The sequence below is a fragment of the Zingiber officinale genome, chromosome 6B (assembly GCF_018446385.1).
Source record: "Zingiber officinale cultivar Zhangliang chromosome 6B, Zo_v1.1, whole genome shotgun sequence".
NCBI lineage: Eukaryota > Viridiplantae > Streptophyta > Magnoliopsida > Zingiberales > Zingiberaceae > Zingiber > Zingiber officinale.
Window position 1 is genome coordinate 129,261,820 of NC_055996.1, and position 72,089 is coordinate 129,333,908.

Genomic DNA, 72,089 nt, shown 5'->3' on the forward strand with positions numbered 1-72,089 from the left:
TTTCTTTCAGTAACGATGTAGTTATTAAAAGAAATAAAGTGATTATCTGTTCTGGTGCATTAGTTGGTAATTTGTATACTTTAAATCCAATTTCTTCCACAAGGCAAAACATGGAAATTTATAACTCATCTTCTAACTCTAATAAAAGAAAAGAACCTTCGGAAATGAACCAAGCATATCTTTGGCATCTAAAGCTTGGTCATATTAACATAAGTAGGATTCAGAGGCTTATAGTTGATGGACTTTTGAGTTCGTTAGAGTTGGAAAATTTTCTAACTTGTGAATCTTGCTTAGAAGGTGAAATGACCAAGAGGCCGTTCAAGGCCAAGGGGTATAGAGCTAAAGAAGTGTTAGAATTGGTTCATTCTGATTTGTGTGGTCCTATGTCTGTCCAGGCAAGAGGAGGTTTTGAATATTTTGTCTCTTTTATAGATAATTATTCAAGATACGGATATATTTACCTAATGCGCCGCAAGTCCGAGTGCTTTGATAAGTTCAAAGAATACAAGGCTGATGTGGAAAAACGACTAGGTAAAAGTATCAAGACACTATGATCTGATCGTGGTGGCGAATACCTCTTAGGAGAGTTTAGGAATTACTTATCAGAGGCAGGGATTCAATCCCAACTGTCCGCACCTGGTACACCCCAATAGAATGGTGTAGCAGAACGAAGGAATAGGACTCTTATGGAGATGGTTAGATCGATGATGAGTTATTCAGAATTACCAACTTCGTTTTGGGGATATGCTCTGGAAACAGCAATATATGTTCTGAACTTAGTACCTTCTAAATCAGTTTCTTCTACTCCCATAGAATTGTGGAATGAGCGAAAACCCAGTCTAAGACATATTCGGATTTGGGGTAGTCCAGCACATGTGCTGAAATTAGATGCTGATAAGTTAGAATCCCGTACAGAAGTTCGCGTGTTTGTAGGATATCCCAAAGGAACGAAAGATGGTTTATTTTATAGTCCTAAAGACCAGAAGGTCATTGTTAGTACCAATGTCCAGTTTTTAGAAGAAGACTATATAATGGATCACAAGCCCAGTAGTAAAGTTGTTTTAGAAGAACTAAGAGAGGACACGTCTACCTTAGTACCAACAGTACAAGATGAAGTACCACAAGAGACTGCAACACGTGTCACACATGATACACAACCACAGATAGTGCCTCGTCGTAGTGGGAGGGTTGTAAGGCAGCCTGAGAGATTCATGTTTTTGGGAGAGTCTTCGGACTTGATCCCGGGTAAACATGAACCTGATCCCCGAACATATGACGAAACACTCCAAGATATAGATGCAGCATCTTGGCAAAATGCGATGAATTCTGAAATAGAGTCTATGTACTCTAATAAGGTCTGGGAGCTTGTAGAACCACCTGATGATGTAAAAGCCGTTGGATGCAAGTGGATCTACAAAAGGAAAAGAGGGACAGACGGGAAGGTAGAAACTTTCAAAGCTAGGCTTGTTGCGAAAAGGCATACTCAGAAAGAGAGAATCGATTATGAGGAAACCTTTTCACCGGTAGCCATGCTTAAGTCTATCCGGATACTCTTATCCATTGTTGCTCATATGGATTATGAGATTTGGCAAATGGATGTCAAGACAGCTTTCCTTAATGGAAGTCTTGAAGAGAACATCCATATGAAGCAACCAGAAGGGTTCATTGAAAAAGGCAAAGAGCATCTAGTGTGCAAGCTCAATCGGTCCATTTATGGACTGAAGCAAGCTTCAAGGTCTTGGAACATCCGGTTTAATGAAGTAATCCAGTCATATGGATTTATTCAGTGTCCGGATGAGTCTTGTGTATATAAGAAGTGTAACGGAAACGTGGTGGTATTTCTTGTACTATACGTAGATGATATTTTGTTAATTGGCAACAATGTCAAGGTATTATCAGACGTAAGGGTATGGCTGTCCAAACAATTTGATATGAAGGACTTAGGAGAGTGTGCACACATTCTTGGGATCAAAGTGATAAGGGATCGCAAGAAAAGAATGTTGTGTCTGTCCTAAGCTTCATATATAGATACAATCCTTGCTCGTTTTAGTATGCAGGATTCCAAGAAAGGTTTCTTACCTTTTAAGCATGGAGTAGCTCTATCTAAAGAGATGTCTCCTAAGACATCAAAGGAGATAGAAGACATGAAAACAGTTCCTTATGCCTCGGCTGTAGGAAGCCTTATGTATGCAATGCTATGTACGAGACCTGATATTTGTTTTGCCGTGGGCATGGTCAGCAGATATCAGAGTAACCCTGGACAAGGACATTGGACTGCGGTAAAGCATATATTAAAGTACCTGAGAAGGACTAGAGATTATATGCTAATTTACCAAGCAGACGATTTGCTCCCTGTGGGTTACACGGATTCAGATTTCCAATCAGATAGGGACAATAGTAAGTCTACATCAGGCTATGTGTTTACTTTAGGAGGTGGAGTCATTTCATGGAGGAGTGTTAAGCAGAAATGCGTATCGGACTCAACCATGGAAGCTGAGTATGTAGCAGCCTCTAAGGCAGCTAAAGAAGCAATATGGCTCAGGAATTTTCTAATAGACTTAGATGTGATTCATGGTTTTCCCAAAATCATCACAATTTATTGTGATAATAGCGGTGCAGTTGCAAACTCGAAAGAACCACGAGCTCATAAGGCAAGTAAACATATAGAGCGCAAGTACCACCTGATACGAGATATCGTGAAGCGAGGAGAAGTTGTCATCGCCAAGATTGCATCAGTGGATAACCTGGCAGATCCTTTCACTAAGGCCCTTTCGGCGAAAGCTTTCGATCGGCATGTGGAGGTAATGGGAATCAGATGTATGGTAGAAGATATGACAACTTAGTCATTAGTATAAGTGGGAGATTGTTGGAGTGTATACTGAAAGCCTAAGCTTTTGTAAACATTTGTTTTGAATAAAGAATCACATTTGGTCAAATTATCTACATTTGTTTGTAGTTATTCAATTAATTTATATTGTAGATAACATAACATGTGGTGTCACATGCAGAAGATAATGTTATCAGTACCTTATAAATTATAAACAGTAGCTCACGACCAAAATGAAAAGGAACAAATCATTAGAAGGTCGTAGTGTAATTAGGTATCAGTTTATCTTGACTGTATAATTACACTAGTACACTTAGAGTGTATTGAGTAGGACCATTTGAGGTCGTTTCTTTTATACTGACTTTAAAAAGGAACAAAGACCTCAGTTATTATGGAAGTGTGTGCTCTTAATTCTAATATAATAACAAGCACATATATTTGATGTTTATTTCTTTAATTTATCAATGGGTGAGATTTAGTTCGATGAATCAATAAGCCTGATAAATTGAGAAATGGTATCACTTATAGTGTGTGTTGTTGATTATAGAAGGAAACTGTGTCCTAGAGATACTAGGTTGATAATGTCCTCAAGATGAGCTCATAAGGATTGTCATGTTAAACCCTGCAGGTGGACTTACTCCGACATGATGATAAGGTTGAGTGGTACTACTCTTGGACTAAGATATTAATTAAATGAGTTGTCAGTAACTCACTTAATTAGTGGACATTCGATATCTTAAACACAGGGAGACTAACACACTCATAATAAGAAGGAGCCCAAAAATATAATTTGGGATTGGTGCGGTAGTTCAATAATAGTTCTCTAGTGGAATGAATTATTATTGATAAAATTAAGTTGTGTGTTCGGGGCGAACACGGGATGCTTAATTTTATCGGGAGACCAAAACCAATTCCTCCTCTCGGTCCCTATCGTAGCCTCTTATTTATTGAGTACTATACCCACATATACCCACCTTCTATACCCACCTAAAGGGGGTTGGCCAAGCTAGCTTGGGAACCAAGCTAGGGCCGGCCTAAGCATGGGTTTAAGGTGGCCGGCCCTAGCTTGAACCCAAGCTAGTAGGGCCGGCCATAATTAAATTAAAAAAGATTTTAATTTTAATTTTTATTATGTAGAAGATATAATTTATTAAAGAGAATTAAAATTAAAATATCTATCTTGTAAAAGATATACAAAAGATTAAAGAAAGAAATTAGATCTCTTTCCTTATTTGTAGATTGGTGAGATATTTTATTTTCTCTTTAAGAATTATTCACATATTGTAAAATTAAAATTATGAAAATTTCTTTTTATCAACCATGAAGAGATTTTTGAAGAGAAATTTTAATTTTAAAATTTCCGGAAACAAATTAGGAAGTTTTAATTTGTTGATTAAAACTTGTCTAATTTATTTCTTTTTGATGTGGCCGGCCAATATAGTTTAATTGGGGAAATTTTATTTTATTTTTCTCAATTAAATCATGTCAAGGAAATTAAGGAAATTTTATTGTAATTAAATTTCCTAATTTGCCTAGGTCAAGGAATATAAAAGAAGGGGTGAGGGTGCCTTCATGGAACAACCTCTATTATTTTCTCTCCCTCTTTTCCTTGGTGTTGTGGCCGACCATCATCTTCTCCCTCTCTTCTTCTTGTGGTGGCCAAATACTTCATCCCTCTTGGAGTTCTTGTGGTGGCCGGATACTACTTGGAGAGGAAGAAGAAGAAGGAGAGAAAGCTAGCATCTCTTGGAGCTTGGTTGGTGTTTAATTCTTCATCCTTGGTTAAGCTTCTTTTGTGGCCGAACCTAGCTAGGAGGAGAAGAAGGTGGTTGGTGATTTTTCATCTCGGAAGATCGTTGCCCACACTGTTGGTGCAACATCCCTCAGGTCAAGGTTGACCTGGTTGACCAAGTTGAGTCTTGGTTTGAGTTTAGATGTTTGACAATAAGATATTGATTGAAGAAGAGTCAAGTAGGTCAAGGGAGTGACCGGATACTTGACTGGGAAGTCCTAGTGAGTGAAGCTAGGCAGATGGAAAGTCCTAGTGAGTGAAGCTAGGCAGATGGAAAACCCTAGTGAGTGAAACTAGGTGGAAGTCCTAGTGAGTGAAGCTAGGCAGATGGAAAGTCCTAGTGAGTGAAGCTAGGCAGATGGAAAACCCTAGTGAGTGAAACTAGGTGAAAGTCCTGGTGAGTGAAGCCAGGCAAGGGAAAATTCAGATGGATCAAGGATGATCGGACATCTGGTGTTGGGAAGTCCAAGTAGGTCAAAGGATTGACTGGATACTTGGCATGAGGAAATCCAGATGGGTCAAGGTTGACCAGACATCTGGTGGAAGTCCAAGTAGGTCAAGGGAGTGACCGGATACTTGGCACGACTAGAAAAGTCCAAGTGGGTCAAAGGGATTGACCAGACACTTGGTGGGAAGTCCTAGCAGGTCAAAGGAGTGACCAGATGCTAGGCATGATGTACCAACAGGTCAAGAATGACCGGATGTTGGTTTGGGAGTCTTGGAACTTGGTTTTGGGCAAAAACCAAGTGCTGGATCGATCAGGGGATCGATCCAGGAGCTGGATCGATCAGGCTTTTTCCAGCGAACAGAAAGCCTCTGGATCGATCCGTGGATCGATCCAGATGTCCCAATCGATCAGTGGATCGATTGGGACGCGGCTGCTTCGCGCGATAAGCGCTGGATCGATCCATGGATCGATCCAGGCGTTTTTCCCAGAGCACAGAGGCGCTCTGGATCGATCCGTGAATCGATCCAAAGCCTCCCCGATCGATTGGGAACATTCGAATCGATCGGGATCCGACCGTTGGCGTCGATAAAGGCCGCAGGCGCACGATTCCTTCGGAAGCTCTTCACCGATTCACTCCAGATCTCTCGCCAACTTCTCCACAGCGCTCTCAAAGATCAGATCGCCAGTTCTTGAAGGATCTTGGAAGCTTTCCAAGTCAAGAGGCGGATCAAAGGCAAGAAGAGAAGCTAGGGTTAGGGTTTTCTGTACTCATTGTAAGCTTTGCGCTTGTATTTTGTTTCCCTTTCCTTTCTTCTTGTACTGAGAGTCTTGTAGGGCTTCTCCGCCCTCGGTAGTTACCGAAAATGAGTGTTTTCATAGTGAAGGGTGCGTGCGTGGTGTGGATCCTTGGATTAGTCACCTCTTGTGAGGTGGATACCAAGTAAACCAACCTTGTTAGCGTTGTGTGATTGTTTCTGTTATTTTCCGCTGCATATCCTTGAAGAAACAACAACGCCGAGCAACGAGCGAGCAACGAGCTATTCACCCCCCCCTCTAGCTACTTTTGGTCCTAACAAGTGGTATCAGAGCAAGGCCGCTCTTCACCGGAATCATCGCCGGAAGGGTCAAGCATATCAAGAAAAGCTAGAGGGTGAAGAAGTTGGAGCAAATTCTTCAAGTTCAAGACTTTATCAAGCTCAACTTCAAGATGCAATTCCAAGATGGGCTTGGATTTGACACAAGGGTGGCTCCACCATACACTTCTACGAGTTTCGATTCTTGGAAATCAAGAATCGAAAATTTTCTTATGATGGAGATAGAGCAATGGTTTGCTCTAATGGAAGGCTTCAAGGCTCCAAGAAGTTCAAAGGGCAAAGTTCTAAAGAAAAGCAAATGGAGCCCGGAGCAAGTCCAAAGGTGCGAGGCAAATGACAAAGTGACCAAGCTTTTGGTCAATTTATTGCCAAGCACCATCCTTTGCAAAATTGGAGAGTTTGAAGATGCAAAGGAGCTATGGAGCAAATTGGCCAAGCTTCATGAAGAGATCCCCTCCACTGTACAAGATCATGAAGAATCCAGAGAGGGTGACTCTTTGGAGCAAGACCAAGAGGAGGACTCCGAGGTTGAGAGATGCTCAACCTCCGAAGAAGAGGAAATCCAAGAAGCTTCATCCTCAAGGGAATGCAACGAAGGGAACAAGGAGGGAGCATACTCCTTGTTTCATATTCAAGATGATGAAGCCTCCACCTCTAGGATGGAGGGGGAGCAATCCTTGGTGACGTCGGATCAAGAAGAAGGAGAAGTTTCTACATCCGGGTCAAGAGACGAAGAGGAGGAAGAAGATTCTACCTCCACAAGTCAAGAAAAATCAAATGGAGGAGAATCAAGGTCTGATCAAGAGGAAGCTTCTACCTCCGGATCCAAAGGAAAAGATGCCACCCCTACAAGCAAAGGTATAAATATTTCAATTAATAATAAAAATCATATTATATGCTTTGAGTGTAGGGAACATGGGCACTACAAGAGCAAGTGCCCTAAATTGGCCAAGAAGAAGGGCCAAGTGGCACAAAAAGGCAAGGTGAAGCCCAAGGAGATCATCCCCAACATAAAGAAGAGCAAGGAGCATATTATATGCTTCTCTTGCAATCAAAAGGGGCATTACCGAAGTCAATGCCCCAAGGGGAAGAAGGTGGTCAAGGCTCAAGGAGGCACTAGTCAAGGGGGAGCCTCCAAGGTAAAGAAGAAGGTATCTTTTATTGAGCCTACCTCTTTACATTATGGTAAAAAGCATGATAGTTCTAATTTTTATCATTTTAATGCGATTTACCATAAGAATAGGAAGCATGAGGGCTTTAAGGAAAAGCATGTGGCTCTACATGCCAAAACTACTACACCTAAGACTAGGAATGTAGGTAAAAGTCTAGGCAAGAACTCTAAGGATTGTAGCTACAAGCCTAGAAACAAAAATGCTCATGGACTTAATGGAAAACCCAAAACTAAGGACTTAGTGATGGAAAATCAAGTCTTGAGGTCAAGACTTGATAAAATGGAAAAGACCCTAAGAATGATGGAAAATATCTTATTAGGCCAAAATGAGCATAGCCTAGGTCTAGGAGCACAAAGGTCATCCAATGGTCATAGAGGTTTGGGATACAAACCCAAAGCTAAAAAGGATGTGCCTAGTTATCATAGGGTTCCATATAGCTATGAAACAAACCCTAAGTCTAGAGGTCAAGTCCAAGATACAAGGGAAGATATCCCTAGAAGTATCTTTGCAACCAAAGTGACTAAGACTTCTAAGAAGTCTAAGAAAGTCACTAACAAGGTCACAAGAGAGGCTATCCCTAGAGTTGACCTAGAAAATGTGACCAAGGCTTCTAAGAAACTCAACAAGGTTACTAGGAAGGTATCTAGGGAAGTTATCCCTAGTGAGTACCTAGAGCATCCAAGGAGCACCAATAGGTGTTGGGTTCCTAGGAGCATCTTCTCTACCCCATAGATGGGTTAGAGAGTGTCAACTCCGATTAGAAGGGTAGTTAACCCAACTTTGAGGAAATTGACACTCAAGGAGCATTTTCAAGGTTTTTGTTAACCTTTGAAAATGAAATGGAATTATTATTTACTCCTTGAAAGAGTAAAATGTGCCTAATGGTGGAAAATTGATTTTATCTTAAAAAGGCATAAATTGGGAAAACCTAGAGAAATACCAAGTTGGGATTTTGGTATTCTCTTATAAATTTTAAGGCACTCCGGGCCTTGATTTATGTGATTACTCTTGAGGAAAAATGGAATATGCCAACATTTAAGGATAAGCTTAATTTCAATTGGCATAAATTAATCAAGAGAATTAGAAATGCCCATTTAGGTTTTGGCACTCTCTTGAAGCACTTTGGGCAATCTAGGGTTTAAGTTTTAGGATTAGCTAAGATTAACGATACTTAGATAGGTAATCTAGGTATATTTTATTTATGCTAAACCTTGCCATGATTGTTTGCTCATAATATGCCATGACATCATATTTTATCTTATTTGTATTTTGCATTCATGACTTATCATGAAAAATACAAAAATACCATGTCATGCCATACATACATCATGTAGTTATAGGAATCTTTCTTTTGAAAGCTATTTTATTTTGATGTATGCCATAACATTATCATGCATTATGTTTATTTCCTTAAAAATTAAGGACATATGACATTAGTTAAACAAGTGGCATTTGGTTACAACAAGTAGAATAAACAAGTGACATTTGTTTAACAAGTAAATCAACAAGTAACATCCTTTGTGGATGTCTACCTCTCAAAATGCCTAGATAGATATGCATGATCCCTAGAATAGGGCAAAACCAAAATCTTACATCTCACAAAGACCTATAAGATGACTTGTATGTGTTTCAGTGCACATTAGATACAAGTGAGATGTTAGGATGATGAACAAAACTCAAGATGTTGATTTAGTGCATTCTTTTGAGTTTTAAGTTCATCAAAACACATAGTTATGTGTTTTCCCATCATTGGGAAAGTTAATGTACAAGTCATGTGCATTATGCCCAAGGAACATGATGGGATATTGGTTTTGAAAATGTTTTTTAAATGTTTTTGGAAAACTTTGGTGAAGGCTATCTTTTGATAGTAATCACCATTGAATAGTTAGACACAAACTTGAAGAAAACGCTAAAGTTTTTGCAAGTTTTCAAGTTTGTGTCAATCTTTGAAAATATAAAGTATTTTCATAGAAAGCTATTTTTCCATGATTAAGTATGCCCTAAATAATGTCTACACGAAATTTCATGATTTTTGGATTTTTGTAGAATTTTCTAGGGATTTCTGAAGTTGACTGAAATGGAATTTCAGCAACTATCAGAACTCCGATCGATCAATGGATCGATTGGAGTTCCTGAATCGATCCGTGGATCGACTCAGAAGGTAAATCTCGCGAGCAGAAGCTCGCTGGATCGATCAGTGGATCGATCCACACATACTGAATCGATCAGTGGATCGATTCAGTTGGTTTAATCGATTGGATCCCAACTCCAATCGATCCAAGTTGCTGATTTTGGCTGGGAAGGCCTGATTTCAGCATCTTTGAACCATGGTTAGTCTATGTAACCATTCCAAACCCTTAAAATACATTTGTATACATAAAAAGGGTGTTTTCGTGTTGAAAACAAAGATGGAATGGTTAAGGAAGACTTCATTGAAGTTTAGGTTGATGTTTGTTTCAAATTTTGAACATTTGAACCTCAAAACTTCTAAATTTGGGTTTCCTAAAGGTTTAGGGATTCCAAGTCATTGTTGGTGCAATGACAGAAGTTACCACTATGTCTTTAGGGGGAGGGACTCTTTAAAGGCATGAAAATTATTTTTCATGAACCTTGGAAGGTGGTTAACCTTCTTTAAAGAAAATGCTCATGGACGAGCTTTTGAACTTGAAATGGGGAGTGGATATCCTCATTATTTCAAGTGGAAACTCAAGTGGTTAGAAAATGCTCAAGGTTGGGTATTTGTCTACATTGAGGGAGAAGTTAAGGATAAATGAAGGGTATGGGACCTTCATTGTCGTGTTGATCACAACGAGTGATGTTGTGAACAACGATGAGCAACTCTTCAGGGGGAGAGTTGTCAACAAATGGATTTGTTGATGTATACCCAAAATTGGGGCATGGGTTGATGTGTGCCCAAAGATGGGTTGATGTGTTTTATCAGTAGGGGGTTTGATGTGTGCCAATAGGGGGAGAATGAAAGGACTTGTGAATGGGAGTAAGTTAGGCTTTCATTACCTAGAGGGAGTTTGCCCTCTTAGGGGGAGAATGAAGAGTCTAACTTATGTGTTCATTACCTAGTGGCATGAAGAATGAGGCTATGGGATTAGCTTAACTTACATGTGGTATTGTAAGTGTTATTGTGGTATTGTCAAACATCAAAAAGGGGGAGATTGTTGGTGCAACATCCCTCAGGTCAAGGTTGACCTGGTTGACCAAGCTGAGTCTTGGTTTGAGTTTAGATGTTTGACAATAAGATATTGATTGAAGAAGAGTCAAGTAGGTCAAGGGAGTGACCGGATACTTGACTGGGAAGTCCTAGTGAGTGAAGCTAGGCAGATGGAAAGTCCTAGTGAGTGAAGCTAGGCAGATGGAAAGTCCTAGTGAGTGAAGCTAGGCAGATGGAAAACCCTAGTGAGTGAAACTAGGTGAAAGTCCTAGTGAGTGAAGCTAGGCAGATGGAAAGTCCTAGTGAGTGAAGCTAGGCAGATGGAAAACCCTAGTGAGTGAAACTAGGTGAAAGTCCTGGTGAGTGAAGCCAGGCAAGGAAAAATCCAGATGGATCAAAGATGATCGGACATCTGGTGTTGGGAAGTCCAAGTAGGTCAAAGGATTGACTGGATACTTGGCATGAGGAAATCCAGATGGGTCAAGGTTGACCAGACATCTGGTGGAAGTCCAAGTAGGTCAAGGGAGTGACCGGATACTTGGCACGACTAGAAAAGTCCAAGTGGGTCAAAGGGATTGACCAGACACTTGGTGGGAAGTCCTAGCAGGTCAAAGGAGTGACCAGATGCTAGGCATGATGTACCAACAGGTCAAGAATGACCGGATGTTGGTTTGGGAGTCTTGGAACTTGGTGTTGGGCAAAACCAAGTCTGGATCGATCGAGGATCGATCCGGGCTGAATCGATCGAGCTTTTCCGGTGAGCGAAGCCTCGGATCGATCCGTGGATCGATCAGATGTCCCAATCGATCGGTGGATCGATTGGGGCCTGGTCGCGCGATAAGCGCCGGATCGATCCATGGATCGATCCGCGTTTTGTAGTACAGAGGCGCTCTGGATCGATCCGTGAATCAATCCAAAGCCTCCCCGATCGATTGGGAACATTCGAATCGATCGGGATCCGACCGTTGGCGTCGATAAAGGCCGCAGGCGCACGATTCCTTCGGAAGCTCTTCACCGATTTACTCCAGATCTCTCGCCAACTTCTCCACAGCGCTCTCAAAGATCAGATCGCCAGTTCTTGAAGGATCTTGGAAGCTTTCCAAGTCAAGAGGCGGATCAAAGGCAAGAAGAGAAGCTAGGGTTAGGGTTTTCTGTACTCATTGTAAGCTTTGCGCTTGTATTTTGTTTCCCTTTCCTTTCTTCTTGTACTGAGAGTCTTGTAGGGCTTCTCCGCCCTCGGTAGTTACCGAAAAGGAGTGTTTTCATAGTGAAGGGTGCGTGCGTGGTGTGGATCCTTGGATTAGTCACCTCTTGTGAGGTGGATACCAAGTAAACCAACCTTGTTAGCGTTGTGTGATTGTTTCTGTTATTTTCCGCTGCATATCCTTGAAGAAACAAGCAACGCCGAGCAACGAGCGAGCAACGAGCTATTCCCCCCCCCCCCCCCCTCTAGCTACTTTTGGTCCTAACACACACAACGTCCGAGGTTAGAAGAGGAATACGGTAGAAGATCAAGAGGTCTTTCTAAAAGGTATAACTAGTAATTTTTCTTTCCGCATCATACTAGTTATTTTTGGAAATAATACCAAATACAAGAGGCTTACGATTCTAGTATTTCGAATATATTTTTCGATGTTGTGTTCTTTTGTTTTATTTTTCCTTGTGATTTGATTGTTCTTTTCGGTTAACCTAAAGTTATTTTAGGAAATTAAATATTAGCTTTCCATAAGAGGTTTTGTCTAGTCGGTGGTGGTTGCTCCCATATCCAAGAAGGTCATGTGCCTCGCCACGTCAGTACTGGGAACCAATTATGGAAATTAATATTTAATGGAATTAATAACTTAAGGTGACTTGGGTCGAACGTGTTAAGTTTCGCAGGAGATCCAAGTCAAAACCTAAAAGAACAAATAGATTAAGTTTTGGATCAAACGTGTTAAGTTTCGCAGGCGATCCAAAATTTAATTTAAAAGAACACATGGTAGCTAGGAAAAGGTTCAGACCTTTGTACAAAATTTTTGTACAGTGGAACTTCTAGGTTTTCCGAGTAGCAACCAACAAAATCTTGCTTGTGCTTATCCCTTTGGATCAGTTGACTGAACCCCTCGGTCAATGCTTTACTTTTCTGTATAAAGTTAGCACAGAAACAATGCAAATGATGATCCTGCAAAACAGAGTTAGACAATAGATAATAGAGATGCATAAATTTATATGACAGTCATGCCCATCTTGAACTCAATTTAGAAACCTCTGTTGGTTTCTTCAGTTAGATCGTTGCTTAAGGTTTATCCTAATTAGGATACGACCTCACTACTCCACTCTAAGGGTGCATTTGGTTGGGGGGTATCCTTGATGACATTTGTTATCTATCCAAGATTATCAATAAAAATCTTGTTTGGTTTAGGTAATCGACGATTCCCGAATAATGATTCATATCCGATACGTCAACAAAAGGGGCATGCAATCTGAAATTGAAAATTTTCGAAAAAGTGAGATTTTTCTTGATTCTGGGGTTAACGAAATTTTTTAGCTAAAAATATCCTCCGATATTTATACTTTGGTAAAAAATACCTCTAAATTTTTTATTAAAAAAATTATTTTAAATTATAAAAATTAAATAAAAAATAAAAATATGTGATATTTTATTTTTAAAATAAATTTGTATTTTTGAATATATATATATATATATGAGAGGGGTCCACCCCGCTACCCAAGTGGAGGTCAAAGTCAAGGCAGTCAACGCACGGATAGCATTGGCCGATCGGGCGAAGCGTGCCTCGACCGGGGGGAAGACCCCGATCTGCCACCGCCTTCGACACGGGGAGGAGTCAAACGACCGACGCTCGAATGATTATTGGACGCCGAACGGAGGAGGAAACGAGGTGCAGAAGCTGGGCCGAGCGGCTACCCCGCTCAGCCAGACAGGAAAGCTCTACATTAGCAGAGTTCAACTTTGGCCGAGCGGGTACCTCGCTCGGCCTGACAGCATGTCTCGGTAGTGGCAAAGTGGACATTCGGTCGAGCGGACATACGTGCAGGAATAGCGAGGTTCTGGCCGACCGGACAACCCACCAAAGTGGCTAAATTTCGCCCGAGCGGCCAACCCGCTCGGCCTAGCAATACACTCCCTCTGATATCCAGCGACATCCTTTTGGGAGTTAGTGCCGCCGACGTCGGGCATGGACAGTCAGAAGATCGTACGGCGGAAGCTTCCACTATCACTTCAGAGATATGCTCGGCCCGTTACGGTACTGTGTCAGGGACACTTTAATGACATGTCTTTTCAAGAAATACTTTGGGAAGTGTGCTCGCCTTGGGGAGCGTGCACGTACGCTACAAGAGCTCTATATAAAGGAGAGTCCAAGCATCGGCGGAGGTATGCGATATTCACTATTTGCGTTAGTCTTCTTGTTGCTTCATCTTATACTTCATCGTCGATGACGGACTTGAGCATACGACGGCCAACACGGGGGGACCCCTTCCATGGCTCGACAGTGACGTAGTTTGTATTGCAGGTCCGAGTGGAGTCTACAGGTAGTCAATGGTAGCGTCACATCCTAACATTCCATCTTATCGACTTTCGGACAGAACAATAAATATATATATATATAACGTAATGTGTAAAGAAAAAAAAATGTAAAGTTAAATAAAAAACAAGAGTGAAAAAAAACGTAAGATTCCATGAGAAAAAAACGTAAAGTAAAATAAGTTTTAAAAAGAGAAAATATTACAGTAGAAAAATATATAATGGAAAAAGAAAAAAATTTGTAAAAGTTAAAAAAAACATAAATTTTAATAATAATAATAATAATAATAATAATTGATTTGGTAATGAAGGATAATACAATAAAATATTAAATTAGATTATATATTAAAATTTTTAAATAAATAAATTTTTATTGTATTACCTAGGTTTAGGGATATAAATGAATTAAGCCGTTCATGAGTTATTTGAAACTCGATTTAATAAAAGTTCGTTTGAACTCGTTTAATGATGCTCGTTAAGATAAAGAAACTAAGCTTAAGCTTCACAATACTTCGCTCATTAGCTCGTGAACATGTTCGTTAGTAAGCTCATGAATCAACTTTTAAATAAAAAAATAATAGTTTGGATGTTGAATTTATATATTTTACACTATAATTATAAAAAATATAGATAAATATATTAAAATTATTTATTAGAATAAAATTATAAATTTAAATAAGAATATTATAGTTTTTTGCTAAATATATAATTTAGTTTTTATTAAATATTTAAATTTATAATTTATATTTATTAAGTTCGTTTAGGTTCGATAAAAGCTCGAATAAGTTAGTGAGTTATAAATATATTCGTTAAATAAAGCTAAAGCTCGGTTATATTATAAACGAGTCAAACTCAAATATTTAAGAGTTCGGCTTGACTCGGCTCGATTACACCCCTACCTAGGTCGAACCAAATAATATTATGTTATATTTTATTTCCCATAACCAAGGTTATACACGATGACTTGAACAAACGCACAAGAGTTTATCTCAACTTACCTGTCAAACATGGACTTTCACTAGTCTTGCTTAACATCTAATTAATCTGACCGACTAAGATTTTCTTGTAACACTAAGTTAGTATAAAGAGATATAGTAAAGTAAAACAGAGTTAGCAGTATTCAAGATTTGTTAGTTCGGTCGACTGCAAGCGATTGACCGAAAATTTATCGGTCACATTTGCTTAGACTTTGCTTTTCCAAAAGTTTCCATTACCTAAGATTACCTTCCCTAGAAGTTTTTTTTTTTTTTTTTTTTTTGCCAAAATTGATCATCTTGACTTGCTTGGGCTTACTAGTAATTTGGTAGATTACTCACCCTTTCTTAATCTCCAATTATGACTTTTTACTTGCCTAATTTTAATTAGGACTTTTCTTTATCTAATCATAGTTAAAATTTTCTTTTAGCTAATTGTAGTTAACAATTTTCTTTATTTAACTGTAGTTAAGATTCTAATTATAATTAGGACTTTCTTTTAAAATTAATCACTCGTAGACTTCTTATCTTATTAATCTCTATTAATATATTATTAAATATATATCAAAACTCTGAACATCGATTGCTCTCACAATAATAACTACACAGAAACAAAAAATTATACAGAAACAAAAAGTTATACATAAAACAAAATTAATAAATTATTATAACGATCATGATACAACAACTAAAAGTACCTATTATAATAAGTATTTAATAGTTACAACCTTTATGACTGCACCACACGTGGGCCAGTTTACCCTATTAATTAAAGTTAATATGGTCAAGTGTTAGGTAACTCTGTTGGTTGGATGCAGAAGATTATCCTTGGCAATACCAATTTACACCGTGCACTGTCTACGCCTTAGGGAATCTAGTTGGGCAAATAATGACAGGAACTGACCCACGTCTGACCTAAATCGAATTAACGGTTTTGAAAACAGAATGAATCAATTCTTCTGCCATTGTAACTCCTCTATGCTGGGGTTGTTTGTTTGCACTGTGCTCCCTGCCTTCTCTTTGTCACTACACTACACTACACTTTCAAACCTAAAAAAGCATCCGGAAACAGAAGCAAACTTCGCAGCAAGGAAATAGATCAGGACTCGACTAACTGACTTGGTAAATCGATAGATTAAAACAATTTACGTCTCGTATGTATTTCTAATGTAGGTCTCTAGTTTCGACGACTCTAGGTTTAGACCTTGCGAACATTCACTAATCACTCAAATCTGTCTGGTATAGATAACCTAAGTATTAGGATCATCAACTCCACCGACAGACAAAAACTAAAGAAGAGTCCCAACACAATGATTTTCCTTCCTTGGAAAATGAGCAAACTTTTAAATGATTTGAATGACAGAGAACTACTGTTCCTCATTCATTCCTATTCCATCCATGGTTTAAGTGACTAGTTCCAAAGTCCAAACTCACCGTTGTATTTAATCATGGAGCTAGCAATTGAAGAGGTCCACTTACAGCACTGATCCAGAGAAAGTAACCTAACAGTAGACCTGACCACGGTTCGGAACCGACGGTTCGACGGTTCGGAACCGCCGGTTCGACGGTTCCAGGCAGGTCGACCCTTAACCTTAACCGCCCAAGACGGTTACGGTTCACGGTTCAGAACCGCCGGTTCACGGTTCGGTTCACGGTTCGTCACGGTTCGTCACGGTTCAAGATTAATATGTTAATAAAAATTAAAAATTAAAAATTAAACATTAAACATTAAAAATTAGAAATTAAAATTTATTAAAAAAAGGGCTTGCACTTATTTAAGTTGCCTACGTATCCCTTTAGGGGAATCAAAGCCCACGTAGTTCTTTTACATTTTTATCCTTTTACATTTTCATTCACTTCCATTTCCTGTTCCTGTTGTATTTCGATATCAAAATCTTCAACTTCGTCATCCGAAAGTTGCATTCCTTGGATTCTTTTCTCCGCTCCGGTCCAATCGTCCAAATGCTTGGGCTTCCAATGAGTCGAGACAAAGTTGATCGTCGTTCATCTAATATGTTGCAGCTAGCTGTCTGCTCCCGCAACAATTGACATTGGACAAGCTAAAATTTCTTTTGCGATCACGGAGAGAACAGGAAAGCTTTGCGCCTCAAGTGACCACCACTTTAAGATATCGAAGTTTTCGCTATCTGCTTCATTAAAATCAAAAGAAGTCGTAAAATAATTCTCAAGTTCCTGTGTGGAACTTGAGGATCCCCGTGGACGTTTTGTCCGTTCTTTTAATAAGAGTTGTGCTTTTGTAAGTTTTAAATTACTACTAGTAGTTTGTTGAATTTCAGAAATATTAATTTGTGTTCCATATTTTGCATAATATTGATTATAAATATCATATAAATAAATTCTAACATTATATATAATATTAGCTGGATCAGGGGAAGAAGAATCTTTAATTGGAATTAAAGCATCATAATATAAAGTTAACATTTCTTGTAAAACTTCTAATTTAAATCTAGGATCTAAAGCAAATGCAATTAAATAAATTTCAGGAATTAAATAAAAAATTTTTTCCCATTTAGTTTTCATAGCTAAGATGCAAGGAGATAAAGATTCATTATTAATATGTTCATTTAAAACTAATACTATATTAGAAAAATTTTCTAAAACTAATTGAGCAGTGGGATAATAAACACCGGAAAGTTGTTCGGTTGCATCATTAAATACTTTTAAAATTTCACAAATACTACTACAAATATTCCATTGTTGTGAAAATAAATATATATTAGCATTAGTGTTTTGTGCAAAAAATGAACATAATAATTCTTTATATTGAAATGAATCTTGTAATAATTGGTATGTTGAATTCCAACGTGTTGGTACATCACGTGGAAATTTTTTAGGTCTCATTCCATTAATTTTACAAAACCTACCCCATTGTTTCATTATAGATGGATGAGACCATAAATAAGAAATTGCAATTCTAATTGGTTTAATATAACTTTCTAAAATTTTTAAACAATCTTGAACACATAAATTTAAAACATGGCATACACAACGAATATGAAAAAATAAACCTCCAATAATAGGTTGACAAACAAATTTTAGATCATCTATACAAGCGGTATTAGAACTAGCATTATTTAATGATATTGAAAATATTTTATGAGTTAAACCATATTCTTCTAAAATTAAACATAATAATTGTGCGATATTATGAGCATTATGTGATTCATCAAAAACTCTATAAGCTAATAATCTTTTTTGGAGATTCCAAGAGTTATCGATCCAATGGCAAGTCACACCCATATACGAATGTGTTTGCCAATGATCACTCCAAATATCGGAACATAAAGAAACTTTATTATCTAATTTACTAAATTCATCAATTAAATTCTTTTTTCCTTGTTTTACTAATTTTTTAATTGTACGAGTAAGTGTAGTCCTAGGAACACGTTTAGCACATGGATTAAGAGATTCTTTACAAAATCTTCAAATGTGCATTTAGATCCAAAACTAAAAGAAAGATGTTCTACGGAAACAAATTTAGCTAATGATTCTCTTAATTTATTATCCGAATATAAAATAAACCGGAATCAGTACTACCGCTAGTTGAAGAAAATCTTGATAATTGTGTTTGAGAACGGTCGAGTCCATATTCCGTCGGGTGCTTCGTTTCTACATGTCGTTTCAACGACCCATAGCCGCCGCGGCTTGAAATTTGTATTTTGCACGCATTTCTCCCGACGGAAGAGTGACCTTCTCAAAATGTTTAGTAAAATAGAAGATTTTAGAGGAGGAAGTTCCCGAACCTTAGAAGTAATTGCATCGGTACTTCCTTGTGTGTCGGGTGTCGGATTCGGAAGATGCTCGATCTCATCATCGGTGGATTGAATGTTGGGGTCCTCCTCCCGTGGATTCATTATTTGCTTTCCCTTCCGAGCTCGAGATGATGCACCTCCGCGGCCTCCTTCCATTGTAATTGAAAGAAACGAAAGATTAGAGAATACGAAAATGAGATTAAGAGTAGAGAAGATGTGTGTGAAAATGATGAAATAAGCTCTCTATTTATAGAGTTTTGATAGTAATGGACACTAAATCATAGCCATTGATCAAAACGGTCAAATGATCCTAACCGTTGAAAAAAATACCTAAAAACCCTCCCAATGGCTACGAACCGCGGTTAACCGGCGGTTCCAACGGCTATGAATCGCGGTTAACCGGCGGTTCAAGCCGTTTAAAAAAAAAAAAAAAACCGCCGGTTAACCGGCGGTTCGACCCGGCGAACCGGGTCAACGGGCAACCGGCCCGTTGACCCGGTTACGGGCCCGGGCCGGGTCCGGGCCAGACCCGGCCCGGGGTCGGGTCTACCTAACAGCCATACAAGAATCCTGTACCACCAGACAAACCCTTGCCTGTCTCAAAACCTAACCATGTTTTGAAAACCAATTTTGAATTTGATCGTATCGCCCTTGGCTCGTGATTTAGCAAAGTCGTCGAATAGGACTAGCATATCGACCCTGAACTAGACTACTACTCATTGTTTTGATAAAATTAGCGTATAAATTATCGATTGGTGGTATGTTATTAGTTGATTTTAAATGATACAAGTGTACAAACACACTCTCGGGCGTGCTACTTTGAGTGTAGAAGGAGAGCAGATCCTCTGGACTACATTTTATGTCCAGAGGATGAACCACTTCATAAATTGATCTTTTCGAATGGATTCCATCTGTTAAATAGATAAGATTCATTCAAAAGGTCCAATAATCTTTTGTGGTCCATCCTCTGGACCACAAAATGCTATCCAAAAGATCCTGATTGATATTTTGCAGTCCAGAGAATCCTGATTGGTGTAGAAGGGGCAACGAGTAAGGAAGGAAGTGACATCCTAGCTAGTGCTTAGGATTCGATTGAGACATTGAGTTCGAGTTGAGTTCAAGTAGGAGTTATGGGTTTAGGGCCATCAACTGTCAGCCGTAGCTAGCTCACTGGGCCCCACCGGCGCCAACACGCTTTATCCCTCAAATGCGAGTAAAGAGATTTTATTAAAGAAGAGCTGAAGAAGGAAATAAAGAACGCCATACTTACTCACTGCTCTCTCCCACTTCCTTCTTCTCTCCCATCTCGAGCATCCCCATGGCCGACCGAGAGCTTCCGCCGCCGCCGATCGACTTCATTAAGGCGGCCACTGTCGACTCTTTCTGCGAGCTACCCTTCCTCTGCGCCTCCGCGCCGGAGCATGATAATTCGACGAGCCCTGCCGCCGGCGCCGTGCGGCTCTTCGGCATCGATGTCCACTCCGGCGGCGAGGAGAACGCGCGCAGGTTCGGGTGCCACTACTGCGGCCGCATGTTCCCCACGTCGCAGGCGCTCGGCGGCCACCAGAACGCGCACAAGCGCGAGCGCCAGCACGGCAAGATCACTCACCTCCACTCCGCCGCCATGGCCGTCGCCGCCGCGGAGCACCATCTCCGGCGCCACCCCGCAGCCGCCTTCTCCCCTGCGACCCACCTCAACTACCCGCCCGCTCGCAGCCACCTCGGCACATCCGCCCGCTTCCAGTACCACCACCCTTCTCCATCGCCTTCTCGCCACCCGTCACCTCCATGGACAGATGGCAGTCGCATCCCCCACCGCACATCGGCAACAACGGCGGCGGCGCTGCCGGGGAAGTGGAAAGTCCCGACCCTGCAACCTCTTTTCAGGCCGGCCGAAGGAGGCGCCAATGGCCGTGCTGGTTCCTCATCTTCTTCCTTAGCTTCTCCGAGTGTCTTCGATTCCAGTAATTCCAAGAACAATTTAAGTCTGGATTTGCATTTGTAAGTTACTCCATTAATTAATTAACATGATCTGATCATAACAGAGCTAGTTCTTAAATAGCAATTTTTTGCCTTTTTTTTTATCTTCACATATATCAATTAACCAATTATTTGACGCGTGATTATTAAAATCAGAATAATTTATCAACACTTTAATTGCTATCTGCAAAGTCCATATTAAATTACGTGGTCCCATGCATGCCAAGGAGAATTAACTTTTTTATTTATTAAGAGACATTTTAATTATAATCAAGGTTTAAGACTAATTGCGTGGTGAAGTTATTAATTAATTCTTTGTTCATAAAATTAACCTCCACATATATACAATTAATGTTCAAGCAATTAGCTGTAAATGAGAAAATGTGGAATTGAATTGGAAGAACTCATTGATCAATGAGCTAGTTCACAGTCAATCCATTTGGAGTTTAAATTTGAGCTTTATCTTATGAACATAAGAACACAAAGTTTCAGTAATAGATTTGAACATACATTTTAGACTATGCAAAAAGAGAAGAAGGAGATCTATATATACGAGGTATCACAAATGTTTTTGGATCATTTCACGAACCTCGTCCAAGACGAGCCATGCTTTATGTCCTCCGATCACCTCGGCTTTCCATTCTCCATCCTTCCAGAGCTGCATTCTCCACCATATTCAATTATCTCTTTAGACAAAACAATTCAGGAAGGGAACTAAGATAGAACAAGAAATGCTCATATTCACCTGAATAGTTGGCATTTTCTAGAGAGGAGTAGCCCGAGAAGCGTCGGTCGATCGAAGCAATGCAGACACAGAGAAAATAAGTCCTTGTTCAACTAGCATAAACCAACTACGAACTAATAAAGAGGTTTTAAATTAACTCACTGAGATGTTCCCTCGCTTAACCAGTGCTTGAGGAACTTTATTGACATCCACAAAGTAGAACTTAACTCTGTCAATGTCAAAATTCGAATTAGAATCACCATTTTCATTCATCAATGCACAATGTTTAGAGCATCATCCAAAGGTTTTCTCAATCTTCGGCGATGTTACGTTACTAAGTTTCAATAAATTTACAAGTTTATAATGATCATTGATGTGAATTGGAGTGCTGCAGCCAGAAATTGAAACTATACCCTGTCTGTGTCCCCAAATTATTAAAAATTGGGGTGAATTGTCAAGTTTATAATGATCAATTGAAGTGTGTAAACTTCTACTCAACTTTTCTAGGGTTCATCTTAGCTGATGGAATTGGAGAGCTGCAGCTAGAAATTGAAACTAACAACAACAAAGTTCTGCAATTTTACAATCCAGAAATCATATCTATTATATATAACAATGAAAAAGATTGTATTTTACCTTGGATGGTATTCCGCAGCAAGCTTTTCGAGCTTTGGTTTGAGATAAATGCATTTGCGACACCAAGTAGCCATCCTGATGCAGAACATTGATTAATGGTGCAAATCACAAGATTACTTAAATTGGAAACGGAATAACCCGCAAATTGATGATTTTCGCATCAAGAATAGGGTAAACATGAACTAGGTTATTTAACGTGAGATGGGTACTAACCAATCAACGATGACGACTTGAGAAATCTCCTGCGAAGCCGCAAGGATCCGATCGAAGTCCTCCATACTCGCGATTGCTTCCATCTCGATCGACGTCGGCCGGGACGCGCTCTGCCAGAAAGGTCCCGCCTTCACCTCCCCTCTCGACCTCGCCCGTCTCCCACGCCCCGGCCGCGAGGAATCGACGCCTCCGCCGCAGATGGCCACCGAGGAGCAGGCTCCGCCGCTGCTTAAAGGGGGCGTTCCCAGTTCCCGGTGGCACAACTCTCGGTAGAGCAAACAAGAAGTCGGGGCCAGAGCCGCCATCTTTTGGCCACGGGGAGCAGATCCGATCGGAGGAGAGACGGAGCGGAAGCGTGGAAAGGAAGATGGGAGATGAGGCGGCGGCGGCGGCGGCGGCGATCTGGTTGCGTGAATGGATAGAACTCGGCAAATGGCTGCCACTGGCACTTCGTGCCTGTTGGTTTATGATGACGTCACTTACGGAGGAGTGGAACTGTGGAAAAGGCTTATCTTGAAGAGGGCAAAAAGCAGGTAGGAGTGGGACCCAGAGAAAGAAAAGAAAGAGATGGCAATGTGGCACCCCCACCCCGAACTTTACAAAATTATTAATTATGATTTTTTTTAATAATATCGAATTACTTGTAATTTACCCATCTAAATTATCACTTGAAAACACATGTGAAATGATATATATATATTTTTCACTAAATTTAATTAGTGCTTAGAGTAACTATGTTTTTTCAAAGCGTGCATTGCTTGCTCAACAAACTCCGCTGGTCTTCCTGTTACGTCGCACCAATGCCTTCCTACGCGAAGTAATCTCCCTAATGCTCTTGCTGAAGTCCGGCCGCTCAGGATGTTCCTCGGCCTGGACGTGGGCGATCACCGACGTTCGAGTCCACCGGTGGTCCAAGTCCATCGAGACCTTCCCGATGTCGGTCACTAGGCGGTCGGCGAGGCTCCGGCTGAAATCCTCCCTGATCACAACACGGAGGACGGCGACGTGCTCTGCGTCAGCTGGCATGGTGCATGCGGGAACGATCCACCCAAACCTCCTCAAGCTTTCTGAGATGTCACAAACTGTGTACTTGCTCGTGTCCCTGAGGGAGAAGGCAACAAGGGGCACACCGACAGCCTTGGAGACAATCTCAAACCTTTCTGTCGCCTCGATGCCGGCCTTCAGCACTTTCATATTCTCTGTACAGTTCTCCATGATGTTCCTGTAGCCCTGCCAAAGGAGGTCCGACTTCATCGACGCAACAGATTATTAAATATGCGAGTATTTTAGATACCTCAAAGCCCAAACAGATGAACTGGTAGTATTGGGCAATTATCTGACTAGATCCAGCAAGAATGAGAGATGACAGGGTTGTCTAGATTAAATTAGTGGCTTAAACTTGCATTTAAGAAAGATAAGGAAGAGCTAGGTTTGATCTATTATATATAATATTGTACCTTTAGAGAAGTTGAGAGTGAAAGTAGGTTGGTCGGTCCCAAGATAGTTTATGTGGAAGATGAGTTCTTCAGGTAAATCCACCTTGTTCCTCCACACAACCCATCCTACTCCTGCATAAACCAAACCATATTTGAGGCCACTGACATTTATGCTCTTAACCAGTGGTAGCCTGAGTTGGAAATTAAATTTTATTTTAAAGATAAAAATTATTGATAAAAGTTGGTGAAGATGGAATGATGAGGTGGTAAGTTTTAAATAGACTTCGTGATAGGATAAAATTTGATGAGGTGACAATCATGATAAAAATAAGAAGTTTTGTGGAGATAGAATAATTCAATTGGTGTCTATCTATTAAATATATAAATATGTACTTTTTTTCATGAATAAAGCAAGTTGAGTGTTTTATTTTATTTCTCCTCTTCCACGTAGAGATTCTCCTCCTCCTCGATATTTTTTTTCTATAATCTTTTTTATTTCCTCTCCCATAATTCCTTTTCCAACAAAATGGTATCAGTCATGTCGATGTTTCCTATTCCTCATCTTGCTGATTTAATTTGAAGTATGGTAATTGGAGTATCCAAATAAGTGCCTTATTGGAGAGCGAAGACTTGTGAGATATTATTGAAAGAGGCTATAAAGCGCCTCAAGGAGTTGACCAAACGGAGGCACAAAGGACAGCAATGGCGGAACAAAAGAGAAAAGATAAGAAAGCTCTTTTCTTTATCTATAAAGCTCTTGATGAAGCTACTTTTGAGAAAGTAGCAGAAGCTACAAGTTCCAAAAAGGCATGAGAGATCCTACAAGTAGCATACAAAGGTGATGAAAGAGCAAAAAGTATTCACATTCAAATCCTGAGAGAGGAATTTGAATTGTTGTAGATGAAAGAATCCGAAAGTGTATCAGACTACTTTATAAGGTTATTGGTTATGAGAAGAAATGACGATGACATTGAAGATAGTCGCGTCGTAGAGAAAATTCTACGCTCGTTGGAGCCAATGTATGACTATGTAGTGGCAGCCATAGAAGAATCAAAAGATGTGAAAGAAATGAAGGTGTAAAAACTATTAGGCTCTCTACAAGCTCATGAAGCAAGAATGGAAAGAAGATGGAGAAAGCCTCTGGAGCAGACTCTACAAACCAAGCTCACCATTATTGACTAGAAAGAAAAGTCAAAAACTGAAGGTTCGCAAGAAAACGACGGTGACAGTGGTAACTTCTGTGGACGTGGTCGAGGTAGAGGCCGTGGCAGGGGCTTTGTTCAAGACCGAGAAAGAAATTAAGACAATAATCAAGGTAGAGACCAAAGGTATGACAAAAGAAACGTAAGATATTATACTTGCAACAAATTTGGACATTATGCAATGGAATGTCGCTCAACAATGTGCAAGGGAATGCTAATTACGCATCAAAAGAAGGCAATAACAATGATGTAGTTTTGCTAGCAAGAAAGGATGGAGATTCCACAAACAAGAATTTGTGGTATTTAGATTACGGGGCAAGCAATCATATGTGCGGGTGTAAAGATATGTTTGTCGAGTTGGATGAAACGGTGAATGAACAAGTCTCGTTTGGAGACGCGCCCAAGATACAAGTAAGAGGCGTTGGTAAGATTCTCATCAAACTTAAAGATGGAGCTCACACATACATCACCAATGTTTATTATGTGTCCAACATGAAAACAAATATTATTAGTCTCGGACAATTGCTTGAGAAAGGTTTTAATATGCAACTAAAAGATGGTAGTCTTCGTTTGAGAAGACAAAGTAAACTTATTGCTCATATTCCTATATCTAAAAATAGGATGTTTTCTCTTGATATTAAGCATGTTACTGCAAAATGCTTAAGTGCATACATAAAGAATAGTGCATGGCTATGAGATATGAGGTATGGGCATGTGAACTTCATAGCTCTAAAGCTTCTTTCAAGTAAAGGAATGGTGAATGGTCTTCCTCATATTAATACTCAAGATGATATCTGTGAAGGGTGTATTCTTGGCAAACACCATAGAGCAAGTTTTCCGAATGAATCACACAATCGAGCTAAGAAGCCTTTTGAACTCATTCATACAGACATATGTGGGACAATCACTCCGACCTCCTTTAGAGGTCGTCGATATTTTCTAATTTTTATTGATAATTTCAGCAGGAAAACTTGGGTCTTTTGATGAATAAAGACGATTCTTTTGAGAAGTTCAAAGAATTGGTAGAAAATCAATCCGTCTATACTATCAAGCTAATATGGTCAGATCGTGGTGGTGAATTCACCTCAAAAGAATTTGAAAAATTCTATAAAAATCATGGCATTTGGAGGCCTTTAACCGCACCTTACTCCCCTCAACAAAGTAGAGTTGCTGAAAGGAAGAAATCAAATTATTCTTGACATGGTTCGAAGTATGCTAAAAATGAAAGAAGTGCCTAAAGAATTTTGGGTCGACGCTGTAAACTGTGCGGTGTATTTTCTAAATAGATCTTCTACAAGGAATCTAGAAGGAATTGTACCTCAAGAAGCATGGACTGGATACAAGCCATGTGTATCTCATTTGAAGATTTTCAGGTGTATTGCCTATGCACGCATTCCAGATCAAAAAAGAATATAATGAAGTTTGATAACAAAAGTTTACCTTGCATTTTCATTGGCTATGATGCAAGATCAAAGGCTTTCAGACTCCATAATCCAATAAACAGAATTGTTATCATAAGTAGAGATGTTGAATTTCAAGAAGATGGTGCTTGGAATTGGAGCACTAATATGGTGATAATTCAAGAAGAAGAGCGAGTGAAAGAGAAAGAACCAACTCCACCACCGTCGTCTACTTCATCACCCTTGGATGAAGAAGATCCTCCACCACAAAAGACAAGGAGTCTTCAAGAATTATATGAGGTGACAACTCCACTTAGAGGGTGTTTGGCTGAGCTTATAAGCTTTCTAAAATAGCTTATAAGTTGTTTTGGAGCTTATAAGCTCTAAAAATTTGTTTGGTAAATTTTTTTTCAATCAGCTTATAAGTTGTCAAAATAAGCTGTTTGGAAGCTTATAAGCTGTTTTTAAAAAAGTATGGGAGACCCTACTTTTTTAAAAAATATCTTATTTTAATAATTTTCTTCTCTAAAATATCCTTATATAATTTTATAAATCTCTATCTTATCCTCAATTAATTTTTATAAACCTAGCGTCGTCGACTTCTCTTCCAGCGTTTCTCATCTTTTCGCCGACTTCTCTTCCAGCGTTTCTCATCTTCTCCGCCGACTTCTCTTCCAGCACTTGTCATCTACTTCGTCGTCTCTTCCAGCGCTTGTCATCTTCTACGTCGACAACTCTTCTAGCGCTTGTCATCTTCTTCGTCGACATCTCTTCCAGCGTTATATCTTCTTCGTCTGTGCAGAAATTCAACAATGTATGGTTAGAATTTATTTTTTCTATCAAATTTCTTTCTATATGCTTATCTTCTAATGGTTGTTGCAAGATTAGTGACTTTTAATGCCGAATAATATTCTGCTTGGCAAACTCGGCTTTTAACAAGCCTAATTTACCACATTCATGACTTTATACAGGCAATGCTGCTACAGACACAACTCACCTCGTATTGAGAAAAAAAAAACTAAAATTCAAAATACATTGCAAAAACTCTGATCCGCTGACATCCCTCTTCGAATTGTCGTTCATAAAATTATCAGATGAAGAACTGTATTATCATAAAATACATAGCAGTTTTTTTCTTGGATGTCAGTATTGATTTTGTCTTCAAATTTGTTTATCAGTACTCATGCTTTGAAGGTCACTTATAGTTTGTGGTCAAAGTGTCTTTATGTATGGATAAAAATATGAAGGTCTCTTCAAATCTGTTAAATTTTTTTCCATAGTCTTTGGTATCCAAAACATACTAGTGTGTTGAGAGGATTTATCGTTGGGATGAGGAAAATATTTACATGATCGCCAATTATAGATTTATCTCAGTTTCAAGAATTTCATTGAATATGCTTAATTTGGACCAACAGGAACCACTTGTACACTATATTGTGGCATAGAAACATGAATCGTAAATTAGCAAAAATTATCAATATCATCTTTTTAGTTTTATCACTCTCCTATCCAAGCTCCATTGTTGATTGTACTTCTCATTTATTTTTTTGGTTGTTGTTTTATTTTGTTAGTTTGGAAATGGAAAATCAAGACAATAGAAACAAAGGAGTCATGCCAAATCCAACTTTGAGTAAGAATACAAGTAAAATTTCAACTAAAACAAATCAACAAAGTGAAGGACGTTCAAATGCAAGATGGACTACATTTCTATCCCTGAAATTTGTTGATTTGTGTGAAGAAGAAATTTTACTAGGCAATCGACCAAATAGTCACTTTAATACGAATGGATGGAAAAACTTAGTGAGAAAATTTAATGATGCAACTGGACAAAATTATGTGTACAAGCAGCTTTGAAACCATTGGGATTCCATGAAAAAGGAGTGGTTATTATTCAAGAAGTTGATGCACATGGAAACTGGAGTTGGTTGGAATCCTACAAATAATTCACTTGATGCTTCCGATGAATGGTGGGAGACAAAACTTAGGGTAATGTTTCTAATTTTATTTGCATAAAATTTTTTATTCGTTTATTGATAATAATATACTTTATTATTGCAGGAAAATGGAGAGTATGTCAAATTTAGAAATAAAGATTTATCACTCGTGTGGTTTCGGTATGATAAATTATTTTCTGATGTTGCTGCCACGGGAGAAAGGGCAAGGGCACCAAGTCAACAAACTGTGCATTACATTGATGACAATGAAGAGGTTATGAAAGAAAATGATGATTTTCCTGATTTTGAAGGGCATATTGGCATCGATGATAGTGAATATAACGAGGATAGGGGAATCGAGCATGATGTCAGCTTTGGAATCAAAGAAAAAAATAATATGGGTAATGACATTGTGTTTCCATCTTTGTCATCATTGAAGAGAAAATTTAATGGAGAAGATGGTAAAGAAAAGAAGAAAATTTCTGGAGCAACCTCACTAAAGGAAGATATTCACTCTCTTTTAAAGTATTTAGAAAATAAGAGCACCGTAACTTCCACACCTTCGACAGATAAAGATATTGAATCTGCAATGATGATACTAAAGAATATTCCCGGAATAGAGCATAAAACTGAGCTTTGGTGTTACGCTTGTAACTTGTTGAGCAAAAAAGAAATGCGAGCAATTTTTCTCAATCAACCTGATAATGATTGTCGTTTGGCGTGGTTAAAGTATAATCATGACATGAGCAAAAAAAAATTAATGTCGTTGATAGTGGTTTGCAGCCGTGATATGAGGAATTCAGTAGTTGAAGTTGATGAATTATTTTCTAAATTTGTGACTTTATTAGTAGTTTTGTTATGTCTTTAATATTTAATCTTATTTGACTGGTAAACATGATGTAATATTTATTCGAAGTTAATCAATGTTTTTTGTTTTGGTATCTCATACTTGTTTTTTGTTCATTACTTCTATAGTTTAATGGAGCCTTGGGATGTTCGACACTGTGCTTTAACTGATGCAAATATATTTTGTGAGGATGAACCAATTGAAGATGAAGATGGATTCCAAGATGATCCAGAATGGCTGATTGTATGCAAAATCATAGCACTTAGCATTTTAACATATTTTGAGACTTATATTCATAAAGTTCCATGTCGTACATCTGAGCGAACTGGTAATAAATTCATAGAAGAACTATTAAATGGCCATAGTATAAGGTGCTATCAAGCTTTTCGTTTGACAAAACCTGTATTCTTGGATTTATGTCATGAGTTAACCCAAAACTATGATTTGATCCCTACTAGGGGAATGTCTATCTATGAGGAAGTAGGGATTTTTTGATGACTTGTGCTCATGGTACAGATAATAGGCTATTGCAAGAGATATTTAATCATTCAGGTGACACTATTTCAAGACATTTTCATAGAGTTCTGAAAGTTGTTGGAAAGTTGGCTGAAGATATAATTAAACCTCATCCTGAGTATAATGAGGGTAAAGGATACCATGTGCCTCAACATCAACGATACAAGCCATTTTTTGACGTATGTTATATTATTTTGAAGATAATAAACAACACCACATGCTCATGTATTAAACTTATTTAGCGTTTGTAATCTATTAAATTATTTGTTTTTAATGATTAATAGGATTGCATCGGGGCAATTGATGGCATACATGTTAAGGCGCGATTACCACAAGGCAAAGCAATCCCATATATTGGACGCAAAGGTTTTCCCACGCAAAATATTCTAGTAGTTGTAGACTTTAATATGTGTTTTACATTTGTTTGGGCTGGATGGAAAGGAGCTGCTCATGATAATAGAATATTTGAAGAAGCTATTCGTAGGCCAGAACTTAATTTTCCTCATCCAAAAGGAAAAAAATATTACTTGGTTGATGCTGGATATTCACATATGCCAGGATATATGGGTCCTTATAAAGGTGAAAATATAAAGTATCATCTTGAAGACTTTCGCCGAGCTAGGACCTTGCAACTACGTGCACCAAGAAATTTGAAAGAAAATTCAACTTTTACCACTCGTCATATAGGAATTGTGTTGAACGAACATTTGGAGTTTGGAAAGCAAGATGGAATATTTTGGCTGATATGCCTTATTATCATATTGATACACAAAGAGAAATTGTGCTAGCAACAATGGCCGTTCACAACTATATAAGAAAGAAAAATGTTTCAGATGAGGCATTCCGAATAGCTGAGTATGAAAGTTATCAACCATCTACCGAACGCAATATATTTACAGCAAACTCTACGGTGGAGAATGAAGATAATCCTGGCAATATATATTGGATGGCAGTGCGTGATTCAATTGCTATGGAAATTACAAGAAGTGGACGATAATTTTAGTGTTAGATTTTTTTAGTCATGTATTTGCTATTCAATTGCTTAAATTGTTCCGGATCATATTTCACTTTGTTGCTTTCATTAATATCACTGTGCTTTATATTGAAATGAGATTTTGTTTTGACACTCAATATTTATTAATCTTCGGTTGCATCAACTCAATTTTCAATTCTGGCAAATTTTATGTTTAACTGGTTGTCCTTCCTAATTACCTTATATGCTTAGCAAGTGTTTGAGTTGATGAGATTGAAGTTGGCAATGGAGATCGTGAAAGCTAACAATTTGAAGACCAAAACACTCTATTATCCGAAGGTAACACATGTGTCGAAAGAAACGCAAATAATTAAGCATTTTGAGAATGAAATTCCACAGGAACCTGCCACATATGATTAAAGTAATATTTTTATTTTTTTAATTATTTGTTGATTATAAGTTTTGTTGATGTAAATTTTCTTTTAATTATTGCTAATTAGTTGTTATTTAACTTTTTAATTGCTTGAAATTTATGTTAACTTTATTAAAAAAATAGATACTTAACATATGTTTAATTTAAGTTATTCTTTAGAACTTTATTACATGTAATAATTAAAATGGATGTATGTCCTTTTTGATAATTTTGTTAATAAAAAGATCTTATAATACCAAACACATCAATATCTTTAAGTTGATTATAATAAGTTCGCCTAAACACTTTAACAACTTATTTTTGAAATAAGATCTAACAACTTATAAGCTCCTAAAACAACTTATAAGCTATTAGATCTTATAAGATGTTTTTAATAAGTTTAGCCAAACACCCTCTTAATCTCATTTGTCTTTATGCTAATGAAGAGATTGTATCTTTTGAAAAAGCTATTAAAGATAGCAAATGGAAGAAAACCATGGATGAAGAGATGAAGGCAATTGAGAAGAATAAAACTTGGCATCTTACTACTTTGCCCGATGGTCAAAACCCATTGGTGTGAAGTGAGTTTATAAAGTAAAGAAAAATGCTCAAGGAGAAATAGAAAAGTACAAAGCGCGACTTGTGGCAAAAGGCTACAAACAAAAGACCGACATTGACTAAGAAGTGTTTGCTTCCGTTGCCCGAATGGAGACTATAAGGTTGATAATCTCTTTAGCCGCTCAACTAAAGTGGCAAATATTTAAGCTTGATGTCAAATTGACATTTCTTAATGGCTACTTAGAAGAATAAGTCTATGTTGAACAACCGGCTGACTACATCAAGAGGGGGCAAGAAGGAAATGTGTTGAAGTTGAAGAAAGCTCTCTATGGCTTGAAGAGAGCACTGAGAGCATGAAATTCAAGAATTGATGCATACTTAAAAGAAAATGACTTTATGCAATGCTTTTATGAGCATTCTCTTTATGTAAGAGTAGAAAATGATAACATCTTATTGGTATCATTATATGTAGATGATCTAATCGTGACAGGAAGTTCGTCTCAAATGATAAAACCTTTTAAGGAAGCTATGACAAAAGCATTTAATATGACTGATATGGGACTTATGTCCTACTTTCTCAGTTTGGAGGTGAAACAAGGAGTTAATGACATATTTATGACTCAAGAACACTATGCAAAGGAGGTTCTCAAGAGATTTAGAATGGATGATTGTAATCGAGTTAATACACTGGTGGACTGGGGAACAAAGCTATCTAAGGGTGACGAAGGAAAGACGGTTGATCCCACACGTTTCAAAAGCTTGGTGGGAAGCTTACGGTACCTAACTTGCACTCGACCGGATATATTATATGGATTCGATCTTATGAGCAGGTTTATGGAGGAGCTAAAGAGACTTATTGGAAGGCGGCCAAGCGAATCCTTTGTTATGTTCGAGGTACTTTGAATCAAGGATTATTTTATTCTCACTTGTTGGATATTTGGATAGTGATTGGGGTGGAGATTGTGATGACTGGAGAAGCACTTCCGACTTTGCATTTTTCGTTAGAGATACAACATTTTCTTGAATGTTAAAAAAACAACCTATTGTTACTCTTTCCACTTGTGAAGCAGAGTACATTGCGGCATCCTCATGTGTTAGTTGGCATCCTCATGTTTTAGTTATGGTATATGGCTAAGAAGCTTGCTAAAGGAGATAAAGTTTGAACCAAATGAAGCAACTCAAATCTACATTGATAACAGATCGACAATTGCATTGGGAAAGAATCTTGTATATCATCAAAGAAGTAAGCATATTGATGAACATGTGAAGAACAAAGATGTGAAGCTAGTATATGTGAAGACTAAAGAGCAAGTTGCTGACATCTTTACCAAGCCACTGAAGTTTGAAGATTTCATCAAGATGCGGAATCTACTTGGAGTCACAAAATTAAGTTTAAGAGGGAGTGTTGGAAATTAAACTTTATTTTAGAGATAAAAATTATTGATAAAAATTTATGAAGATAGAATGATGAGGTGACAAGTCTTGACTAGACTTCGTGATAGGAAAAAATTTGATGAGGTGACAATCATGATAAGAATAAGTTTCGAGGAGATAGAATAATTCAATAAGTGTCTATCCATTAAGTCTATAAATATGTACTTTCTTTCATGAATGAAACAAGTTGAGTGTTTTATTTTATTTCTCCTTCTCTTTCACATAGAGATTCTCCTCCTCCTCCATATTATTTTTCGATAATCCTTTTTATTTCTTCTCTCATAATTCCTTTTCCAACAGCCTGAAGTCTCATTCCAACTCCGGGTAGAGAAAAGGAGCTATGAATCCACCACTAGCCGCATCTACGTGAATCGGTGTATTCCTAACCCCACGGGTCATCCGAGTTGGTATGTGGTGGGATGCTTGCCACATGAGGACGTGAGGTCGAAACTCAGGGCAGTCGGGACGTAAATCTCCGGTCCTTGTGCAACTTACTGTTGGAATGTATACTGAAAGCCTAAGCTTTTGTAAACATTTATTTTGAATAAAGAATCACATTTGGTCAAATTGTCTACATTCGTTTGTAGTTGTTCAATTAATTTATGTTGTAGATAACATAGTATGTGGTGTCACATACAGAAGATGATGTTATCAGTACCTTATAAATTATAAACAACAACTCACGATCAAAATGGAAAGGAACAAACCATTGGAAGGTCGTAGTGTAATTAGGAATTAGTTTATCTTAACTATATAATTACACTAGTACACTTAGAGTGTATTGAGTAGGACCATTTGAGGTTGTTTCTCTTATACTGACTTTATAAAGAAACAAATACCTCAGTTATCATGGAAGTGTGTGCTCTTAATCCTAATATAATAACAAGTACATATATTTGATATTTATTTCTTTAATTTATCAATGGGTGAGATTTAGTTCGATAAATCAATAAGCCCGATAAGTTGAGAAATAATATCACTTATAGTGTGTGTTGTTGATTATAGAAGGAAACTGTGTCCTAGAGATACTAGGTTGATAATGTCCCCAAGAGGAGCTCATAAGGATTGTCATGTTAAACCCTGCAGGTGGACTTAGTCCGACATGATGATAAGGTTGAGTGGTACTACTCTTGGACTAAGATATTAATTAAATGAGTTGTCAGTAACTCACTTAATTAGTGGACATTCGATATCTTAAACACAGGGAGACTAACACACTCATAATAAGAAGGAGCCCAAAAATGTAATTTGGAATTGGTGTGGTAGTTCAATAATAGTTCTCTAGTGGAATGAATTATTATTGATAAAATTAAGTTGTGTGTTCGGGGCGAATACGGGATGCTTAATTTTATCGGGAGACCAAAACCAATTCCTCCTCTCGGTCCCTATCGTAACCTCTTATTTATAAAGTACTTTACCCACCTATACCCACCTTCTATACCCACCTAAAGAGGGCCGACCATGCTAGCTTGGGAATCAAGCTAGGGCCGGCCTAAGCTTAGTTTATGGGTGGCCGACCCTAGCTTGAACCCAAGCTAGAGGGGGCCGGCCATAATAAAATTAAAAAGAATTTTAATTTTAATTTTTATTATGTGGAAGATATAATTTATTAAAGAGAATTAAAATTAATATATCTCTCTTAAAAGGATCTACAAAAGATTAAAGAAAGATATTAGATCTCTTTCCTTATTTATAGATTGGAAAGATATTTTATTTTTTCTCTTTAAAAATTATTCACATGTTGAAAAATTAAAATTATAGAAATTTCTTTTTATCAACCATGAAGGGATTATAAAGGGAAATTTTATTTTTTAAAATTTCCAAAGATAAATAAGGAAGTTTTAATTGTTGATTGAAACTCTCCTAATTTTTCTATTTGAGGTGGCCGACCATGATTAATTGATTAAGAAATTTTATTAAATTTTTCTTAATTAATTGTTGTCAAGGAAAGTTAAGGAAATTTTATTATAAATAAATTTCCTTATTTGCCAAAGCCAACGAATATAAAAGAAGGGGTAGGGGTGCCTTCATGGGTTACAACTTCTATTGTTCTCTCCCTCTTTTCCTTAGTGTTGTGGCCGACCATCCCCTCTTTCTTTCTTCCTCTTTGTGGTGGCCGAATTCTTCATCTCCCTTGGAGCTCTTGTGGTGGCCGGATACTACTTGGAGAAGAAGAAGAAGAAGAAGAAGGAGAGAAAGCTTGCATCCCTTGGAGCTTGGTTGGTGGTTTTCTTCATCCTTGGTGAAGCTCTTATTTTGGCCGAACCTAGCAAGGAGGAGAAGAAGGTGTGTTGGTGATTTCTCATCTCGGAAGATCGTTGCCCACACAACGTCCGAGGTTAGAAGAGGAATACGGTAGAAGATCAAGAGGTCTTTCTAAAAGGTATAACTAGTAATTTTTCCTTTCCGCATCATACTAGTTATTTTTGGAAATAAATACCAAATACAAGAGGCTTACGATTCTAGTATTTCGAATATGTTTTTCGATGTTGTGTTATTTTGTTTTTACTTTTCCTTGTGATTTGATTGTTCCTTTCGGTTAACCTAAAGTTATTTTAGGAAATTAAATATTAGCTTTCCTTAAAAAGTTTTGTCTAGTCGGTGGTGGTTGCTCCCATATCCAAGAAGGCCATGTGCCTCGCCACGTCAGTACTGGGAACCAATTATGGAAATTAATATTTAATGGAATTAATAACTTAGGTGATTTGGATCGAACGTGTTAAGTTCCGCAGGAGATCCAAGTCTAAACTTAAAAGAACAAATAAATTAAGTTTTGGATCAAACGTGTTAAGTTCCGCAGGCGATCCAAAATTTAATTTAAAAGAACACATGGTAGCTAGGAAAATGTTCAGACCTTTGTACAAAATTTTTGTACAGTGGAACCTCTAGGTTTTCCGAGTAGCAACCAACAATTGGTATCAGAGCTAGAGTTTTGCCTCTGTGTATTTGGTATTAGTTTAATTATGCACATGTCATACATAATTTAGGCAGGTTAATAGTAGTATGTGCTAACTTTGTGGATGCAGGATCCAACTATTATGGCTTATAGTTTTCTTTATGTGTGTGATTGGACCCTTGGACATGTCAAGGGCAATTATATGTGTGTGCATGATTGTATTATAAAATACAGCAGGAGCTGTATTTAGTTTTTAATTAGGATTTTATTTTTGATCTAGTTACATGTACATTCCTTTTATGGAATATAGGATCAATGAATGTAAATTTTTATTTTATGTTCGATCTAGTTCACATGTACATTCCTTTGAGGAATATAGGATCGGAAAATGTAAAATTCTATTTATGTCGCGGATCGAATCTTGCAAGGCGTGGAACCTTTTGAGGACCAGAGGCGCAGCGGAACAAGGAGCAAGATGGATGCGACAGCAAGACCCGGTGGTGGTGGCCAAATAAGGCAGCAGCTAGGGTTGGTGACACACGGAGGACAAAAATAGATAAAAGCCATAATAGTTGAAAATTAGTTTTTCATTTATTGCTTTTATATTGTGCTGTGTGTGCATGTTAGTAAACATGTTTAGTAGGCTAGCATAGTTAAAATTCCCCATTTATAAATAACTAAGTGGGAGAGGAATTTTAAATAAATTCCACGGTCTCCATTACTGGTTTGTAAGTGATGCAAACAAGCTTGCGCGTTGGCTCTGAGTGCCTTCCTCCATATCGGATGAGCTTGTTTGTGGATCACTAGAACAAACTTCCATTTTGGATGACTATAGGAAGTTAATTAAGAGCGTGTGATCTTCCCCATCGGAAGGGGCACAATTTTATTAATGGACTTAGTGTCAAGTAATGGTATACACTTAGGCACGTTTAATAGTATCCTCCCCATCGGAGTCATTGCTATTATTCGTGTGACCAAAGGATACCAACTACTAATTTTATTTGTCAAAAAGTTAGGTTGACAAGATAATAAAATTAATGAGTTAAAACCCTCCTTTTACAAATGTTGAATTTGTATACGTCCACACTATCGTGGCATACAAAATTCACGGTGGTTTGAGGTGTTGGTTAATTTAAAATAGTATTGTTTGGGGAATCAATATTATTCTAAATTTAGAGTTCTGACCAAAAGTTATTTGTGATTCTTAGGATGACTTTCAACCCACTGTCCATCATACTACAACAGAATAGACTTACTGGTCCTAACTACATAGATTGGAAAAGGAACCTAGACATTGTTCTTACTGCTGAAAGCTATAAGCTTGTACTGACTGAGCCTTGTCCTGATGCACTCACTGGTGAATCTACCCAAGAGGAGATTGAATATCATAGGAAATGGGTAAAAGCAGATGAGATGGCGCGGTGTTACATTTTGACTTCAATGTCAAATGTATTGCAACATCAGCATCAAGATTTACCAATAGCCTATGATATTATGAACAATCTCAAGGAACTCTTTGGTCATCAGGATCGGGCTTCTAGGCAAGAAGTCATGAGAAAGATAATGACAGCCACCATACAAGAGGGTACTCCTGTGAGGGATCATATCCTAAAGATGATGGCTTATCTGAACGAAATACATATCCTTGGAGGAGAAATTGATGGGGAAACCCAGATCGATATGATCCTCCAAACACTACCTAGAAGTTTTGAGCAATTCCGTCTGAATTACAATATGAACAAAAGGGTATATTCATTGGCGGAACTACTGACAGAACTTCAGGCAGCAGAAGGTTTGTTTCGTCACAATTCTCATATTCACTATGCTGAAAATGATTCTACTTCTAAACCGAAAGGAAAGAAGAAGAAGAAGAAGAAACAAGTTGGTTCAGCTAAGAAAGTGAATAAATCTTAGAGTACAGGACCTAAAGCTGGAGTGAAGAAGCCGAAGGGCAAGTGCTTCATCTGCAAGCAGTCAGGGCATTGGAAGGCGGATTGTCCTCGTAGGAATCAGAACAACAAAGGTATATCTCATGCTCTAGTTGTTGAAACATGTTTAGCCGTGTTATCTACCAGCACCTAGTGTGTAGATACGGGAGCCACTGATCATGTCTGCAATTCCTTGCAGGGGTTCCAGGAAACCCGACGACTATCTGAAGGAGAAATTACTGTCTACATAGGCAATGCTACTAAGGTGGCGGCTGTTGCAGTGGGAGACGTTTACTTATCTTTTAGTAGAAATAAAAATTTGGTTTTAAGAAATTATCTTTATGTACCCAGTTTTAGAAAGAATTTAATTTCAGTTTCTAAACTGTTTTTAGATGGGTATTCAGTTTCTTTTAGTAACGATGTAGTTATTAAGAGAAATAAAGTGATTATCTGTTCTGGTGCATTAGTTGACAATTTATATACTTTAAAACCAATTTCTCCCACAAAATAAAACATGGAAATTTATAACTCATCTTCTAACTCTAATAAGAGAAAAGAACCTTCAGAAATGAACCAAGCATATCTTTGGCATCTAAGGCTTGGTCATATTAACTTAAGTAGGATTCAGAGGCTTATAGCCGATGGACTTTTGGGTTCACTAGAGTTGAAAAATTTTCCAACTTGTGAATCTTGCTTAGAAGGTAAAATGACCAAGAGGTCTTTTAAGACCAAGGGGTATAGAGCCAAAGAAGTGTTAGAATTGGTTCACTCTGATTTATGTGGTCCTATGTCTGTCCAGGCAAAAGGAGGTTTTGAATATTTTGTCTCTTTTATAGATGATTATTCAAGATACGGATACATTTACCTAATGCGCCGCAAGTCCGAGTGCTTTGATAAGTTCAAAGAATACAAGGCTGATGTGGAGAAACGACTAGGTAAAAGTATCAAGACACTACAGTCTGATCGTGGTGGCGAATGCCTCTTAGGAGAGTTTAGGAATTACTTATCAGAGGCCGGGATTCAATCCCAACTGTCTGCACCTGGTACACCCCAACAGAATGGTGTGGCAGAACGAAGGAATATGACTCTTATGGAGATGGTTAGATCGATGATGAGTTACTCAGAATTACCAAATTCGTTTTGGGGATACGCTCTGGAAACAGCAGTGTAGATTCTGAACTTAATACCTTCTAAATCAGTTTCTTCTACTCTCACAGAATTGTGAAATGGGCGAAAGCCCAGTCTAAGACATATTCGGATTTGGGGTAGTCCAGCACATGTGCTGAAACCAGATGCTGATAAGTTAGAATCTCATACAGAAGTTCGCGTGTTTATGGGGTATCCCAAAGGAACGAAAGGTGGTTTATTTTATAGTCCTAAAGACCAGAAGGTCATTGTTAGCACCAATGCCCAGTTTTTAGAAGAAGACTATATAATAGATCACAAGCCCAGTAGCAAAGTTGTTTTAGAAGAACTTAGAGAGGATACATCTACTTCAGTACCAACAGTACAAGATGAAGTACCACAAGAGACTGCAACACGTGTCACACATGATACACAACCACAGGCAGTGCCTCGTCGTAGTGGGAGGGTTGTAAGGCAGCTTGAAAGATTCATGTTTTTGGGAGAGTCTTCGGACTTGATCCCGGGTAAACATGAACCTGATTCCCGAACATATGACGAAGCACTCTAAGATATAGATGCAGCATCTTGGCAAAAAATGATGAATTCTGAAATAGAGTCTATGTACTCTAATAAGGTCTGGGAGCTTGTAGAACCACCTGATGGTGTAAAAGCCGTTGGATGCAAGTGGATCTACAAAAGGAAAAGAGGGACAGACGGGAAGGTAGAAACCTTCAAAGCTAGGCTTGTTGCGAAAGGGTACACTCAGAAAGAGGGAATTGACTATGAGGAAACCTTTTCACCGGTAGCCATGCTTAAGTCTATCCGGATACTCTTATCCATTGCTGCTCATATGGATTATGAGATTTGGCAAATGGATGTCAAGACAATTTTCCTTAATGGAAGTCTTGAAGAGAACATCCATATGAAGCAACCAGAAGGGTTTATTGAAAAAGGCAAAGAGCATCTAGTGTGCAAGCTCAATCGGTCCATTTATGGACTGAAGCAAGCTTCAAGATCTTGGAACATCCGATTTAATGAAGTAACCCAGTCATATGGATTTATTCAGTGTCCGGATGAGTCTTGTGTATACAAGAAATGTAACGGAAACATGGTGGTATTTCTTGTACTATACGTAGATGATATTTTGTTAATTGGCAACAATGTCAAGATATTATCGGACGTAAGGGTATGGTTGTCCAAACAATTTGATATGAACGACTTAGAAGATTGTGCACACATTCTTGGGATCAAAGTTATAAGAGATCGCAAGAAAAGAATGTTGTGTCTGTCCCAAGCTTCATACATAGATACAATCCTTGTTCGTTTTAGCATGCAAGATTCCAAGAAAGGTTTCTTACCTTTTAGGCATGGAGTAGCTCTATCTAAAGAGATGTCTCCGAAGACATCAAAGGAGATAGAGGATATGAAAGCAGTTCCTTATGCTTCGGCTGTAGGAAGCCTAATGTATGCAATGCTATGTACGAGACCTGATATCTGTTTTGCCGTGGGCATGGTTAGCAGATATCAGAGTAACCATGGACAAGGACATTGGACTGCGGTAAAGAATATATTAAAGTACCTGAGAAGGACTAGAGATTATATACTAGTTTACCAAGCAGACGATTTGCTCCATATGGGTTACACGGATTCAAATTTCCAATCAGATAGGGACAACAATAAGTCTGCATCAGGCTATGTGTTTACTTAAAGAGGTGGAGCCATTGCATGGAGGAGTGTTAAGCAGAAATACGTTTCGGACTCAACCATGGAAGCAGAGTATGTAGCAGCCTCTGAGGCGGCTAAAGAAGTAGTATGGCTCAGGAACTTTCTAATGGACTTAGATGTGATTCCTAGTTTGCCCAAAATCATCACAATTTATTGTGATAATAGTGGTGCAGTTGCAAACTTGAAGGAACCACGAGCCCATAAGGCAAGTAAACATATAGAGCGCAAGTACCACCTGATACGAGATATCGTGAAGCGAGGAGAAGTTGTCATCGCCAAGATTGCATCAGCAGATAACCTGGCAGATCCTTTCACTAAGGCCCTTCCGGCGAAAGCTTTCGATCGACATGTGGAGGGGATGAGAATCAGATGTATGGCAGAAGATATGACAGCTTAGTCATTAGTATAAGTGGGAGATTGTTGGAATGTGTACTGAAAGCCTAAGCTTTTGTAAACATTTATTTTGAATAAAGAATCATATTTGGTCAAATTTTCTACATTCGTTTGTAGTTGTTCAATTAATTTATGTTGTAGATAACATAGTATGTGGTGCCACATACAGAAGATGATGTTATCAGTACCTTATAAATTATAAACAACAGCTCATGACCAAAATGGAAAGGAACAAACCATTAGAAGGTCGTAGTGTAATTAGGAATTAGTTTATCTTAACTATATAATTATACTAGTACACTTAGAGTGTATTGAGTATGACCATTTGAGGTTGTTTCTCTTATACTGACTTTATAAAGAAACAAATACCTCAATTATCATGAAAGTGTGTGCTCTTAATCTTAATATAATAACAAACACATATATTTGATATTTATTTCTTTAATTTATCAATAGGTGAGATTTAGTTCGATAAATCAATAAGCCCGATAAGTTGAGAAATGATATCACTTATAGTGTGTGTTGTTGATTATAGAAGGAAACTGTGTCCTAGAGATACTAGGTTGATAATGTCCCCAAGAAGAGCTCATAAGGATTGTCATGTTAAACCCTGCAGGTGGACTTAGTCCGACATGATGATAAGGTTGAGTGGTACTACTCTTGGACTAAGATATTAATTAAATGAGTTGTCAGTAACTCACTTAATTAGTGGACATTCGATATCTTAAACACAGGGAGACTAACACACTCATAATAAGAAGGAGCCCAAAAATGTAATTTGGGATTGGTGCGGTAGTTCAATAATAGTTTTAATTATTATTGATAAAATTAAGTTGTGTGTTCGGGGCGAACACGGGATGCTTAATTTTATCGGGAGACCAAAACCAATTCCTCCTCTCGGTCCCTATCGTAGCCTCTTATTTATAAAGTACTTTACCCACCTATACCCACCTTCTATACCCACCTAAAGAGGACCGGCAAAGCTAGCTTGGGAATCAAGCTAGGGCCGGCCTAAGCTTGGTTTATGGGTGGCCGGCCCTAGCTTGAACCCAAGCTAGAGGAGGCCGGCCATAATAAAATTAAAAAGAATTTTAATTTTAATTTTTATTATGTGGAAGATATAATTTATTAAAGAGAATTAAATTAAAATATCTTTCTTAAAAGGATCTACAAAAGATTAAAGAAAGATATTAGATCTCTTTCCTTATTTGTAGATTGAAAAGATATTTTATTTTTTCTCTTTGAAAATTATTCACATGTTGAAAAATTAAAATTATAAAAATTTCTTTTTATCAACCATGAAGGGATTATAAAGGGAAATTTTATTTTTTAAAATTTTCAAAAACAAATAAGGAAGTTTTAATTGTTGATTGAAACTCTCCTAATTTTTCTATTTGAAGTGGCCGACCATGATTAATTGATTAAGGAATTTTATTAAAATTTTCTTAATTAATCGTTGTCAAGGAAAGTTAAGGAAATTTTATTATAAATAAATTTTCTTATTTGCCAAAGCCAAGGAATATAAAAGAAGGGGTAGGGGTGCCTTCATGGGTTACAACTTCTATTGTTCTCTCTCTCTTTTCCTTGGTGTTGTGGCCGGCCATCCTCTCTTTTTTTCTTCCTCTTTGTGGTGACCGAATTCTTCATCTCCCTTGGAGCTTTTGTGGTGGCCGGATACTACTTGGAGAAGAAGAAGGAGAGAAAGCTTGCATCCCTTGGAGTTTGGTTGGTGGTTTTCTTCATCCTTGGTGAAGCTCTTGTTTTGGCCGAACCTAGCAAGGAGGAGAATGTGTGTTGGTGATTTCTCGTCTCGAAAGATCGTTGCCCACACAACATCCGAGGTTAGAAGAGGAATACGGTAAAAGATCAAGAGATCTTTCTAAAAGGTATAACTAGTAATTTTTCCTTTCCGCATCATACTAGTTATTTTTGGAAATAAATACCAAATACAAGAGGATTACGATTCTAGTATTTCGAATATGTTTTTCGATGTTATGTTCTTTTGTTTTTACTTTTCTTTGTGATTTGATTGTTCCTTTCGGTTAACCTAAAGTTATTTTAGGAAATTAAATATTAACTTTCTTTAAAAGGTTTTGTTTAGTCGGTGGTGGTTGCTCTCATATCCAAGAAGGCCATGTGCCTCGCCACGTCAGTACTGAGAACCAATTATGGAAATTAATATTTAATAGAATTAATAACTTAGGTGATTTAGATCGAACGTGTTAAGTTCCGCAGGAGATCCAAGTCTAAACTTAAAAGAACAAATAAATTAAGTTTTGGATCAAACGTTTTAAGTTCCGTAGGCGATCCAAAATTTAATTTAAAAGAACACATGGTAACTAGGAAAAGGTTCAGACCTTTGTACAAAATTTTTGTACAGTGAAATCTCTAGATTTTCCGAGTAACAACCAACACTTACCTCACCTGTCACATGCTCGCTCGGATGCTGTGATTTACCTCCCTCATGATGACCTTGGGTCGGATGCGACGGGGACGAGTGATTTCACCTTTTGCCACGTGAATCAGTATATCCCACCTGAGGAGGATCGATAAGTTAAAGACTATACCAGCCCATGCTAATGTTTGTAGCCACAAGAAACTAAATATTTCTAAAAAAATCTTCAAATTCTCCGGTAAGTGTTTAACCCAAGATGGCAGCAACACAGATAGTATTCTCATCCACCATCTCCACTGCCTTAGAAGGGTCCATCACATAATAACCCTCTATCAATTTCACTTCTTTTAACTCTACTTCAAGGTACCTTGCAAATTTCTCCCAACAAACCTGGATATAGCATATAAATCAATTCGGTCGTCGATAGAGTTTGAAGATGGTCTATAGACACTCAGAATGAGCGCTAATCATGTTACCTGAACATTTGCACCAGCAACAATGTTGGGTTTGTCGGCAGGCTTCCCCTCAGCTTTCCTTTTGTTCTGCCACTTCCTCGTGAATGCAAGCCTGAAAGCATGATAGCTTCTGAAGAACCCACTGTTCCAACTCCGACAGCTATTTCGTCATCCCCAATCGGGGCATTAAAAAGATGGGCTATCATGTTGACACAGCGGTTCTGCAGGAGATTTGGGCACCCATTAACTAGAGTCGGACTTAAATAGACCGCTAGACGCACCACATGCCAAGCACAAACAACATCCTTAAATAAAGGCACTTATCTGTGATACTTACACTTACAGGAACAAATCTATTGTGAGTATTGACAGTAAGCTACTCTTGAACTAATAACAATAATGGAAAATAACAAATCTATTGTGAGTATTGTTCTGCAGGTTCAGCGTCGGATTCCCGTCCAGCATCAGCTCGTCGTTGATGATTTGATAGGCCGCCTCCTTCGGGATCGACTGCGGTGGCATCCTAAACCTGCGCCCAAACCAGCACAAATCGTCAAAATAAAAGGAAGAAATCGAACAAAAACTCACTCCACGCTCCACGCGCTGCCAAATCCCTACCTAGCAACATCTCGACGAACGTATCGCGACGCGAATGTGTACTGGACCTCCTCATCCAGTTCAGCCGCCTTAACCTCCGAGATCGGCTACCTCTTGGCTACCAGCTCGGATCGAAAACGTATAGGATTGGAAATGTACAGGTCGGGCGTCGCTCTCACGATTTTTGTTGAGTGGAGCGAGGAAGCGGAAGCGATCGATTGAATGCGTGGTGGAAGGAGGAAGAAAAACCGAAGGAGATGAGACAAGAAACGAGGGCGGTGGCGGAACGGCCTGGGAAGTGACGCGCGGACGTAACGCGGCGCGAAGATCGAGTGACGCGCCCCCCGTCGGTCCCAACCTGGCTATGCTCACCGCCCTCAGCGCTCACCGGTGTCCGTGTCAATGACGGACTGTGTTGCCAACAAGTCTGGAGGTCGGGGCGGTAATTGCACCGCGATGAGATGGATCCATCTGACTTTCCGAGAAAAAAAAAAATCCTTTTCCGTCAGTTTATTAATTATACAAACACATTAACTACAATAACATCAAATCTTCATGAATGGAAAATCCTCCGTAGATAGATTTTCATAGAGATCTCTTCCCAAATCCTCGACAAATAACTCAAAATAGCTAATAAAGATATCAAAAGAATGTTTAATCACATAACCCCACATGCATTAGGATTCTCCTCTGCACTCTGAGCATAGTAGTAGGCGTTGTAAGTCCGGTAGGCCTTCACCACCTCGGCGATCTCACCGTCTTTGCTCTTCTCCTTCTCCTTATCTTTGCCTTTCTCCTTGTCCTTGTCCCCTTCCTTGTTCTTCGCCTCTTCTTTCTTCTCCTCCTTGGCCGGCCCAACCGAGAGCAACTCAGTGTGCCAGGATTTCCTCAACTTGACCACCGCCGCGACTGGGTCCACCGCTCCCGTTATGGTCAACTTCTTGTCATTCATGTCCATGGAAATTGAATCTATGCCTGTGGTTTGAAAGTATACATTGAGTTTAATATATCTCTGCTTGCTAGATCATCAACGAATAGACTGGTTTTAGAGGTCGAACTTTACCGTGAAGGCCGGAAACTGCTTTCATGGCCTTCTTCCTGTCCTCCTCGCAATGCAGGTCCAACTTCAGCACTAATTTCTGCAAGATGTCAAGAACGAAACACAAGAGCAGCTTAATCAGCTGAACAGAGCAACAGAAAGCGAAAAAAAGAGCTTGATTGATTACCTTCATGTCTGCCATCTGAACTTTGAACCGAGCAGAGTTGACTTGAGACTTCGGAGAAGAAATGAGATGAGGCAATCGAGAACTGCTCAACTAGCTTGCAGATTTTATAACGGCGAGGAGGTGAACAATAAATAAAAGTCTTCGTCGGTGTCGAGTGGAGGAGGCGGCTTTGGTTGAATTTAATACAATGACTTAGTGTTAATTCATATTATAGTTTCTTAACACTAAGTCGTCGTTGCATTATTATATATATATATATATATATATATATATATATATATATATATATATATATAGAGGTTGATATATTAATTCTTATATTTTTATTCCTACTTTGATTAAATGAATAAAATTCATCCACAAAGTCTTTATAAATTTGTATACATATTTATATCATATTATTTTCTTAATATAATTAATTAATCCGACTTCCATAATAATTTCTTAATTAAACTTAAATCTATAGACCCTCTTAATTAAACAATTGAGGTTTTTGGAAACTACTATGAAGATAGAAGACGCTGAACGACTTACTACCGTGATGTTAACGCAAGAGAAGCTAGAGATGTTGATAAAGGCTCGGGGTGCAAAGATGATGCAACAACAAATGGACACAGCTGCCAACTACCAAGCGCCGAACAACCCCGCTTTCTCAATGATGGGTTAGCAAGCCTACCAGAGAACCCGAGCTGAGGCCCATTCTGATCGGCATCTGAATCACCGCCCTTCAGGTGCTTCCCAGGAAACTCTGAATGCCCCGATTCCATATCACCGAACACTATTCCACATGCACTCGAAGGAGCATGGCCGAGCGGATAAGACGTAGGGGTCATCTTCAGAGGATGCGCCCGCTCGGGATAGGTGCAAAAGCAAAGCGCCCCGAATGGACGAATCACTTGAGCGGGTCAACAGGCATTTCTGCTAAGAGATTTTAAACGATAAGCAACCCACTCATTTTCGTCCGCTGATGATTGGAGAATACAATGGGTCGACCGACTCGAAAGACCACCTCGTCAAGTTCGACAATATGTCCACGCTCCACCAGTACACTAATGGAGTCAAATGTCGAGTTTTTCTAACCACATTGTCTGAATCGGCGTAGAGGTGGTTCAAATGCTTGCTGATCGGCTCCATCCGCTGCTTCAAGGACTTCCGAGCGGTGTTTCTGCAACACTTTTCCAGCAGTCGACGCTACGAGAAGATGAACGTGAACTTGTTAGCTATAAAGCAAGAACCCAAGGAAGGGCTGCGGGCTTATATCAAAAGATTCAACTAAGTGGCCATGGATATTCTATCTGCCACTCAGGAAATATTGGTAAGTGCTTTCTCCCAATTACTTACCGAGGGTGACTTATTTAGGTCCCTTTTCATGGAGCCGCCAAGGGACTTTGACCAGCTGCTCGGAAGAGCCATGAAATACATCAATGTGAAGGAAGCCAAGCTGGCTTGAAGAAAGGAAGTGATCCTCAAGCTCGTTGTTGCCATGGAGCGTCGAATGATGCACGCCCATCAGCCATCGAAGGGGCCTCGATCGAGTGCAAGTCAGCAGCACCAGGAGCCTCGGGCCCATGCCGTCCAGCGCGTGGAGGCCAAGAGGGCGAAATTCAAGGAGTCTCAACCATGGACTCCTCTATTTTTTTTTCTTTCCATGGACGCTGGCTCAATCCCAAGGAGTGTCGACCCGTTGTAGGGCGCTGGCGATCACCCTCTCCCGACTATCGCCATTATTGTCAAGGTGAGAGACAGCAAGGACAAAGCCGTGTGTCCATCGAGCGGAGTCAGTCACAGCCTCGGCATAAAGATGATCAAGAGCCAGCGCGAGCCCCAGCAGCGCTGCCACGCCAATCAGATCGGGAAGAGGAGAATCACTGTAACGCCGCTCAAGGCGATATCAGCATGATCGCGGGGCGACCAACCAACGAAGATTCCAATAGGGCTCAGAAGTCTCATGTCCGGCGATTGGAGATCCATGTAGTCGGATGTAGCGAGAAAAGGGCTTGAGGACTAGAAATCAGTTTCAGGCCTAAGGAATTGGAGGGGGTCGAAGTCCCTCATGACGATGCCTTGATCATCAAGGCAGTAATAATAAATTACAGTATTCACCAAACCTTCGTCAACATTGGTAGTTTGGTGAATAATTATATTTAAGAAGACATTTGACCAACTGTAGATCGACCTGAGCGAACCCAGCCCATGATGACTCCGCTCTACGGTTTCATAGGCAATGAAATGTTGTCGATCGAGTAGGTTCGGCTGGCCATTTCTCTGGGGGAGGAGCCTCTTATGAGAACGCGGCGGTCCAACTTCAGAGTAGTGGACGCGCCATCGGCATACAGTGTAATTTTGGGCTGACCGACGCTGAAAGAATTTCGAGCGGCCGTCTCCACATTCTGCCAAAAAATAAAGTTTCAGGTGGACGACCAGGTCGGCGAAGTCAAGGGCGACTAGCTTGTAGCATGAAGATGCTGTTAGAGTGTATACTAAAAGCCTAAGCTTTTTGTAAACATTTATTTTGAATATAGAATCACATTTGGTTAAATACATGTGTTTATTTGTTAAATACATTTGTTCAATTAATTTATATTGAAGATAACATGGTGTGTGGTGTCACACACAGAAGATCATGTTATCAGCACCTTATAAATTATAAACAGTAGCTCATGACCAAGATGGAAAGGAACAAACCATTGGAAGGTCGTAGTGTAATTAGGTATTAGTTTGTCTTAGCTATATAATTACACTAGTACACTTAGAGTGTATTGAGTAGGACTATTTGAGGTCGTTTCTTTTTATACTGACTTTATAAAAGAACAAAAACCTTAGTTATTATGCAAGTGTGTGCTCTTAATCCTAATATAATAACAAGCACATATATTTAATATTTATTTATTTAATTTATCAAAGGGTGAGATTTAGTTCGATGAATCAATAAGCCCGATAAGTTGGGAAATGATATTACTTATAGTGTGTGTTGTTAATTATAGAAGGAAACTGTGTCCTAATTAGGTTATTAATGCCCTCAAGAGGAGCTCATAAGGATTGTCATGTTAAACCCTGCAGGTGGACCTAGTCCGACATGACGATAAGGTTGAGTGGTACTACTCTTGGAATTAGATATTAATTAAGTGAGTGTCAGTAGCTCATTTAATTAATGGACATCCGATATCTTAAACACAGGGAGACTAACACACTCATAATAAGAAGGAGCCCAAAATATAATTTGGGATTGGTGCAGTAGTTCAATAATAGTTCTCTAATGGAATGAATTATTATTGATAAAATTAAGTTGTGTGTTCGGGGCGAACACGGGATGTTTAATTTTATCGGGAGACCAAAACTAATTCCTCCTCTCGGTCCCTATCGTAGCCTCTTAATTATAGAGTACTATACACACCTATACCCACCTTCTATACCTACCTAAAGGGGTCGGCCAAGCTAGCTTGAGGATCAAGCTAGGGCCGGCCTAAGCATGGTTTAGTGTGGCCGGCCCTAGCTTGAACCCAAGCATGGGTGGCCGGCCACAATTAAATTAAAAGGAATTTAATTTTTAAATTTTATCTTATGTGGAACACATGATTTAAAAGAGAGTTTGAAATTAAAATATTTACCTTTATAAGTTTCTACAAAAGATTAAAAGAAGAGTTAAATCTCTTTCCTTATTTGTAGATTAAAAGGATTGTTTTAATTTTGATAATAACTTTCCTTATTTAATCATCCACATGTTGAAAAGATGAATTTTAAAATTATAGAAATTTCCTTTTATAGAACCAACCATGAAGGGATTTAAAAAGAGGAAATTTTATTTTTAAAATTTTCAAAAGTAAATAAGGAAGTTTTAATTTGTGATTGAAATTTACCTTATTTGGAGCACTTGATGTGGTCGGCCATGACAAGGAGATTAAGGGAGAATTAATTAATTTTTCCTTAATAGCTCATGTCAAAGAAAATAAGGAGATTTTAATTACAATTAAATTTCCTTATTTGCCAAGGCCAAGGATTATAAAAGAGGGGGTTGGGGTGCCTTCATGAGACACAACCTCTATTCAATTTTTCCTCCTCTTTTCTCCTTGGTGTGGCCGGCCATCCTCTCTCCCTCTCTTCCTCTTTGTGGTGGCCGAACCTCATCCTTGCTTGGAGCTTTTGTGGTGGCCGGATACTACTTGGAGAAGAAGAAGAAGAAGAAGGAGTCTCTAGCATCCCTTAGAGCTTGGTGGAGGTTGTTGGTTGCTACTCGGAAAACCTAGAGGTTCCACTGTACAAAAATTTTGTACAAATGTCTGAACCTTTTCCTAGCTACCATGTGTTCTTTTAAATTAAATTTTGGATCGCCTGCGGAACTTAACACGTTTGATCCAAAACTTAATTTATTTGTTCTTTTAGGTTTAGACTTGGATCTCCTGCGGAACTTAACACGTTCGATCCAAATCACCTAAGTTATTAATTCCATTAAATATAATTTCCATAATTGGTTCCCAGTACTGACGTGGCGAGGCACATGACCTTCTTGGATATGGGAGCAACCACCACCGACTAGACAAAACCTTTTAAGGAAAGCTAATATTTAATTTCCTAAAATAACTTTAGGTTAACCGAAAGGAACAATCAAATCACAAAGAAAAGTAAAAACAAAAGAACACAACATCGAAAAACATATTCGAAATACTAGAATCGTAAGCCTCTTGTATTTGGTATTTATTTCCAAAAGTAACTAGTATGATGTGGAAATGAAAAATTACTAGTTATACCTTTTAGAAAAATCTCTTGATCTTCTACCGTATTCCTCTTCTAACCTCGGATGTTGTGTGGGCAATGATCTTCCGAGACGAGAAATCACCAACACATCTTCTTCTCCTCCTTGCTAGGTTCGGCCAAAACAAGAGCTTCACCAAGGATGAAGAAAACCACCAATCAAGCTCCAAGGGATGCAAGCTTTCTCTCCTTTTTCTTCTTATTCTCCAAGTAGTATCCGACCACCACAAGAGCTCCAAGGGAGATGAAGAATTCGGCCACCACAAAGAGGAAGAAAGAAAGAGAGGATGGCCGACCACAACACCAAGGAAAAGAGGGAGAGAACAATAGAAGTTGTAACCCATGAAGGCACCCCTACCCTTTCTTTTATATTCCTTGGCTTTGGCAAATAAGGAAATTTATTTATAATAAAATTTCCTTAACTTTCCTTGACAACAATTAATTAAGAAAAATTTAATAAAATTTCTTAATCAATTAATCATGACCGACCACCTCAAATAGAAAAATTAGGAGAGTTTCAATCAACAATTAAAACTTCCTTATTTATCTTTGGAAATTTTAAAAAATAAAATTTCCCTTTATAATCCCTTCATGGTTGATAAAAAGAAATTTCTATAATTTTAATTTTTCAACATGTGAATAATTTTCAAAGAGAAAAAATAAAATATCTTTCCAATCTACAAATAAGGAAAGAGATATAATCTCTTTCTTTAATCTTTTGTAAACCTTTTAAGAGAGATATTTTAATTTTAATTATCTTTAATAAATTATATCTTCCACATAATAAAAATAAAAATTAAAATTCTTTTTAATTTTATTATGGCTGGCCCCCTCTAGCTTGGGTTCAAGCTAGGGCCGGCCACCCATAAACCAAGCTTAGGCCGGCCCTAGCTTGATTCCTAAGCTAGCTTGGGCGGCACTCTTTAGGTGGGTATAGAAGGTGGGTATAGGTGGATACAGTACTCTATAAATAAGAGGCTACGATAGGGACCGAGAGGAGGAATTGATTTTGGTCTCCCGATAAAATTAAGCATCCCGTGTTCGCCCCGAGCACACAACTTAATTTTATCAATAATAATTCATTCCACTAGAGAACTATTATTGAACTACCGCACCAATCCCAAATTACATTTTTGGGCACCTTCTTATTATGAGTGTGTTAGTCTCCCTGTGTTTAAGATGTCAAATGTCCACTAATTAAGTGAGTTACTGACAACTCATTTAATTAATATCTTTATCCAAGAATAGTATCACTCAACCTCATTGTCATGTCGGACTAAGTCCACCTGCAGGGTTTAACATGACAATCTTTATGAGCTCATCTTGGGGACATTATCAATCTAGATTACTAGGACACAGTTTCCTTCTATAATCAACAACACACACTATAAGTAATATAATTTCCTAACTTATCGAGCTTATTGATTTATCGAACTAAATCTCACCCATTGATAAATTAAAGAAATAAATATCAAATATATGTGCTTGTTATTATATTAGGATTAAGAGCACACACTTCCATAATAACTGAGGTATTTGTTCCTTTATAAAGTCAGTATAAAAGAAACAACCTCAAATGGTCCTACTCAATACACTCTAAGTGTACTAGTGTAATTATATAGTCAAGATAAACTAATTCCTAATTACACTACGACCTTCCAATGGTTTGTTCCTTTCCATTTTGGTCGTGAGCTACTGTTTATAATTTATAAGGTACTGATAACATCATCTTCTGTATGTAGCACCACATACTATGTTATCTACAATATAAATTAATTGAACAACTACAACTAAATGTAGACAATTTGACCAAATGTGATTCTTTATTCAAAATAAATGTTTACAAAAGCTTAGGCTTTCAGTATACACTCTAACAGAGGTAGCCAAAATTCTTCTTCCTTGAAGATCTTGCTTGTGGCCGAACCTTGCTAGAAGGAGAAGAAGGGTTGGTGGTTCTCATCTCGGAAGATCGTTGCCCACACAACGTTTGAGGTTAGAAGAGGAATACAGTAGAAGATCAAGAGGTTATTGCTTGCAAAGGAAAAAGGTATAACTAGTAGTTATTTTCCGCATCATACTAGTTAATTTTTTCTTTGTAATAATTCCAAATACAAGAGGCATTAGATTCTAGATTTTGAATTTGTTTCGATGTTGTGTTTCTTTTTCTTTTTATCGAACTTGTGATTCGATTGTTCTTTTTGGTTAACCTAGAGTTATATAAGGAAATTAAATATTAGTTTTCCTTAAAAGGCTTTGTCTAGTTGGTGGTGGTTGCTCCCATATCCAAGAAGGTCACGTGCCTCGCCATGCAGTACTGGAAGCCAATTTTGGAAATTAATATTTAATTGAATTTATAACCTAGGTGATTTGGATCGAACGTGTTAAGCTCCGCAGGAGATCCAAGTCTAAACCTAAAAGAACATGTAAGTTAAACTTGGAATCAAACGTGTTAAGTTACGCAGGAGATCCAAGTTTAATTTAAAAGAATACATGGTAGCTAGGAAAGGTTCAGACATTGTACAAAATTTTTTGTACAGAGGAACCATTAGGTTTTCCGAGTAGCAACCAACAGATGCTAAGTAGAGGTAGTAAGAGTCGAGTCCCGGGCCGCTCGGAAGGCTTAGCACTTGGAGGTGAACACCATTCGAGAGGCTCCCCCAGCCTTGCCCTATGAAAAAGAAGTAGTTTGGATTTATCCCAGCCGGGTGGAAGCCACCACCTTTGTAGTGGGTGATCTGAGTAAAGAAAAGAAGGTCGAATTGGTCGCCTGCTTAAGGCAAAACTATGATGTGTTCGCATGGGTAACACACGAACTCCCAGGCATTGCTCCAATAATAGCGTAGCATGAGCTGCAAGTCTCACAGGACGTCAGGCCGGTCAAATAGAAGAAGAGGGATTTCAGCTCAGAGCATAATCAAATTATTCAAGCTGAGGTTGAGAAGCTTCTCCAGGCCGAGCACATCAGGGAGGTGCAGTTTCCAAGCTGGCTCACCAACGTAGTGTTGGCTTCTAAGTCAGGAGACAAGTGGCGGGTTTGCATCAACTTCAGAGATTTAAATAAGGCCTACCCAAAGGACTACTACCCTCTGCCGTGCATTGATCAGATAGTGGACTCCATGGCGGGTTGTGGTTGATATGCATGTTTGATGCATATTAAGGCTACCACAAAGTCCCGCTTGCCAAGGAAGATCAGGAGATGGTAAGCTTCATCACGGTGGATGGAACCTTCTACTACAACGTCATGTCGTTCGGACTCAAGAATATTGGGGCCACGTACCAAAGGTTGATGAATAAGGTATTTTGCCCGCAGATCGGTATAAATATAGAGGTATATGTCGATGATATATTAATTAAATCTCTTCGAGCTATGGACCTCTATGTAGGTATAGAAGAAATGTGCCAAACTTTGTGAAATGTGCCTGTTCGGAGCAAGGAGTGGGCATTTTCTGGGTTACATAGTAACCGAGCAGGGGATTGAAGCTAATCCTAGCAAGGTTAAAGTACTCCAGGATATGCCCCTCCTCGCAAGTTAAAGGAAGTGCAGCGTCTGACTTGACAAAACACTACCTTGTTAAGATTCATCTCGAAGTCATCTGATCGGAGCTAGCCATTCTTAAAGATTTTGCACCAAGATACCAAGTTTTAATGGGACACCGAGTACAACAAAACCTTAGAGGAACTGAAAGCTTATTTGTCTTCTTTACCTGTACTCGCAAAATCAACCACTGGCGAACTGTTTTGGATCTACTTGTCTTCTACAGAGCGGGGAGTCGGGTCGGTATGGTGCGACAGGACGACAATGAACAACAGTCGGTGTATTTCCTGAGCCATTTATTAAAGGATGTTGAGTGCCACTACACCTGTCTTAAAAATTTGGCTTAAGCCTTAGTCTTAGCCGCTTGGATGTTACGCCTGTACTTCCTCTCTCATTCAATAATTATTTTGACTAACAACACACTGGGCCAAATCCTCCTTAATCCTGAAGCATCTGGATGGCTAATCAAATGGACCACGGAGCTAAGCGAGTTCGACAAACAGTATCAGCCCCGGTCGACAATCAAGGGTGCAAGCCTTGGCTGATTTCATAACAGAAGTACAGAATACTAAGCTGGACGCTAGTTGGCGAGTATATGTGGATGACTTGTCCACTCGGCAAAGCAGCGAGTTAGGAATACTTTTAATATCCCCCAGGAAGATCGAATGTAACTTTCCGTTCAGTTGGACTATCGAGCTATGAATAATGAAGAAAAGTGTGAGGCTCTGATCATTGGCCTGGAGGTGGCGAGGCGCGTGGGAGCCAACTAGGTCCTTATCCACTCAGACTCGGACTCTCAACTAGCAGCTCACCAACTGGCTGGCACCTTCGAAATAAACAACGCTAGGTTAAAATTATACACCAAAACTTTTGAGAAATTAAAGAAAGAATTCCAAGAAGTGATTGTCTGAAAGATCCCCCAATTCGACAATCAGTACATGGATGAGCTGGTGAAGTTGGCAAGCTCTTTAAGTCCCATGGTAATCAACAGACATATCGAATAGGTATTGTTGGTAGCTCATATCGACAGACCAGCCGGAGCCATGCCGTCCAACGATTGGAGAGTACCAATAACTGAATTCCTCCGGGTAGGGATGCTACCGGCTGATCAGGAAGAGACTCGATTGATTATGAAAAGAGCCGGTAGGTTCACTCTCATTGGAGACCACCTATATAAGAGGGCCTTCTCAAGGCCGTTACTGAAGTGCATTGGATCGGAGGATATCCAATATATTTTGCAAGAAGTTCATCAAGGCACTTGCAACAGTCATCCGGGCGGCCATTCGTTGGCCCGAAAAATCTTTATAGCCGGATACTTTTAGCCCACCCTACAAGCTGACGCTACTCGGATAGTAGCAACATGTCTATCATGGCAAAGACACTAGAACATATGACACCGACCCATCGAAGAATTGAAGACATCCATTATCTCTTGCCCGTTTGACTATGAGGGCATGGATATTGTCGGACCTTTCCCTATGGCGACTGGTCAGTGGAAATTCCTTCTCATGGTGGCAGCATACTTTTCCAAATAGGTGGAAGATAAGCCGCTCGCTAAGATAACCGAATAGATGGTTATCAAGTTTTTATGGCAGAACATTATCTGTTGGTTCGGCATCCCTCATAAACTCGTCTTCGATAATGGGAGGCAATTTCAAGAATGATAGCTTAGGGAATGGTGTTCCAGTTATGGTATTATGCAAGCTTTCACTTCAATGGCATACCCTTAGAGTAATGGTCAAGCGGAAGTCACCAACAGAGAAATCCTTAGGGGATTGTGGACTCGGCTCGACCATATGGGAGGAAGTTGGGTCGATGAGCTACAGAGTGTGTTGTGGACCTACCGCACTATGCCTCGGGAAGCCACGGGCATCACCCCGTTCTATTGGTGTATAGGGGGGAAGCAGTAGTAACAATTGAAGTGGGCGTGGATTCGACCAGAGGCAGTTCTACAACGAGGAAAATTCCGAATGGCGCCTCATGGAATTGGACTTAGTGGACGAAATCAAAGACAAAGAGGTCATCCGGTTAACCACGTATCGACAGAGAATGAAGCAGAATTACAACAAGAGAGTCATCTTGAGGTCTTTTTAGGTCGGTGATCTTGTATGGAAAAGATTGAAGCCGGTCGGCGACGTCATAAAGCTGGAGGTTCCATGTGGAGGTCCGTACAGAGTAACCCGGAAGCTCAACTCGGGAGCGTATTATTTGCAAGATGAGAATTGAAGGAATTAAAGAAACCTCATTTACTTGATTTATCTAAAAAACTGCGATTGCTATGATCAATTATTGGTTGAAAATGCAGAGTCACATCTTGGTGACACGTCAACGAAGAATGAGATGTTACGTCGTTGTAGCATATATCCTCCTGAGTTAGCTGCTACAAGTTGTGGCAGTTACATAGGGAGTTAGCTTCTACATGGTGTAGCAGTTATGAGTTGAAGTAGCTGCTACAAGGTGTAGCAGCAAAGCATAGCAAAGGCGCTGCAGCAGAGGAAATAATTTTAAATCATGTTTTTAGCAAGTTGATATATAGCTAGAAAAATATGGCTTCTAAAAAAAAACGACTAAACGAGTTAGCTGCCCCAACTTGTGGCAGCTACATGGCGATTTAGCTACTCCAAGGTGTAGTAGTTATGAGTTGAAGTAGCTGCTAGGAGGTTAAAGCAAATATATATAGTCGAAAAAAGCCATTCACAAGGTGTAGCATGGTAGCCGCACAAAGCAAATGCGCTACAGCAGCGGAAATAATTTTAAATCATATTTTATCAAGTTGATATACACAATATAAAAACTATGGCTACCGGGTTAATCTCTGCTAGGAAATAGGGCTACTAGCAAAATGACTTACCAAGTTAGCTACTATAAGGTGTAGCAGCTACATGGAGAGGTAACTGCTACACATTGTAGCAACTACCTCTCCATGTAGCTGCTACACCTTGTAGCAGCAAAGGAAAGTCCAAGTGGCTGTAGGCGGTTGTTGCAGTCGTTGGCCTTCCACGTCGTAGCATAAATCCTTCCGACCTTCTATGACGACCAATCCAAGTTAGCTGCTACAAGGACGGTTTCCTACAAAGTATTTGATGCATCGTTTAGAAGCGAAGCAAAGCAGCTTCATCTTTATACAATTATTTCAGCTATTTTTTTTTTATAACGGTGTGGATTATCCAAATAAAATGGAGAGAGGTGGTAGGATCTCACAACAGTTGTGCAATTGAAGACATTGGAGAAACTTTCCGCCGGGAGCGCGAGGGATGATGGACGACGGAGAACATTGAAGTAGGGAGCTCACGAGGAAGATAGAGAGCGGCGAAGGAGAGTTTAATATTAAACTTCTCCAGCAGGAGCGCGAGGCCAGCCGGAAGATAGAGACGGAGGGAGCGAGGGAGGGAGAGAGAACGGTGAGAGAGATTTTAATTTGGGTAAATTCACTTTCCGAGAAAGTTTTGAACAGAGGGTGGAAGGGGAGAGAGAATAAAAGGAATATTTTATTTGTAGGGATTTCAAGCTTGCAACGCCACGTCTGAGCGTCGCTCACGGTACCGCACAAAGCGTCGCCCAGCATATCAAATCTCTGTGTGTATATATATATATATATATATATATTGCAGACTTGTGCATTTGAGTGCTGTTTTTTAATTTTTTTGGCTTATGGGTATGTCATTTAGAGTTTTTCTTTTAGGGTTTAAGGGTTGAGTTATATTAATCAAGATAAAAAAGTTTTCAAATCGTAAAAAATTATAGGTGCTCACAATGTGCACGACGTAAAATCCTTAGGGTATCATTTCTCGTTATATATATATATATATATAGATATAGATATAGATATAGATATATAGATATACACACACAGTGTGAGTCCCTCCCATTAGGGATGTAAACGAGTCGAACCGAGCCGAACAGTATTAGGCTCGAGCTCGGCTCGTTTAAGTTATATTTGGGCTCGAGCTCGAATTGAACTTTTATTACAAGGCTCGAGCTTGGCTCGTTTTGGAATTATCAAGCTCGCGAACAGTTCGAGCTCGGCTCGTTATTAGCTCGATTATCATAGTTAACGAGCCTAATTCGTTAAGCGAGCTCAGGCTCATTTTCGGGCTCATTTTAGAGCTCGTTTTAAAGCTCGTTTTAAGGTTCGTTTTAGAACTCATGTTTGGCTCGTTTTAGAGCTTGTTTTTTTAGCTCAATTTAAGGCTCATTTTTTCGCTCGTAAGCCTACAAACGAACATGTTCGCGAGCTCACGAGTCGAATAACCTTAAGCTCGAGCTTAGCTCGATAAGATAAACGAATGAACTCGAACGAGCTTTTTACCGAACCGAGCTCCGAATAACTCGTGAACCGTTTGGTTCATTTACATCCCTACCTCCCATTTCACGGACGCACGACAAGCACGAACGCCTATCGTACAATGTGAGATATATATATACACACACACAAGAATGATACCCTGCCACCCTTAGGTGAGTAGCGGTGGGTGACATCTGATGTAGCCACCTGACGAGGCTTTAGCCAAATTTTTTTAATCCCCCTCAAGTCTCAACTGTATACAACAAATTCTCTCTTATTTGATTACATGCATGCAGTATGCACAACCATCGATATGGTGCTGGTATTTAAAAACTAGCACCACCTTGGTGTTGATTTTTAAAGACTAGTACCAAGGGTTTTTAAAAATCAACACTTGATTTGTAAACTAGCACCACCTTGGTTCATAAATCGGCACCTAAGTGGTGCTTGTTTATAAAAAAACAACACTACCTTTATGTTGATTTATAGAAATCAACACTAAGGACAAACCAACACCACTTGGTGTTGATTTGTATAAATCAGCACCACCTTGGTTATTGAACTAGCACTAAGTGGTGCTAGTTTGTAGTCTTTGTACTGATTGCTACAAACTAGCACCAAGATATTGTGCTGATTTGGTAGTGTCAATATCAAAGTACCGGTGCTGATTTATAAAAATAGTACCATCACCTTGATATAAGGGTCTGTAGAAACTAGTACGAACCTAGCATGACCTTGATATTAGTTTCTATAAATCAACATCATCTTCTATATATAATAAAAAGAGAGAGGAGAGATGTTGCTGGTATATGATATAAAAATTTCTATAGGATCGAACCAGTCCTCCTAGAAATAATTAATAAAACTAACTAAAATTATTAATTTTTTTTAGTTTTTATTTGGTCACAGACAACGTAAATATTATTACCGTATGTATATAGTAACTGATCCCGTCCGGAAGCTGAGTTAGACGGACCGCCGGGTGAGGTGGATGAAATGTTGACGAAGTCGTGGCGTCCCGGAGGGGGGTGTGCTAAGATGGCTCCCGTGTTGACCAAGTCTTCAGAAGTCCTCTGGTCAACACTACCTGCATCCAGCGACCGGATTGACCCGGCCCCCGGTACCCCGATGCTCGAGGCAGATCCAACGAATATATGAGTACAAGATTAAGCCATAAAATAATGAAATATGCATAGAATATGAACGGAGAACGTACCCTGGCCCAGGGGGGCGCCCTCGGATGGGACGCGGCTCGAGTTGTCGAGACCCGGAAGAGTGGATGACTCCGATCAGGATGGAGAGCTGGATCTGATGACGAGAAGCTGACCGATGCATTGACCCGGAAGACGAGCTGTAGATCGTGATATAATACCGATACGCAGACCGAGATAAGATACTGGCACACAGGCCGGGATAAGACTTCGGCACGTAGACCGAGATAAGACTTCGACACGTAGGCCAGGAGATACTAACGACACACAGACCGAGACACAAGATCAACATAGACAGGGACACTAGGTCGACACATAGGCCGAGCTACACTATTGACACATAAATCAAGGTAGGACATCGACGCGCAGGCTGGGAGAAGACACTGGCACGTAGGCCGGGATAATAATAGGAGCGGAATGCGATCAAATCAGTGGCGCTCAACAATGCACAAAGGCTGAAACCCCACACAACGAGACGGAATCAGAGCCGGGACGAAATCGACGTAAGGACGGCCGACACGTGGACTGTTGGCGCGCGGGGGCTGCTGGTCAGATTCGCTACAGCGCATGGAGGTGCGACGAGTCGACGGAGGCGCCGGCAAGCAAGGCCGCGGTGCCTGATGACTACCGACGGGAGAAGCTGCTGCGTATGGACCGGGAGAGAGGGGATGATTCTGTCCTGGCCTCGGCAGCGACGTCCATGAGCGCGGGAAAGGTGGAGGCTCGGCTGCAGCTCCGGCGACACAGCGAGGAGGAGACGAGGCAGTGTTCTGCCAGTGGCGGCGCAACGAGGGGGAGCTGAGGCGGCGTTCTGCCGGTGGCAGCGTAGCGAGGAGGAGCCGAGGCGGAGGCGCAGCGAAGAGGAGGGGGAGAAGAGGAGTTTGTCGCCGACGTCGAGAATAGAAGAAGGAAGAAGAGGAAGATCGTCGTCGGCGGCTGTGGCTCGAGGACAGCAGCGAGGGAGGATAAGCTCTCCCTGTCTCTACTGGCGGTTGTAGTGAGAAGGAGAGGGAGAGGAGAAAGGCGGGGGCGGCCGGCGTCGGCTCCGGCGACGGCGTCGCGATAGAGGAAGAAGAAGAAAGGTGAGTCGATCTCTCCGGCGAGGAGTTGAGCATGAGGGGGAGAAGAGGAGGCGCAGAAGTGACGGCCGGCGGCCGTCCTCGGCGCCGGCGAGGCACCTGGGAAGGAGGAAAGGCCCCCCTTTTTTCTCTGTGGCGGCGGCGGACCATATACGAAAAAACCCACCTCGTTTGCATGCTACAGTGCATCCCATTTTCTCCCCCAGCCCTAACCAACCAAAAGACTCAAATGCCCTCCTTCCTCTCTACAATTTCCTCCTTGCCCTTCCCCTATATCCACATCACAAACCTCCCCTTCAAGTCTAGTCGAAGGAGGCACAAGTCCGACTGACTAGACCCATCCGAACAAAAAACAGAACTACTACTGAATGCAGAGTCCTATCGCAAGTTTGTCATATAACGTTGAACGAGTAGTTGTGGCAATGTCAAGCATGTGACTCAAATAGAATCGGATGAGCGACGAGAAATAATTCGAAACGCATGTCAAGCAAACGATCGATCAGATGCTGAGGGAGACCGAGTGATATCGCGAAGACGCTCAGATGAGGCGGAGTAGGCGACTGAGCAAATGCAGACCGGGTGATTGTGAGAATGTCGAGCGAGTAGCTGAGCGATATGAGCGAGCTACCGAGCGAATGCCGACTGACCGACAGTAAATCACGATCTGACTGTTGGTTGCTACTCGGAAAACCTATAGGTTCCACTGTACAAAAATTTTGTACAAAGGTCTGAACCTTTTCCTAGCTACCATGTGTTCTTTTAAATTAAATTTTGGATCGCCTGCGGAACTTAACACGTTTGATCCAAAACTTAATCTATTTGTTCTTTTAGGTTTTGACTTGGATCTCCTGCGGAACTTAACACGTTCGACCCAAGTCTCCTTAAGTTATTAATTCCATTAAATATTAATTTCCATAAAAGGTTCCCAGTACTGACGTGGCGAGGCACATGGCCTTCTTGGATATGGGAGCAACCACCACCGACTAGACAAAACCTTTAATAGAAAGCTAATATTTAATTTCCTAAAATAACTTTAGGTTAACCAAAGAGAACAATCAAATCACAAGGAAAAGAAAGAAACAAAAGAACACAACTTCGAAAAAACATATTCGAAATTCTAGAACGTAAGCCTCTTGTATTTGGTATTATTTCCATAAATAACTAGCATGATGCGGAAATAGAAATTACTAGTTATACCTTGTAGAAAATCCTCTTGATCTTCTACCGTATTCCTCTTCTAACCTCAGACGTTGTGTGGGCAATGATCTTCCGAGACGAGAAACCACCAATCACCTTCTTCTCCTCCTAGCTAGGTTCGGCCAACAAAGAGGAAGCTTCACCAAGGAGGAAAAACAAAATACTAACCAAGCTCCAAGAGATGCTAGCTTTCTCTCTTCTTCTTCTTCTTCTCCGAGTAGTATCCGGCCACCACAAGAGCTCCAATAGAAGGGTGGGTTCGGCCACCACAAGAGGAAGAGAGGAAGAGGTTGGCCGGCCACACCAAGGAACAAAAGAGGGAGAGGAATAATAGATGTTGTGTCTTGTGAAGGCACCTCACCCTTCTTTTATATTCCTTGGCCTAGGCAAATTAGGAAATTTAATTACAATAAAATTTCCTTAATTTCCTTGACATGATTTAATTGAGAAAAATTAAATAAAATTTCCCAATTTAATCTCTAATGGCCGGCCACTTCTAGAGGAAATAAATTAGACAAGTTTTAATCAACAAATTAAAACTTCCTAATTTGTTTCCGGAAATTTTAAAAATAAAATTTCTCTTTAAAAATCTCTTCATGGTTGATAAAGGAAATTTCTATAATTTTAATTTTATCAACATGTGGATAATTTTTAAAGAGAAAATAAAATAACTCATCAATCTACAAATAAGGAAAGAGATCTAATCTCTTTCTTTAATCTTTTGTAGATCTTTTACAAGAGAGATATTTTAATTTTAATTCTCTTTAAAAAATTATTTCTTCCACATAATAAAAACTAAAATTAAAATCCCTTTTTAATTTAATTTGGCCGGCCCCACTAGCTTGGGTTCAAGCTAGGGCCGGCCACCCAATAATATACCTAGGCCGGCCCTAGCTTGGTTCCCAAGCTAGCTTGGCCGGCCCCTTATTAGTGGGTATAGAAGGTGGGTATAGGTGGGTATAAAACTTCTACAAATAAGAGGCTACGATAGGGACCGAGAGGAGGAATTGGTTTTGGTCTCCCGATAAAATTAAGCATCCCGTGTTCGCCCCGAACACACAACTTAATTTTATCAATGATAATTCATTCCACTAGAGAATTATCATTGAACTACCGCACCAATCCCAAATTACATTTTTGGGCTCCTTCTTATTATGAGTGTGTTAGTCTCCCTGTGTTTAAGATATCAAATGTCCACTAATTAAGTGAGTTACTGACAACTCATTTAATTAATATCTAAGTCCAAGAGTAGTACCACTCAACCTTATTATCATGTCGGACTAAGTCCACCTGCAAGGTTTAACATGACAATCTTTATGAGCTCCTCTTGAGGACATTATCAACCTAGTATCTCTAGGACACAGTTTCCTTCTATAATCAACAACACACACTATAAGTGATACCATTTCCCAACTTATCGGGTTTATTGATTCAACGAACTAAATCTCACCCATTGATAAATTAAAGAAATAAATATCAAATATATGTACTTGTTATTACATTAGGATTAAGAGCACACTTCCATAATAACCGAGGTCTTTGTTTCTTTATAAAGTCAAGATAAAAGAAACGACCTCAAATGGTCCTACTAATTACACCGAGTGTACTAGTGTAATTATATAGTCAAGATAAATTAATACCTAATTACACTACCTTCCAATGGTTTGTTCCTTTCCATCATGGTCGTGAGCTCCTGTTTATAATTTATAAGCTCCGATAACATGATCTTCGTGTGACACCACACACCATGTCATCTACAATATAAATTAATTGAACAACTACATTTATCATAAATGTAGACATTCGACCAATGTGATTCTTATTTCTAGATAAATGTTTATACCAAAAGCTAGGCTTTTAGTATACACTCCAACAATCTCCCACTTATACTAAAAGACTAAGCTGCTATATCTGCTGCCATACATCTGATTCCTAACCCTTCAACATGCCCATCAAAAGCTCTTGCCTTAAGGACCTCAGTGGAAGGATCAATAGGTCATCACCTGATGCAATCTAGGCGGCAACAACTTCTCCTCGTTTATACGATTTCTCGTTTTGGGTGGTACTTGCGCTCTATTGTGTTTACTTGCCTTATAGACTTATGGTTTCTTCGAGTTTGCTACTGCACCAACATTATTACAATAAATTGTAATAATCTTTGGACAAACCAGAAATCATATCTAAGTCTATCTTGAGGTTATTGAGTCATACAGCTTTTAATGGCTACCTCAGAGGCTTGCCATATACTAAGCTTCTATGGTGGAGTCCAGAAAAACACCTATGCTTATCACTCTTCCATAGTTATGACTTTACCTCCTAAAATAAACACAAAACCCCGAGGTTGACTTATTATTGTCCCTATCCGATTGGAGGTCAAAATCCATACAACCCATAGGAACCAAATTAACTGCCTTGTAAGCTAGCATATAATCTTTAGTGCCTCTAAGGTACTTTAATATATACTTTACTGCAGTCCAATGTCCTTGTCTAGGATTACTTTGATATCTGCTAACTATGCTCTTAGCAAAACAGATTTCTGATCTCGTGCATAGCATACATTAGGTTGTCTAACTGCCAAAGCATAAAGAACTGCCTACATGTCCTCAATCTCCTTTAATGTCATCGGAGACATCTCTTTAGATAAAGACACTCCATGCTTAAAAGGTAAGAAACCTTTTGAGGAGTTTTGCATGCTTAAAACGAGCAAGGATTTTTTCGATGTATCAAGCTTGGAATAAATATATTTTTTCTTGTGATCCCTTATTACTTTGATCTTAAAAAATATATACATTCTCCCAAGTCCTTTATATCGAATTATTTGGACAACCATACCCCTACTTCTGACAACATTTTGATATTGTTTCCAACTACCAAAAATGTTATCTACGTATAGTACAAGAAATACCACCACGTTTCCATCACATCTTTTGTATACACAAAACTTTATCCGTTTACTCAATAAATCCATAGGTGTGGATTACTTTGATCAACCGGATGTTCCAAGACCTTGAAGCTTTGTAGTCCATAGATCGATTGAGCTTGCACACAAGATGCTCTTAGCACTTTGCAATGAACCCGGTTGCTTTATATGGATGCTTTCTTCAAGACTTCTATTAAGGAATTGTCTTGACATCCACTTGCCAAATAGATAAAGAATCGGATAGACTTAAGCATGGCTACCAAAGAAAAAGTTTCCTTTTCATCAAGCCTTCTTTGAAGGTTTCTACCTTCCGTCTATCCCTCTTTTCTATTATAGACCTTTACACCCAAAGGCTTTTACACCACTTGGTGGTTCTACAAGCTTCCAGATTTTATTAGAATACATATATTCTAATTCTATTATTCATTACTCTATGCCAAGATGCTTCATATTTATCTTGGAGTGCTTCGTCATATGTCCGGAGATCAGGTTCATGTCCTTCAGGGATCGAGTTCAAAAACTCTCCCAAAACATGAATCTTTTAAGGTTGCTTAACAACCCTCCCACTACAACAAGGCATTTTCTGCAATTGTGTATCATTTGTGATACGTGTTGCAGTTTTCTTGTGGTATCTCATCTTGTACAGTTGGTACTAGATTAGACATGTCTTTTATTATTTTCTTAAGAACAAATTTATTTATGAGCACGTGGTTCATTATATAGTCCTTTTCTAAAAATCAGTCATTGATGTTATCAATGACCTTCTGATTTTAAAGACTATAAACCTACTTTTGTTTATCTAGGATAACTTACAAACAAGTGAACTCCTATCCAACTTATCATTATCTCTTTTTAACATATATGTTGGATTACCTGAATCCGAATATGCTTCAAAATAGGCTTACGCCTATTCAGCAATTCTATATGAGTAGAGAGTTATGACTTGGAAGACACTATGTTCACTTTCATTTTCAGAGTTTATCCTTAAAACAAATTTGGTAATTTTCTGAATAACTCATCATCTATCTAATTATTCCATAAGAGTTCTTTACCTTCTTTCTACTACACCATTCTGTTGGGGTGTACCAGATGCAGTTAGTTGGGATTGAAATCAACTTCTGATAAGTGACTCCTAAAATCTCTCAAGAGGTACTTGCCACTACGATCTTCCATAGTGACTTTTTACTTTATTCCTCCACATCAACCTTGTACTCTTTGAACTAATCAAAGTACTTAGTCTTGCGGTACATTAAGTAAATTTATTTGTATCTTGAATAGTTGTCTATAAATTAGACAAAATATTCAATACTACCTCTTGACTGGATAGTCATAGGATCACACAAATCAGAATAAACCGATTTCAACATATCTTTGACTCCTACCCCTTGGACTTAAAAGCTTCTTGGTTATTTTTCTTCCAAGTAAGACTCGCAGGTTGGAAAGATTTCCACTACCAATGAACCCAAAAGTTCATCAGCTACCAATGAATCCTACTCAAGTATAACCTAACTTTATATGTCAAAGATATAATTGGTTCATTTCCGAAGGTTGCTTTCTCTTAAAATTAGAAGATGTGTTACTAATTTCCATTTGTTGCATCGTGGGAGTTATTGGATTATAAATTGTCAACCATCATACCAGAATAGATAACTTTCCTATTTTTCTTGATAACAACTTTGTTATCAAAATAGACACAATATCTATAATAGTTTAGAAACTGAAATCAGGTTCTTTCTAAACTTGGTACGTAAAGACAATTACTTAAAATCCATATTTTATTCTTATCAAAGGATAAACATCTCCCACTGCAACAGCTACCACTTTTACAGTAGTGCCCATGTGGACGGTGATTTACCTTTCATTTAGTTGTCGGGTACCCTGCAATGAATTGCAGACATGATTAATGGCATCTTGTATCTACACTCCAGGTTCCGTAGATAACACCACTGGACATGTTTCAACTAATGAATTAAATACATCTAAATTGTTCTTAGTTCTAAGAAGACAGTCTACCTTAATGTCCAAGTCCTATTTCCAATCATTACAATTGGGACTAATAAGTCTTTTTCTATAGTATGACTACTAGGGATTGACAAACATCCTAAGAATCACAAAAATATTTGGTCAAGATCAACTCCTTAAAATCTCCATGAATTTTGTGTATACAAAATCGAAGAAGAGATTTTATTCATTAATTTTATTATCTCGTCAACTTTACTTTATGATGAATAAAATTAATAGTTGATCCTTTGATCAAATATTTGGTCAAAACTCTTTGAATTTAAAATAAAATATTGATTCCTCAAACAATATTATTTAAATTCACCAACACCTCAAACACCGTGAATTTTGCATGCCACGTTAGTGTGGACGATACAAATTCAACATTTGTAAAAGGAGGGTTTTACCCATTAACTATCTTGTCAACGTATCTTTATGACAAATAAAATTATCTCAAACACCGTTAATTTTGTATGCCACGTTAGTGTGGACGTATACAAAATCAATCATTTGTAAGAGGGTTTTAACCCTTTAATTTTATTATCTTGTCAACCTAGTTTTATGACAAATTAATAGTTGGTTTCATTTGGTCACACAAATAATAGCGTGACTCAGATGGGGAGGATACTATTAGATGTGTCTAAGTGTATACCATTACTTGACACTAAGTCCATTAATAAGATTATGCCCCTTCCGTTGGGGAAGATCACACGCTCTTAATTAACTTCCTATAGTCATCCAAAAATGGAAGTCTGTTCTAGTGATCCACAAACAAGCTCATCCGTTATGGAGGAAGGCACTCAGCCAACGCTTGTTTGCATCACTTACAAACCAGTAATGGAGACCATGGGATTTATTTAAAATCCCTCTCCCACTTAGTTATTTATAAACGAGGAATTTTAACTATGCTAGCCTACTAGTCATGTATACTAACATGCACACACAAGACAATATAAAAGCAATAAATAGAAAATCTAATTTTCAACTATTATGACTTTTATCTCTAGTTGTCCTCCGTGTTGTCATCCCAAGCTGCTGCCATATTTGGCCACCGCCACCGGGTCTAGCTGTCGCATCCATCTTGCTACTAGTTCCGCTGCGCCTCTGGTCCTTAGAAGGTTCCACGCTTTGCAAGATTCGATCCGCGACATACATAGAATTTTACATTTTGATCCTATATTCCATAAAAGGAATGTACATGTATCTAGATCAAAAATAAAATCCTAATAAAACTAAATACACTGCTGTATTTTAATACAATCATGCACACACAGATAAATGCCCTTGACATGTCCAAGGGTCCAATCACACACATAATAACTAAAAGCCATAATAGTTGGATCTGCGTCCACAAAGTTAGCACATCCTACTATTAACTCGCCTAAATTATGTATGACATGTGCATAATTAAACTAATACCAAATACACGAGAGGCAAAACCCTAGCTCGATACCAATTGTTGGTTGCTACTCGGAAAACCTATAGGTTCCACTGCACAAAAATTTGTACAAGATGTGAACCTTTCCTAGCTACCATGTGTTCTTTTAAATTAAATTTTGGATCGCCTGCGGAACTTAACACGTTTGATCCAAAACTTAATCTATTTGTTCTTTTAGGTTTTGACTTGGATCTCCTGCGGAACTTAACACATTTGACCCAAGTCTCCTTAAGTTATTAATTCCATTAAATATTAATTTCCATAAAAGGTTCCCAGTACTGACGTGGCGAGGCACATGCCCTTCTTGGATATGGGAGCAACCACCACCGACTAGACAAAACCTTTAATAGAAAGCTAATATTTAATTTCCTAAAATAACTTTAGGTTAACCAAAGAGAACAATCAAATCACAAGGAAAAGAAAAAACAAAAGAACACAACTTCGAAAAAACATATTCGAAATTCTAGAACTTAAGCCTCTTGTATTTGGTATTATTTCCATAAATAACTAGCATGATGCGGAAATAGAAATTACTAGTTATACCTTGTAGAAAAACCTCTTGATTTTCTACCGTATTCCTCTTCTAACTTCGGACGTTGTGTGGGCAACGATCTTCCGAGACGAGAAACCATCAATAACCTTCTTCTCCTCCTAGCTAGGTTCGGCCAACAAAGAGGAAGCTTCACCAAGGAAGAAAAACAAAATACTAACCAAGCTCCAAGAGATGCTAGCTTTCTCTCCTTCTTCTTCTTCTTCTCAGTAGTATCCGCCACCACAAGAGCTCCAATAGAAGGGTAGGGTTCGCCACCACAAGAGGAAGAGAGGAAGAGGTTGGCCACACCAAGGAACAAAAGAGAGGAATAATAGATGTTGTGTCTTGTGAAGACACCCTCACCCCTTCTTTTATATTCCTTGGCCTAGGCAAATTAGGAAATTTAATTACAATAAAATTTCCTTAATTTCCTTGACATGATTTAATTGAGAAAAATTAAATTAAATTTCCCAATTTAATCTCTAATGGCCGGCCACTTCTAGAGGAAATAAATTAGACAAGTTTTAATCAACAAATTAAAACTTCCTAATTTGTTTCCGGAAATTTTAAAAATAAAATTTCTCTTTAAAATCTCTTCATGGTTGATAAAGGAAATTTCTATAATTTTAATTTTATCAACATGTGGATAATTTTAAAGAGAAAATAAAATAACTCATCAATCTACAAATAAGGAAAGAGATCTAATCTTTCTTTAATCTTTGTAGATCTTTTACAAGAGAGATATTTTAATTTTAATTCTCTTTAAAAATTATTTCTTCCACATAATAAAAACTAAAATTAAAATCTCTTTTAATTTAATTTGGCCCCACTAGCTTGGGTTCAAGCTAGGCCACCCCAATATATACCTAGGCGGCCCTAGCTTGGTTCCCAAGCTAGCTTGGCGACCCCATTAGTGGGTATAGAAGGTGGGTATAGGTGGGTATAAAACTTCTACAAATAAGAGGCTACGATAGGGACCAGAGGAGGAATTGGTTTTGGTCTCCGATAAAATTAAGCATCCGTGTTCGCCTAACACACAACTTAATTTTATCAATGATAATTCATTCCACTAGAGAATTATCATTGAACTACCGCACCAATCCCAAATTACATTTTGGCTCCTTCTTATTATGAGTGTGTTAGTCTCCTGTTTAAGATATCAAATGTCCACTAATTAAGTGAGTTACTTGACAACTCATTTAATTAATATCTAAGTCCAAGTAGTACCACTCAACCTTATTATCATGTCGGACTAAATCCACCTGGGTTTAACATGACAATCTTTATGAACTCCTCTTGAGGACATTATCAACCTAGTATCTCTAGGACACGTTTCCTTCTATAATCAACAACACACACTATAAGTGATACCATTTCCCAACTTATCGGGTTTATTGATTCAACGAACTAAATCTCACCCATTGATAAATTAAAGAAATAAATATCAAATATATGTACTTGTTATTACATTAGGATTAAGAGCACACACTTCCATAATAACCGAGGTCTTTGTTTCTTTATAAAGTCAGTATAAAAGAAACGACCTCAAATGGTCCTACTCAATACACTCTGAGTGTACTAGTGTAATTATATAGTCAAGATAAATTAATACCTAATTACACTACGACCTTCCAATGGTTTGTTCCTTTCCATCATGGTCGTGAGCTACTGTTTATAATTTATAAGCTACTGATAACATGATCTTCTGTGTGTGACACCACACACCATGTCATCTACAATATAAATTAATTGAACAACTACATTTATCATAAATGTAGACATTCGACCAATGTGATTCTTATTTCTAGATAAATGTTTATACCAAAAGCTAGGCTTTTAGTATACACTCCAACACTGACAATAAAGAACATGATGGGCGCGCAAAATCGTGGGCGCGACCGAGCGAGTGACAACCGAGCGATGGTAAGTCCCGACCGGATAATAAAGAAAATGATGGACTCACAAAGTCGTGAGCGCGACCGAGCGAGTGCCGCCCGAGTGATGGTAGATCGCGACCTAGAGAGCGCCGACCAAGTGAAGGTATATCGCGACCTGGAGAGCGCCGACCGAGCGAGTGCTGACCAAGTGAAGGTAAATCGCGACCTGGAGAGTGCTGACCGAGCGAGTGCCGACCAAGTGAAGGTAAATCGCGACCTAGAGAGCGCCGATCGAGCGAGTGCAGACCAAGTGAAGGTAAATCGCGACTTGGAGAGCGCCGACCAAGCGAGCGATGTCGAGTTCGTAACCGAGAAAAACATTAAGCGATAGGCCGACCGGCGTAAAATGAGTAGCCGAGTGGTACCAGCGAATGGTCGAGCAAACGGCCAAGCAACAACGATGAGCGAAACGTGAAGGCAGAGCGACAAGTGAGCGGTGGATGCCGACCAAGCCACAGCGGTGAATGAAACACGGATTCCGAGAGCCGGACAGAGCGGCGAGCGAAGCAAATGTGATAAGTGTCGAGCAGAGCGGCGAGGGAAGCGGTGAGCGCCAATCGGGCAAGAGCGATGAGCAAAAAGTAAATAATAAGTGCCGAGCAGAGCGGCGACTGAGGAGTGAGTGCCGACCGAGCAACAGCAGTGAGCGGAACGTGGGAGCTGAGTGCCGGGCAGAGCGGCGAATAAAGCGAGTATGACGAGTGTCATGTAGAACTACGAGTGAGTGATGAGCGCCGACCAAGAGGTCGTTGGGCGTGAGAGCATGCTCACTTATAACTCGCACTGGGGCGAGAGTCTGGGACAGCCGACCAAGCAGCTCGGTCGTTGGGCGTGAGAGCAGAGCTCACTTATAACTCGCACTGGGGAGAGAGTCTGGGACAGCCGACCGAGCAGCTCGGTCGTTGGGCGTGAGAGCAGATCTCACTTATAACTCGCACTGGGGCGAGAGTCTGGGACAACTGACCAAGCAGCTCGATCATTGGGCGTGAGAGCAGAGCTCACTTATAACTCGCACTGGGGCGAGAGTCTGGGACAGCCGACCGAGCAGCTCGGTCGTTGGGCGTGAGAGCATAGCCCACTTATAACTCGCACTGGGGCGAGAGTCTGGGACAGCCGACTGAGAAGGTCGATGGGGGGTTGAGCGTGTGAGCAGTGCTCACTTATAACTCGTACTGAAGCGAGAGTCTGGAATCCGACCTGCCGGTCGTTGGGCGTGAGAGCATGCTCACTTATAACTCGCACTGAGGCGAGAGTCTGGAATCCCGACCGGGAGGTGTTCTGGGGGCCTGACCAGGAAATGTTCTGGAGGCCTGACCAGGAAATGCTATGGGGGTCTGACCAGGACTTGATTTGGAGACCTGATCGGGAAACAATATGAAGGCCTGACAAAAAAGCAATCTGAAAGCCTGATCCGGAATTGATCTGGAGATC

General features: G+C 39.3%; 4 protein-coding genes and 1 pseudogene across 5 annotated transcripts; 1 reads left to right on the plus strand and 4 right to left on the minus strand.

The window, feature by feature from the left end:
• Positions 1-19,375: 19,375 nt before the first annotated feature.
• LOC121989500 (zinc finger protein 8-like) lies at positions 19,376-20,938 on the plus strand. The gene has a single exon (XM_042543586.1). It carries the CDS (start codon positions 20,088-20,090, stop codon positions 20,772-20,774), a length of 687 nt encoding a protein of 228 aa, XP_042399520.1. The 5' UTR covers positions 19,376-20,087; the 3' UTR covers positions 20,775-20,938.
• LOC121989501 (thioredoxin-like 3-1, chloroplastic) lies at positions 20,622-22,818 on the minus strand. 2 transcript variants are annotated; one of them, XM_042543588.1, is made up of 6 exons: positions 22,323-22,818; positions 22,110-22,184; positions 21,636-21,702; positions 21,495-21,512; positions 21,339-21,407; positions 20,622-20,756 (listed from the first exon to the last, which is right to left on the minus strand). In XM_042543588.1, exons 1-6 carry the CDS (start codon positions 22,625-22,627, stop codon positions 20,751-20,753), a joined length of 540 nt encoding a protein of 179 aa, XP_042399522.1. In that variant the 5' UTR covers positions 22,628-22,818; the 3' UTR covers positions 20,622-20,750. The 2 variants fall into 2 exon arrangements, with proteins under 2 accessions (XP_042399522.1, XP_042399521.1); XM_042543587.1 differs by lacking the exon at positions 20,622-20,756 and having other exon boundaries at positions 21,124-21,407.
• A 266-nt stretch (positions 22,819-23,084) lies between these two features.
• On the minus strand, positions 23,085-45,019 carry LOC121991524 (annotated as a pseudogene).
• Positions 45,020-45,060: 41 nt separating this feature from the next.
• LOC121990664 (heavy metal-associated isoprenylated plant protein 39-like) lies at positions 45,061-45,899 on the minus strand. Its single transcript, XM_042544767.1, has 3 exons — positions 45,775-45,899; positions 45,612-45,687; positions 45,061-45,523 (listed from the first exon to the last, which is right to left on the minus strand). The coding sequence occupies exons 1-3, from the start codon at positions 45,787-45,789 to the stop codon at positions 45,207-45,209; spliced, it is 408 nt and encodes a 135-aa protein (XP_042400701.1). The 5' UTR covers positions 45,790-45,899; the 3' UTR covers positions 45,061-45,206.
• A 14,083-nt stretch (positions 45,900-59,982) lies between these two features.
• Positions 59,983-60,783, minus strand: LOC121991525 (proline-rich receptor-like protein kinase PERK10). The gene has a single exon (XM_042545518.1). The coding sequence runs from the start codon at positions 60,781-60,783 to the stop codon at positions 59,983-59,985; it is 801 nt and encodes a 266-aa protein (XP_042401452.1).
• Between the last annotated feature and the right edge of the window lie 11,306 nt (positions 60,784-72,089).

Excerpts from the sequence above, each read along its gene's own strand:
- LOC121990664 (XM_042544767.1), bottom strand. Across the intron at positions 45,524-45,611 it reads AGCAGTTTCCGGCCTTCACG|GCATAGATTCAATTTCCATG; the intron begins GTAAAGTTCGAC and ends TTCAAACCACAG.
- LOC121989500 (XM_042543586.1), top strand. The coding sequence starts at position 20,088 with ATGGCCGACCGAGAGCTTCCGCCGCCGCCGATCGACTTCATTAAGGCG.
- LOC121991525 (XM_042545518.1), bottom strand. The coding sequence starts at position 60,783 with ATGGTCCGCCGCCGCCACAGAGAAAAAAGGGGGGCCTTTCCTCCTTCC.
- LOC121989501 (XM_042543587.1), bottom strand. The coding sequence starts at position 22,627 with ATGGCGGCTCTGGCCCCGACTTCTTGTTTGCTCTACCGAGAGTTGTGC. Across the intron at positions 22,185-22,322 it reads CAAGTCGTCATCGTTGATTG|GATGGCTACTTGGTGTCGCA; the intron begins GTTAGTACCCAT and ends GTTCTGCATCAG. Across the intron at positions 21,703-22,109 it reads GCTGCGGAATACCATCCAAG|AGTTAAGTTCTACTTTGTGG; the intron begins GTAAAATACAAT and ends TGACATTGACAG.